Genomic DNA, 60,948 nt, shown 5'->3' on the forward strand with positions numbered 1-60,948 from the left:
CGGGGTTCTGCTCATCTAGCGCGCCGGTCTCAGTGAGGAGGTTAAAGTGGATGCCCGCCAGACAGTGCAGGTGAATGTTGCCCCGTTTCGAGTGGCGCGCACTGCAGAAGGTCATGGGATGATCAGGTCCGAAGTGCACCAGGACTCTCACGTCGAACAGGCAAGCGAAAACCGCAAGCAGCTCCACAGCCAGCGGCTGTCCGGGCAGGCGCATCAACCGCAAGGCCTGGCGCACAGACCGGTCGAGTTTCAGTCCATACCTTCCTGGTGAGCGAAGAGCCTCGTCGATCAGCTTCGCACGGAGCTCGCGGTTGACAGCTGGCTGGAGCGCGTTGGTGCTCATCCACTCGCAGAGGCACTCTACCAGGCTGTCCCCTCCCCCCTCCGGCCGATGCGAGAGGATGAGACCGGGAGGGAGACCCGTGTCGGCGGGAGTCTCGGGCGCAGGCGGCGCGCCGTCTGGGGCTCCCACGCGGGACAGCATGTCAGCGGCAGCGTTCAGACGGCCGGGGACGTGTCGGATCTCCATGTCATAGGCCGCCAGCTCTTCCACGGTCCTCGCGACCCGGTGGTTAATCAACCGCAGTGAGTGCAGGTGAACGAGGGCCTGATGGTCGGTGTACGCGATGAAATGAACCCCAGCCAGGAACGAATGAAAAGTTTTCACGCCCCATCGGAGCGCCGCGAGTTCCCGACCAGTCGCTGAATAGCCACGCTGAGCGTTCGTGAAGGACATCGAGGCGAACGCGATGGCGCGATCCCGCCCGTCCTGACGCTGAGTGAGGCACGCGCCAGCCCCATAGGCCGAGGCGTCGACCCAGAGACAGAGAGGGTTGGCGGTGTCGCTGTAGTCTGGAAAGGCAAGCATGACGTCGCGGGCGGTCTCATTCTTCAGTTGTTCGAACGAGTCAGTCATTTCGGGTGTCCAGGTAAGCGCAGTGGAGCCAGACTGGCCGGTGAGCTCAGACAGAGGGCGAGCGACCTCCGAGCAGCGGGGAACGAACTTCCGCTGGAAGTTCACGAGGCCGAGGAACCGGCGCAGCTCCTGAACAGTCTGCGGCCGCGGGAAGCTCTGAACTTTCTCGATGTACTCAGGGGCCTTGCGCAGTCCAGCTGCCGAGAGCTGATGTCCGAGAAACTTTACTTCAGGCTGAAACCAGTGACACTTCGCTGTGTTCAGCGTGATCCCGTGCGCCTCCAGCGCCGACAGGACAGCATCCACGAGCTGCAGATGGCCGGAGAACGACGATTCCATCAGGAGCAGGTCATCCAGATACACTACAAGCTGCTGACGTGAGAATCCCGCGAAAATGGCCTGCATTTCGCGCTGGAAGACAGCAGGAGCGTTTTTCAGTCCGAAACTGAGACATCGGAACCGGTAGTGGGACCGCTGCGTGCTGAACGCGGTGAAGTCCCGCGACTCTTCTGCGATGGGAAGCTGGTAGTAGGCTCGTTGAATGTCCAGCGCGCTGAACCAGCGCATATCATGCGCGCTGTAGACGGAATCTGCTACATCTGTCATCGGGAAACGCTCTGTGACAGTGCGGCGGTTCAGGCGGCGGTAGTCGATGCATAGCCGAAGCGAACCATCGCGCTTCCGGATCGGAACGATTGGTGCATTCCATGCTGAATTGCAGCGTTCGATTATCCCCAGACGTTCAAGCTCCAGACATTGACGCTCGACATCTTCGGCGATCGGTGGAGACATCCGTCGGGGTCGCACGTAGATCGGGGTGTCATCCATTAGTTCGATTCGGTGCGCGGTCAGAGCAGTCCGCGGGGTGTCAGCGTCATCACCCCCGAACACTCTCGAGTGCCTGTCGAAGATTTCCTGCACGGCGTCGCGCTGTTCACGTGAGAGGCCAGGTATCTCGTCAGCGGACGGCGGGCGACTGACCTGTTCGTCAGCGGCGTCCGACGAAGCGGCAAGGACTTCCACGGGGGGATCGCAGTCAAACATGCTGTCCGCTGCAGTGTACAGCTGGCCGATCAGTGCACCTTTCCGGACAGTGGTTGGTACAAAGCCTCGGTTGCAAACCAGCACACAGGGCTCGGACAGATGCACAATTCCATCAACAGGTTGCAAGCAGGGCGCACTGGCGACGTCCCCAGTGAACACATACGAGCGGGAGGGCGCATCACAAACGTCGCAGGTAGGCTGGGAACTGATCAGGCAGGGGAGGGTCACAGAGTCACCAGGCGCAACTGTGACGTCTCGAGTCGCGCGACAGGGCACTGCGCGGGCAAAATACGCACAGGCGGAGTTGCGATCCCCATCAGGCAGGTACAGCGTCCACTGCGAACCATCCACATGTCGGCCAGTGACCGCTCGGCGAGAGACATCGATACACAGTCTGTGTCGTTCCAGCGCGTCACAGCCGATAATCAGATCAGTTACGGCGCGGTCCGAGTCGAGCACTAGACAGTCTGTGAGCTGAAGCGGCACCCCGTGCAGAACAACGGAGACCTCTGCACGTCCCACCGGATGTAGCGTGCGGCCGCCGATCGCGTGAACAACCTCCGAACACGGTCGAATCACAGCATCATCAACCAAGTGTCGCGCGATCATGGAGCGGTCAGAGCCAGTGTCTATCATGCCCGTCACATTCTCAGAGCACCCAGCCACAGTAAACTTCGCGTGAAGGGCTGGCTGCGGTCGGGCAGACGAGGCGAAGACAGCTTCCGCATGCAGGGGAAGCGCGGGGCTAGAATCGGTCGTAGCGGCTGGCCCCGCCGCGGCAGTACGACCATCTAGTTTTCCGTCTGACTGAGTGCTGGGGCACGCCGGCCGCGGCGGAGGGCTCGAGAAGCCCCACGCTCCACATGCATTACAGCCGGGCTTGGCGGGTCTTCTCGGGACCTGTCCAGCGGGAGTGGCGAGCTGGGGTGGCGCGCGCGACCTGGGGCTGAGGGGACAGGCCCATCGTCGTGAGGGGTGCGGCAGTCACGCGCAAAGTGGCCAGAGGCGCCGCACGTGAAACACAGGTCATTGGCACGCCGGCACTCGTCCGCGGTGTGACCGCGGCGGCGGCAGAAATCGCAGCGCAGAGGGTTCCTTTGACGGTCGCGAGTTGGCGAGTGTGCCGGCTGCACGGCAGTCGGTGCGCGGTGTCCGCGGGCTGACGCACCACGTGACTTAAATGCACCACGCGGGACGCTGACGGAACGATGAGAGCAGTCCGAGTCGCTGTCTGACTCGTCAGCGGATAAACGGAGGTCGTGGTGCGCAGGACGTGACCGTGGTGACGTTGTCCGGGGGCGGGAGCTTTTGCACGACCGGCGCGCGGCCGTTGACTGACTGCCGTGCTCCGCTGAAGCACGTGCATATAACGAGTCGTGTGTGCCATCAGCCTCCGACTCGAATCGTTCACATTCCAGGTATGACACCAACCCATCCCACCTGAGCGTGGTATCATGATTAATCAGCGCATAACGCAGCTGCCGGCGGAGAAAGTCAGCGGCACACGTGGGCAGCGTTGACAGCAGTTTACGTCGGAGATCATTGCTCACCTGTTTGTCCGCCTCAGGGTACGCATCTTCGAACAGCGCAGCCAGCCGGAACGCATACACTGCCAGAGATTCTCCCGGCCGGCGCGCGGCGTCCCGATATGCGTCCGTCGCAGTCGTCTCCTCGTAGCCGCGCTGACGAGCGGCCCACTCCAACATTCGGCGCTTGATCACTGGGTACGGGCTGCGGGGTCCGTTAGCATCGAATATTTCCAGAACGCGGCCCGACAGCTTTGAACGGAGCAGCGGCAGCGCGTCTTCCATTGTACCGCGGTATTCAGACGTACAGTACCTTTCAAACCGGGCGAAGAATTCGTCCATGGGCTCTGCTGGGTCTTCACGAAACGGGAGCAGGTCGTGAGAGCGAGTCGGATGACTCTGGACCGTCTCACGACTCACTGGAGGCCCGACGGGGGCGACGGCATCGTTTGTACCGGCGCCATTGTCGCCCGCCGGAGCCGCCCTGACAGATACGGCCTGCTGTAGCGCTGTTATCTGCCTGTCTTGATTTTGCATATGCTGCCGCATTTCTTCCATGAATGCGAGCATAGCTGTCGGTTTCGCCTCCGTGATGGCGTCAGCTGGCGGCTGTGGTGAAGCACTAGCCGGCGCGGGGTCAGAGGCCGACATGGCGTCGGAAAATTACAAGTTACGTTAAAAAAAAAATACTAACGGCACGGTACTGAGTCTCGCTGGACTAGGGACGCAGCGGACGAGCCCCCAATGTTACCGGTCGCGTGTTCTTTCCGGTTTCCAGCTCGAGAGTCTCGATTAACGGCAAAAACTGTATTGCCACTTAAACCTCGACAACATTCCCCCGCGGGTTCCCAAGCTCGACTGCCTTCCCGCCGCGTCTCTCGCCGCGCCGCGTCGCGCGGCGTCGCCATGGCAACGGACAGAGGAGATGCAAACCAAGATACCTATAAGAAAGATGCAAACTCCGACACACATACCCACGGACGCACGGCGGAGGGCGGCTTGGCGACAAAGAACCAAACATTTTTACTCTGTTACAAAGTGAGTGTATTTTTTTTCTGAGCACGAGAAATTACGTCCCTTCACAGTTCATGGTATCCTTCATTTGGTAGCATTTGGTAGTAATGTAGACTAGAAATGCCGCAATATACAAAAGTGGCGGACCGTCGTAAACGATTTGTTGTGGTTTTGGACCGCGCGTGTGTTTCGCGGGTTGCCGCCCACGCGCCCACTGTTTGTGTGTTGATTGTGAGATCGAGGATTGTGATTGACTTTGTGCAATTTCGTTGATAGCGAGTTTGTGCTGGTGATACTTGCAGTGCCGGGGTTACCGTGTATACATTCAGGTGTCAAACGCCCTGAACTGAAACACTCGCCATTCCAACGAGTCTAGGCAGTTGAGATTTCAGCCTATGAACAGTGAACACCGTGGAGCGGGGACATTTGTGAACCAACAATTATATTGGATCAACTGCAATTTTGATATGACATAAGTCCATGCCAAGTGTTCATGACATTATTATGCCGTTCGTGATTCTACAAGGCTTATGTCTATGGGAAAGAAATACCATGCTGGGGAAAAGCTAGATTGTAGTTATGATGCTGCCACCTGCAATGTTTTTGGTGAGTTCCTTATTCAGACAGATTGTGGTGGTTTCAAGTTCACAAGCTTTGCTTTTCTGCATGACAAGTTTGAGCTGACCTGCTAGTTCAGTCAAGTGTCAATTTTTCATTTTCTCTTTCCAGCTTCACTTTGTACTTCACCTTACTTATGTTCTACTGTATTTCCTCATTGTAAATGTTTCTATTCAAAGCTGCTAACATTCTGCCAAAGTGCCAAGCCTTACAACAGTAAATACGCATTTTTCCATTATACCAATACTGTCAATAATTTGTGACACTACACAAGGTGATGCTACAGCAGAGATGACCACAGATCTTTGAATGAAACCCAGATAGTCTGCCTAATATGGGCCTATCATTTATCTGTTTCATTGGTTTTTCAACATTGGTCTGTCTCATTTCAGATGGAGGGCGTGGCTGCACTGTGGGCGCAGCGGGATGCTCAGGATCTCCTGCATGCCCAGGATTTGGAGTCTGGAGCTGCTGGAACTCTCCAGGTGAGTCTGGGATAGCTATGCACCAGCCGCCCTCCCCCCCCCCCCCCCCGGCCCACAGCATGACCATGCCACCTGGGCAGATATTTTATCAGTCAGTGAGTGAGATAGATCACTGGTCACTGGTGGTGTAGCATCCACAGAGCTGGCAATGTAGTTAAGCTGCACTTCTGTGTAGAGGAGCCAATGATGGTTTTGATTACACTAGTCAAATCAGGCCTTGCAACTTGGCTGGCAAAAGAAATCTGCACTTGATGTGGATGTGAAATGGATTTCATTTAGACTGATGCTCATTTGTCTTAATTGGGATGAACACTGGCTGTATTTTGAGATTATGTAATTCTTAGTTGACTGCTCGAAACTCTTGATATATTCCGTGTCACCCTTAGCTGCAGCAACTCTAACGGGCAGAGCTCGAGGATGGTATTCCCAAGCCCTAAAACGCTCCAAATCCATACACTCCTGCCACCAAGCGTCCAATCGGCGAACCTAAGTTTCGACACCGACCACTAGGTGTCTCTGCTGTCGCTCCTTTCCACCGACCGGGAGGATGTGGTCTGTTCTGCGCCCGCGACCAACCGTGACGTCACTGGCCGAGCATGACGTCACGGTTGACGGCGCAGCCTCACCTGGCTTTGCCGCCACCGGGCCCGGTCGGTCAATGCTTCCAATAGTCGATAATTTGTCCCGTAAATGAAGGCGGCGCGTCCGCCGCACCGCGCCGCGTACGTCTCGCCCCGGCGCACCTGCGGCGCCTCTGGCACACTGGAGGCGGACGTGGCGCAGGGCAGGGCGCGTGCGCTATGGGGTGAGAGGGGGGTGGGGGTGGGAGGGGTCTTGTTGGGCATAAGAACGGGAGGATGATGGGGTTAGTGCCATGGAATCATGGTGGATGATATTAGTTTTCACCGCTTAGACTGGTTCCGCTGTGTGACTTTTTTGTTAATGCATTCTTGCTCTCATTTCTGACGAGGATGGGATGGTTCAAAAAAAGTGGAAGGAGACAGGCAAGCGGCTAGTTATTGGGTATCAGGTTTTCTTAGGGGATAACTGATGCTTACCAGCATCGAAAATGTTGGCAAGTTTTTGCCGGGCCGTTACGCCTATACCACAAAGGTATCCATTGTTCAAACATAACACTTTTCCAACCACTTGGGTGAAGTTAAAGCCTTCCATAATGCCCGCAGTATGCTGGGACCATTGCTTTTGGTCGCTCGATTGACCCGAACAAAGGATCGAAGCGCATTGAGACCGTTCAACTTTTATAACGAAGCGGTCAGCCATTGGTCTGTTTGATAAGTTCATGCTTTCTACATTGAGCTGTGTGTTTTGTTTAGATTCTGGTTCTCAGTATCTACGTGCCACTTGGCAGTTTTATTGGCTGAAACACACTGACCAAACCGCCCGCGTCCTGCTTATCTTTGCCACACTGAGTCATTCTGCTTTCATTTATTGTCTGCCAAATGTTGATTCCCGATACCGAGTCTGTAGTTCCTGGAGTTGTTGACAAGCGGAGGTGTTTGGACGGAGACAGCTTCACGGACTCGAAAACAGTGGATCTGTGAGCTGTGACTAGCGTCTGACTCATCGCGCAACATACTGTTGGATTTTCATCCCAAGCGTATGACTCACAGCGGAATGAGTCGCTCTGCCTAATTCTGTATAAGTTCATGGATTTACCGGCTCGGATATCGGTTTATTCTCCCGACCTAGCTCACGTTTCGGCCCACGCTCTGTGCTGCGGTGGTGTTCCCTAAGTTGGCGTGGTGATTTGGTGACCTTTCAGCAATATGACGCACAGTAACCTGTTTACTGACATGGACGTGACCCAGACTATGACCTGGCTTTAATTTGCTGAGGTATCGTCCATTGAGGGGTCCATAGGGATGAGAAGTTTGGGGCTTATGTCCCCCGCAGCTCCCGAAGCTGTTTCAACTTTGCCCGGTTTGCATAGGCGGCGGAACGGGGGGAGGGGGCACCGGGGCATCGTCCCTCCCTTTGATTTGGACATTTTAACATCAGCCCTATGGGCGTTACATGGAAAGAATGTGACCAAAAGTCCGCACTGCCACCCCCCCCTTCCCTTAATTGAAGGTGTTCCGTCGCCACTGCCGGTTTGTTAGTCGGGTACTGTGCTGAAAAGGATTTTTTTAACAAAATATGTAAGGAAAAGTTTTTTTCGTAATTAAAAACATAACATGAATGAAAAATACGAAGAGTTTTAAATTGGAGGGGATTTTTGAGTGTTTGTGATATGCAATGCATGACCTCAGCGTCGAATACCACATTTCTGGGCCCATCTATCGGCGATGCTTTCGATCAGTCGGTGAACTCGACACGATCCTGCACGATTGGCCCAGAGACAGAACCAAGTTTTGCCCCGCCATCGTCCAGTCGAGCTCACGTATGAGCTCACGGAATCCAAATCTCTCACACATCAGCTGTAAAATCATCTCTTTGTCAGTCTACTGGTTCAATGGCTGTTACCGCCACCTCACATTCGTAATTATGGCATCCTCTCACATTTGACTTGTCATGCTAGATGTTGAAAAATGTCCTGCCCTACCATACTGACCCCTAATGCTCTATCCCTCCGCCTGACCCTGCCTCATCTCTCCTGTCTAGTACTTTTTGCCCTGTGGCGCGACCCAGCACGCGTTGCCCAGTCATTTCGACTCTATCCCTGCCCCGTCGCCCCGATCCAACTCGTCTTGCCCGTCTCCCCAACGCAGCACGCTCTGCCCCTTTCCTGCTGTCGACCTAGCACGATTTGCCCCCGTCGCCCCGACCCAGCTCGCTCTACCCCATCGCCCCAACCCAGCTCGCTCTACCCGGTCGCTCCGACCCAGTACCGTCGGTCCGTCGAGGTCACCAGACGGCCCCATCGCTCAGCTGACGGCTCGGGCTGTCGGCGCCGGCGGCAGCGCCGACAGCGGCGGCCAGTTTCCGGTGCTGGCACCTGCCACGTGCCGCCAATGAGCTGCCGCGCCGCCCCCGCGCGACCAATGGCTCGCCGCAGCCGCGCAGATGATCCGTACCCCTCACGGCGATGGCTAGTTTAGTTTTCTGCCGCTAGGCGGCATTGCCGTGCCTGCCCTGTTTTGTGGGGCCGCGCTGCGCACCCCCTTTAAATGTTTTTGCTCTGCTTCCTGTGGTTGCAGTGGATATTTTTGTGTGGAGGAAGCAGATGTCAGCTAGCGGCCTGCCTCTGAGGCGGGGGGGGGGGGAGCGTGTGACGTCATCACGTCTGTTTCCATGTCTGGTCGTCAGTTTCGTGCACCCTGTGATCAGCGGACGGAGGCGGGGGTGGGGCGAGCTATTTCGGACCCCTGCCGGTGGATTCGTGGTCCAGTCTGGCCTAGTGGCCGGCTGGCTCACGTCAATTGGCCATTAGGAGGGTCCGCAGAGGTTTTACCGGGATGTGAGTGCCCGGTGATGGTTTTAGACGAGCTGGCGGTATTTTGGATTTTCACCTGGTTGGTGGCGCTAGGTAGATTACTTAGGCTAATTGGCTGAGTGTTACCTATAGATAACTACGGGGAGAAGGGGGACTTCTGATTGTGTGCTGTTACATTTTTGGCACTATCAAGATCCTGAATTAGCTCTTATCGATGGAGAGAACAGGTGTTTGAAAAAAAAAATAGACGAGGGGAGATCCAAAGGGAAATCTTGCACACATTTCTTAAGTCCTCTTATGGGCCAATCGGTGGGTCATATAGCCTGTGAGGCTGGCTTTTTCCATTTTAGGCTCACCCCTCTGCGCTTCAGCTCATTTGGCTAAATTGTTTCTAGCAAACACCTGGCATCCCTTTCACTGCGCCGCTTGGCCTGGTGACCTGACAAGCATGAATGACAATCGTCACGGCACTGATGATGATTCTCAGGACATCTTATGAGAGCATTCTATGAGCAGCTGTCCATTCTAAGCTGAGCTCATTGAAGGGTCTTGAGTCCGTGCTTGTTTTCGTGTCAATGAGCATAATCATAAACAGGTCACGTATATGCTGGCTAGGAACAGTTTTTTTTTTTCGCAGCCATTGATGTGAAATGTTGGGACCATCGCTGACTAGTCTCTCTTTGGTCACCCAAAGCCATTTGGTCCTTTATCGGTGCGACTGGGCGCATTAGTTGAATCCTGATGAATGATCAGCGACCGATTCTGCTTTCAAACTACTGTTAACTCCTTTCTGAGCAGCTTACATCGCCGAAGCAAATAGCTCAAACGTGAAACAGGCACGGCATAGCCGGCCTCGAATGTCCCATGTAATCCGAATATCGAACATGTATACTCGTCTATATGGAGCTCAAACGGCCGTCCAGTATCACTCCAACTGTCTACCAAGTCAGTTAACTCTGATTAATGGCAGCTCCAAACAGCTTAATCAAACGCCCGAACAGTGGCAAGGAGGGTGTTGGAACGCTCGCTGGTGAGTTGTTGGGCACGGTTTCGTGTTCTGGATAGAACCAGGCTGGTTGGTTTTATAGCTTTGTCACCGTCGTGATTTTTGTGATGACGTCAACACAGCGACACTCAAACTGTATCGGATCGACAGTGGTGTTGTGCTTAGCTGCAGATCCCGCAAACTGAACACGATTCGACAAGAAAATCGCACATAGCTCGGAACGGACGTACCGAAGCAGCTACCGAGCTATTCGTGGAAGCTATTTGATTTATTTTGTTTTTGTTATTTTTGCGCACGTGCAGCGGTCCGCACGAGGTGTTTTCGGTGGCGCGTTTGTGTTCGGTGGATGGCATTGGAGCGAAGATAATCGCCATCACCTGACAATTGGCCTGGCGCGGCTCGTCAAAGGAACGCTGGTTTCTTCGTATACGATTTAACCCTATTCCTGGCGGGGGGCCTCAGGAGCCCCCCCCTGAGGTTTTTTGGTTATATCTCCCAAACGCGTTGAGCTAGGAAGCTCAAATTTTCTGACTTTTCCTAAAAGGCTTCTACGCAACATGTCTGAAAATTTTGAGTTGATCTGACCTCAGGTCAGGTCACCAGAGGCGGTTTGGTGACGCTACCTCAGAAAAGTTTGCAATCACGCCAGAGCTAGAGTTTTTGACCGATCAATTTCTTCTCTTCAGGCTTTAGTTAGGGTACCAGTATGTGCAATTTGTATATCTCGGAATTTTGATATCGGTGACCTAAGGTCAGGTCAATTTCGCGACCTCCCCATTATAAGTCAATGGGGGAAAAATCAACTCCCTGTTTATACCACTAAAACGGGTCGGAATGGCCCCATATACCATACATGACTTCATATACGATCAACCTTCACTACCTTGAGGTCTGTTTTGCTGTTGGGCAGCTGTGAGGTCATGTGACGTCATCAAAGGTCACCAAAGGTTTTTGGCCAATAACTCTGTACAGGAACAAGATACAGACGCGTGGATGGTCTCATTGTGTTCAGCTCGTCAAGACGCATCGAATGATATACATGATGACCTCGAGGTCACGTGACCTGAGGTCAACCTTTGACCTTGACCTTTCGAGGTCAACATATATATCATTCGATGCGGATTGACGAGAGGATCACGATGATGCCCTTAGTTTGTTCCTATCTTGACTAATTCGAAAGTTATTCGAGAAAAACTCTCTCCATATCTAGTGCCGCCATTTTGACTTTTTCGACCCCTGTGACGTCATCTTTGACCTGACCTGAAAATGACCTTAGTAAAAATTGTAGATCTTGGCCGTGCGTATCCGATGCCGTTTACCGCTTGTCGCTATCTTGCTTCGTTCTCGAGATCTCAGGGGGGGGGGGGGGGCCGAATCGGCCCCCCCCGCCAGTTTCTTGTCCCGGCGGAGCCCGCCAGGAATAGGGTTAACGAGACTGGTTCGCTGAAATTGGTCCACCCACACTAGTGAGGTGATAGGTCGGACGGGATTGATGAAGCCTTGACGGGATTGATGAAGGAAAGCTATTTACTTTACATAGACGGTGGCAGAGGTAGCTAAATGAAGAAAAAGTATGATATTCTCCTATCGGTTGAAACGAACTCCGAAAAACAATTAATTACCAAAATTCAAATTTTATTGCACTTGTAGGTAATTGTATTGTGTGATGTTAGGAAGTGCCTCGTTTGCAAAAGGAGCATAATATAATATATAAATTGTAACACACTTGTTTTGCCCGGCTTGCTATGGTGCAGCTGTAATAGGCTTCCACATATTTTTACAGCGATTATAATTGAATGAGATTAGACTTCATTCATGTCCGAGAAAACGGAAATGCTTCAGCCATCCAAAGCACCATCTTATAAATTTCTGCGCGGCGGGTGCTTGATGTGGGACTAGGATGATCACATTTAGTTATACCCAAGGATTATGCCAGTAATTTTGTCGTGTTTTCGTGATCATAGGCTGCTAAGGATTATAAGCGTCACAAATAATTCAAACCTTGAGCTTGTTTAGTTGTTTATTATTTGCAAGACAAAAAGGTTTTTCCAGCTTAAACTGCTTGATAACGGTGTAAAATTATGTTTGTTCATGTTTTCTTCGCTAGTTAACCATTCCACAGACATATAAATAAGTCTTGTAAAAATGCTTGATCATCATGTGCCATGGTTTCTAAGGCCGCTTATTGCATTTACAAGGCTTAGGGATGTCAGAAACTGAATGAAAAGAAAAGCTGAAAAGTGTTTTGATCTAAGCTAAAAGAAAAACGAAGTAACGTGATGACAAACTTAGCAAAATGATTTTTTTCTGTTCTTATCTTCATGGATAAGGTGTACCATTTATTTTATTTTTGAAGAGCTAATATGACTATTTATTATTAAGTGCATGCAACAGCTGCCCACTTTTATATCATATTAATGTATATTGTATGAGATCATCATATGTCAAGATTTGATCTCAACAAAATGAGACCTGTTTTGGCTCACTCCAGGAAATGTTAGTTAGATTGTGGAAGAGGTACATTTCCGCAGCGCTATTCCAAACACTGTTGTTTTCGCCTGAATCCGGTGATAATTGGACTTCAGAGATAAGATTGTGAGACTGTGGGACTTTGTTAATGTTGTTTCTAAGCCAGGGCAATGTCGCATAGATAAGAGGTTTGTTGCACTGTTATTCACGTAAGTGGTGTCCCTGCACTAAATTCTTGAAATATACGCTTTATTTATTTTCTAACATTTGATGATCAGGAACTGCTCACAGCTCTTGTCTGACATCGGCCGAGAACTTCCATGTAGCCAATGGACAGCGTTACATCATTTGAGCGATATAGCTGTTTTATCTCTGTAAACCTGCATCTAGCACTTACCTACATAGCCCCTCACTTGGATTCGGTATTCCCAATTACGCCGTTTTACCTCATCAACAAAACATAACTTCCCTTCTGCACTATCATAGCGGTAGCCCGGCATTGACCTGAGGACACATTCGATGACAATATTTTCCTTGTTGTCATGGCAATCCAGGGGTGATCGTGACCGTGGAAGCTTTGACAGCGCCGTTCTGACATTTACTCGCGGACTTCCTTACTCATCGGCGGGTCATTGACCCCGTGACGTCACACACTCGTGATAGTTTCGTTCGTCAGTACGAGTCGATGAAAAGCTCTATAGTGCTCGCTCAGTGATTTCCAGTGCGATTCGAAAGGCCGCCGTGCCGACAGGCGCCCTCATAAATCATGCGCCGGCCGTCACGCTGCGCTGGTGACGTCATATTGACGTCATTGGGGCGCTGTCGGAGGCATCGGTAGTAGTAAGTCGCGTGCACAGCCGACCCGACGGTGTTTTATTAGTCTACAACAGCGACAGAGTGTTGGTAACGCGTCTGTTTGCTGAAAAACGACGGACCGACACGTGCTTATTCCAGGCTAAAACCACCCGTCCGTGAAAGGGTGATGCATGAAAAGCGATTTGGGTAATAGACCGATCCATTGGCTTCCATGATTATGTAGAGCTCTGTAAGGTCATTGGACCCGGCTATGCTGACCAGGGCTGCGGAGTCGGAGTCGGAGTCGGAGTCGGAGTCGGTCGGAGTCGACAGTTGTGACCGGAGTCGGAGTCGAAGTCGGAGTCGATTTTAGAAACCCGAGCCGGAGTCGGAGTCGGAGTCACCGAAAATCTGTCGACTCCGCAGCCCTGCTAGGTCTGCGGAGTCGGAGTCGGGAGTTGGAGTCGGTCGGAGTCGACAATTCTGCCCGGAGTCGGAGTCGGAGTCGGAGCTGGTTTTTGAAAGCCGGAGTCGGAGTCGGAGTCGGAGTCGCCGAAAATCCGTCGACTCCGCAGCCCTGATGCTGACTTTGTCGTAATTTATTGTTATGGATTTAGTATTGGGGGAGGTCATGCCCGAACATTAAGTGATTGGCTAAATTCACTCGATATTACGAGTGCAGCCGTCCTCCCAGGCCATACAGGCTTTAATATTTCCTGAATAATAACGTTGCATGAGACTAAGTATTATATTTTATTATCACTGATGGTTTTTATGATGTGTCCTTGCAGCGCCATAATGAGGTAGCATACCTATTACCTATATTATGAAGCTTGCAGAACGAGTACAGAAGCGAATCCTCTTAACTGGAGCCTTAAATTTGGTACTTTGCGTTTTCTTTCCACTGAGCTTGGAGCTGCTTTCAGTTCGTACCAGTTTCGGTTTATTTGTTTCGCGCCACTCGCTGTCGGGTTAATTCAGCGTGGCGCTGTAAATCTCACCCTATGGTCGTATATGACGGAATACCTGTCTTTTATCACCCGTCCAATGCGCCTGATTGAAATATCACTCTGATCAGGTGATGGGCACAAGGTGATTGTCCTTGCACCATTAATCGCTGCCAGATTTTCAGCTATTTTTGGTGAGAGCTTGTTAGGTGTTTCAGTACCCAATAATTCATAATTTTTGTTGACTCTTATCTGTTGTCGGTAGCTTTAATTGTGAAGTTCGTCAACAATCGAATTTGCCGTATCTATTGGCAGTCCCATGAAAAGAACCTCCTTTTATTAGAAGCGAGTTTTCTTCACGGATATATTTGGCAGCGATTGATCAAAGCGCATGTTTTCGTATAAGCTGCTTACTTCCTGGAAACACTACGTCAGGCCAATGATCCGACAGACTCATATCCTATTGCTTCTTACCAGTATTTGTTAAATCGCCGACGCCTTACTGCTTTTATTAGACATAATCACTTAACCAGTGGCAGTTAAAGGCCTGCGATCTAGTTTCCTTTGTGCATTATAGTTTTGTTTTAGAGGTACAACATCATCACCTACCTGCCTAGTATTTTAGAAACTGGAATTCAATTGGGTTGATGCACAGCTAAGCACGAGACAGCCCCTTTATCAGCTGGTTACAACTGGCTAGTGCCTAGTGGCTATATTCCAATGTATGTAGGCATTACGTCGGTTTATGGACACAAGGCTGTCTATTATCGTCCAAATTCCAAGGAATAAATCAATGAAGTTCCAGATTTGCGTTCCAGAGCAAGGCGTCTTTCGCCATTATGCTCATTAGATTTGACTGTTTTTTGCTGATTGAGTGGCTGTTTTTCGGAAAAGACCTCGTGCGCAAACGTCTCGTTTTTCATTTTATTCTCGTGAATTGTGGTGAATCTGTCTCTGTCTGCTTATTTGTTGACGCGGAGGCGTGATAGTTAACATGACGCTGTAGCGTCATAATGCTCCCTATTGCGTGACGTAGCAAGAATTGAGTTAGAGGGTCACTTACATTAGGCGGGCGTCTGCGGCAATGGACTATGTAGAATATCACATTTGACGCACTTGTGGTGAAGACTTCGGATTACCTGTCTGTAAACGTAGCCGTGTGACACATGTGGTTGCAGCGAGCAAACCAAATTGAAATAACCCCTTCCTAGGTCTTCCAGAATAGCACTTTCGACACCAAAATAACGAAATTGCAGATAAATGGTGGTCAGGGTTCTTGCGGTGCCTTGTAACATAAAGCCACCGTTTTGTAGAAAGAACGTTGTTTTATCCTGAATATATCATGTCACCTTTAGGAAACGAAATGCCCACTCAAAACACATATTCCAGTTTTACTTTAAAACCGTCTCGCCAACCATATTTTATATCTTTATCTTTTTATTGTCACTTCACGGAACTCTCTAAAGTTTGTCACCAAACTATTGTCTGTCGCCATCCAGCGCTGTACAGTTCTCTTGAAATGATTTCACGTATGCAAACCTCACTTTATGGCCATAACTGCGACCGAACTACACAAGGATGACTTCATTCACAATGCCCCTGGTAAGCGGCCTTTTGTGACCTCGTGTATTTGAATGTAATCAAACGACCACTCGCATTTTGTTTGCATAATATGAGAGGAGGGGATGGCTGAAGCATGTTATTGGGCGCTGTTTCTAGCGGTCTATCATTTCTCTTCGCCTTATTTGCTACTTGTATCGTCTGTTGTTGCTCTTCAATGAACGATTTTAAACGGGTCGCCAATATGGCGCCGGTGCTTGTTTTTCTCTTATTTGGCGCCTCACGGCACGGCACGTGCCATTGCTGAGATGACATTCCCAGGGCGGGAATGTGAGACGCTGAATAATTCATGCTTATTTCATTGTGTCTCGTGTTTACAAGCGAGCAGGGCCACTAGCAGTCCTTTTGTAGGCGCCGCTCATGTAAGATGCAGCAGTGCTGTATGGCCTGACACGACCCCTCCCCTCTCACTGTCCTCTGGCGACCCTAAACAGTTCACCGAGCTGGGCCAGCCCGGAGCTGCAGCTCACCTCGGGATGGCGCCAGCTCTGGTTTGCTAATGAGACAAAGGTGCAGCGGTAACCTCTGTTGGGAAGGGGTTTTGGATGGTGCTAAAGCTTGGGTGGAAAAAAGGACGATGAGAACTCACACCTCCCGGCTATCCACTTATTGGTATATAGCTGAAAATTTGTTCGATGCATGTGAAGCGGTTATGTTTTCCATCGTAGATTAATCTTCAATTTATCCCCCAAATTTTCAACTATGTCATGTCCACTCGTTTATTCCCTTTCTCTTTGCCATCCTTATCTCACGCCCATTTATCCCCATCACCCCGTACCTCGCCTTCCTCCCCTCTTCTCCCCTCATCTCCCTCTAGGGGCCCGGCCGCACCTTGCGACCGACCAGCTGCCGTTAAAGTCACTCCCTTATCGGACACTCCACTCACTACACTGTCATACCCACCCTGTCCGATTACCGCGTTACACTCGTCCGACGGCTGCGGCGTTTGGTGCTGTCGTCTGGCACGCGCGCGCGCGCGCTGACCACATGGTGCCCCTCCCTCGCCTTAACCCCCCTCGGTTCCCGATCGGGGACGGGTTGGGTCACCTGTCAGGGCCGTAATTTCAGTACGTTACCCCCACTGAGTGCTGCTCCTGGTGGGGTGGTGTTTGTTCATTACAGCTGGACGGTCCAGTTTGGCTTGGAGGGTGGTCACTGGTCATCCAGCTGCTTTCTTGTTCTCTGAATTTTCCCTCCCATGTGTAGAGAGGGAGAGGCCCTTCCCGTGATCCCTCTGAAAACGTGACTACAGATCAGGTGGACCCTTACCGGCATCTTGTGAGATTTCTCGCAAACATTTTCTTCACTTATGGAAACGTGGGCGTTGGTATTGCCGCTTGTGAAATTTGAGCGTTGAACTGACATGACCGTTGTAGGACAATCTGCTTTGATCTACCGACCCGATTGTAGAGCAAGTCCGACGGTGTCTTTGCAAGGTCGCTGAAAATCGCACCGTTTCGCTACGATTTTTGCGTTTTTTTTTTTTCGGGGCGCCTTTGAAGTCAAGATGCCGACATTGGTAACAGGATTGGAGGACACGGAATGGGACTTGTGTTGAACTATGTACTACTCAGTATATCATGTTTGTGCATAAGAGTCCAAGTTGATATAATATTTCGCCTCTGGTTGGCATGAAGATGGAGACGGACAGGAGAAGCGTGCACGACAAACGCGACAAGAAACTGATGTTGGTCTATGCTATTCCATTTGAAGCAACGCCATGTCCGAAAGCCTAAATAGCTGCGATGATACAGATCATACATCGCGCTGGTGTGAAAGGATCTGGATGTCAGTTCTGCGAAATGTTTCCCTGTGCTGGTCCGCTCCAGTTTGCCATTTTGCGGTTGCGTTAGCTATGCGACGCTGAGTCAGCATGTGCTGAAAAAGTGGTTTATGACGAAACCAACAATGCTGGAGGAGTTTTATTGTTCTTTTTGTTGCTGCGTTCTTTGATGCTTGATGGAGGAGTGGAAAATGGAGCATCTTGACCTTGTCATGTGAACCAGGAATCGCACAATTCCTCCAAGGTGATAACTGAGACTGATGAGGTTCAACATATGTTAGTGCATATGTCTATTGTTTAGTGCATTTACAGGGCCAGTGATGGTCATTGAACATTTCCCAGTCCTCAAAACGCTTACCTCATCTGAAAACATTTTCAGTCGCACATATTTCAATCGAAAATCAATAAGAAGTCTTCATTGCGAAGATCCGTATAACTTCCAGAAGCCTTATATCTCTTCGCTAGCACTGAGTAGATAGCACATAATGCGTGCCATCGTACTGTAAAGTTTAGCTTTTTTCTGCCTGCTAGGGAGGTACTTAAGTTGGAAGCGCTTAACGCGTTGTACTTGCAGTCAATAGGCACTCCGCGTGGTATGTAGCATGTGTTTTATGATCTGCGGTTGGCGGATGATATAAAAAGGTGATGTCATCGCTGACAATTGCGTTCGATGAACACAAAAAGCTGAAACTGAAGTCACCGAAAAATTAACCAACAATCACTCAAAGGAAGTAGCATCGACATTGCTGCATTTGTGTACATTAGCTGCGTTAAAAGTGTGAGTTTGTATTGTCACTTGTCAGCGAGAGAAAAGTTGTTCTGTTTTATCGCTCATGCTGTCCTTTATGACCTCATTTGTGACGTCATCAGTCAAACATATGTCCTGTATGATCTCATTCGTAGCCTCATATGTAACACTGCTGGTTATTTTTGTAGCATTTTTCGTCTCCCAAATGTGCTAACCTGTCAGCCCAATATGCCCGTGCCACTGCCACAGGCAGCTGAATATTTTGCATACGTTTTTGCTTGTCACTATACCAATACATAACATAGCTTCTGTTCCTGAATAAAAGTAGTTTTAACGCAATATGGACAATGCTCCAGCAATGTCAAGAATGGCGATTATCTTTTGGGTACGCTCTCGTGATCACTCTTATTAACAGCGTTTACGTCGCAAGTGAAGACGCACCAGAGATTCAGCAATGAACACTGAAACGCAGCTAAACCAAGGGTCATGATTTCGTCACCGGAAATTGTGGAGGGTCATGGGATTAATATCCGTAACGGCGCAAGGTGTACGTTCGGGACCATCAGGGCGCCAATCTGGGATTATAAAATTAAACAGACAGATAACATGAATGGCTTAGCAGCCTTTTAATTACATATCAATAGGCCTCAAATCATTTAATGATGCTTGAATATGGAACCATTGACAGCGGTATCGAAGATCAAAGCTAAATTTCCTCATTCACATGGTTGCTAAACATTGTGATGACTAGGTATGTGAGTTCTATCTGAACCAATTATCATAAGCTGAAATTGCACCTAATGTAGAAACTAGATGCCAGCACTTCATTCTTTATAGCGCCATACCGCCGAAAGTTGCACCGAACGATTCATTCGCTTCATCATGATTCCTGACATTTAGTATCTAACTGTTAGCAAGCGCTTTTTAGGCCCATTGTGAAAAAAATATGTTGAAAACCGTTAGCTAAAGGGCTACAGTTTTTCATCATTATTTTATTCAATATGTTCTCTAACATTACCGATATATCATATATCTCAAAGGTCGTTGGGATTGGACCTGCTATCTGACCGTCACTTGCCTACGTCTGGGTAACCATTACGTGACCGTGAGACCACGATCAGGCCTTTCAATGATCAGACGTGACCGGGGCTTGTCGAAACACACCTGGCTGTTCAGTCTCCCTGGTTAGATCAGCTGCAACTGGCGGTGGCGTGTTAAAGCACATCACGCCATCGTTTTGCGTGGGACAGGCGGAAGACTCCTAATTTGCACAGTCAGGGGTGGGCTAAAGTTTGGCATGCCGTAAGATGAGGATCGGTGTTGAATAGGATGACAGCTACATGTTCGTCGTGGTTGGTGTTAAATGGCGTCTCATGGTGTTATCGTTCGCCTTCCAACAGATGTTACGTTTTTGTTAATTGTAACTCGAAATTATTATTCATTGGGCATATTCCTCTGCATTTCTTGATTGTTTTTCAAATTTAATTGTATTAGTCATACACGCGGTGCAACCCATTTTATATAACACACTTTTTTAGCACTCTTGAGTCATTTCGTGTATTATATCATACCAGCATGTAGCGCTCATTATGAAGAAAACCATAAACATAGCTCCAACCTTCTTCGCGTGTGTACAGAATGCTGTTTCACGGATCAGTCGTGTCAAACTTCTGGTCCCCGGCTGACCGAAAACCAACTTCTCGTGCTGTTATCGCTGCTGGCACCGCGCGGTTGCCATGGCAACCGTGTTTGGTGGCCGAAGCCTATGTGATGACACGAGTATTAGAGATAAGGAGTAGTTTTACAGTGGGCAGCGGGGAATTAAAACCTGGAGGCTTGTGGGCAATTACCAGCCGTGAGAATTGATGGATCTAAGGAACCCAGGAAAACATTATGTAGTCCAAATAATACGGGGGTTCCTCGTTTCGTCAAGAAACATGTAGGTGCCGTACAAATGTGGATTTGGGTGACATATGACTGCGGCTAGAATTTCTCGTTTTTGGCATCATAGTGATAATAATGTTTTAAATGAATATGTTATTTATTACAATGCTCATAAAATAATGTTTCATGTACCATCGTAATTTTGTTTTTAATATCTCCCCCCTAGATGACAGCAATCCTGGTATTTGTGATCCGTAAAATCCATATATATATATGAAACCAAAACGCAGTTTCGATTCACTCTAAACCGCAGCAATTTTCATCTAGACACCGCTCGATGACAACTATGCAGCGTGACCTTGAGAACCGCCAGCTGGCGAAAGGTCGTCGTGCTGACCTTCACCCGGGTCATCAACAGCTGGGCTGCGGCCGCCCAAACCGGTGCTGCAAATGGTAAAACTCTGGTGCACGACATATGCCAACTGCTGGGCACTTGCGCTTCTGTGGGGAAATGTCTGGAATAAAGGCGAATAACGCTGTATGAGAGATGCTCCTTAGTCGGGGTTGTATATGTATTCATGAATGGCATCTGTCAGCGAGCTTGCACCAACTGTTATGACTTTGAAGGAATATGTTTCGTGCCCCCAAAAGACTGTTAAAAAGCTGTTGGGAAAAAAATTTGGTGCATGGTAGCCATCCTTCTTTATTTATTTATTTATTTACTTATTTTTATTTATTTATTTATTAATTTATTAATTCATTTATATATTTGTATATTTTTGATGGTGTTATAGCGAGGACAATATTAAATCAACATTAAAAATAGCACAAAAGAAGTGTTTTTATCGTAATTGTAAGTCTAGTCTATTGTTGAGCAGATCGGCTCACCATATTCGTTTAGCGTATTTATCCGGCTAAAATAGTTAACAGTCTCCCATGAACAAACTCGCGCTTCCGACCCATCATATCGGCTCAATTATTCCTATTCTCTCCCCCCGACATTTCCAATCGGAAAATTCCTATTCTCCCCCCCCCCCCGACATTTCCAATCGGAAATTATCTCAATTTTGTCATCGAAGGCCGAGTCTGTTTTCGGGGACAGACCACCGCAATCTTGTTTGTTGGTCGCCGCATGATCTGTGGTCGGTTGATCTGTGCAGAACTGATGGATTTAGCTGATCCGGCGTTGGATGTGCGACTCGCCCTTTTTCGTCATACCCTCGCTCCTGTGTGTGGTTTGACCGCGTTCACGAGGGCTTGGTCCGGGTGGTGGGTTTGGGATTGTGGTGGGGATTATCCCACGGCCGAATCCTGTATTTGTTTCGCTAATGCATACATGATGTGTGGTGATTGAATATTATTTAGCAGGGGTACGGAGTCGATAGATTTTGGGTGACTCTTAATGCCACTTCAGCTTCCAAAGTTAGCCTCATGACACTCCCTATTCTGACACCATGGTCAATGAAGCTAACGACACCGAGCCGCAGCCGCACGCGACAGATCTCAGTCGCACCCAATGCCCTCTCCCGGGCTATACCACAGCAGAGCGTGCATGATCGGCACGCTTTTATGCCCGCGGACGATCCCTTCAGGCTGGCTCACGGCCCGGGCTGGGATTATGATTAATATGAGGATTATGAATGAGACGGGGATTGGATTAGCCGTTGCAAGGCGATGTTGGCTGTGAAAGGAAGGAATCAGTCTCGCTTATATTCTTTTTCTCATCCTACTTTTATCCATTCGTTCTCTTGTCCGCTTCTCTCTCTCTCTCTCTCTCTCTCTCTCTCTCTCTCTCTCTCTCTCTCTCTCTCTCTCTCTCTCTCTCTCTCTCTCTCTCTCTCTCTCTCTCTCTCTCTCTCTCTCTCTCTCTCTCTCTCTCTCTCTCTCTCTCTCTCTCTCTCTCTCTCTCTCTCTCTCTCTCTCTCTCTCTCTCTCTCTCTCTCTCTCTCTCCTTATCACTGTTCCTCTCCCTCTCTCCCTCTCCTCTCTCCCTCTCTCCCTCTCTCCCTCTCCCTCTCTCCTCTCTCCCTCTCTCCTCTCTCCTCTCTCTCCTCTCTCTCCTCTCCTCTCCTCTCCTCTCCTCTCCTCTCCTCTCCTCTCCTCTCCTCTCCTCTCCTCTCCTCTCCTCTCCTCTCCTCTCCTCTCCTCTCCTCTCCTCTCCTCTCCTCTCCTCTCCTCTCCTCTCCTCTCCTCTCCTCTCCTCTCCTCTCCTCTCCTCTCCTCTCCTCTCCTCTCCTCTCCTCTCCTCTCCTCTCCTCTCCTCTCCTCTCCTCTCCTCTCCTCTCTCTCTCTCTCTCTCTCTCTCTCTCTCTCTCTCTCTCTCTCTCTCTCTCTCTCTCTCCTACCTTCCCTTTGGCTTCACTCGCTCTGTGCCGCCTCCCCTGACCCCCCTGAGCCCCTGACCCCACCCTAGCTCAGCTGCGCTATCCGTACTGTCTCTATGAGGTACCGCTCACGGATACTGCCAGATCAGAAAGCCATCTTCAGCGGATGATCCGTCCTCAAGGCACTGCAAATGTCCGTGGCCTGCCTCAATCGCTTACGCCCCGCTAACCTGAGGCTGAGAAAGCTGAATGCTGAAAGCTGGGCGCCAGACTTTATATCTCTGAGACTCTGGTGTCAGGTGATTTGTTCGTGATATGCGTCCAATCATGGGATTTATTCAGTTTCGTGATCCGCCCCTGGGTGGTCTGATCTTGGGAGGTATTATTGGCGTGAAGTGCTTTGACCTTAAATCGTCTTGTGGTCAAAGCCCAAAGGCTATCATATCTAAACAGGGGCATTGGTGGTGGCGTGACGTGTGGCTTTTGTGTCACCAGGTTGACACCAGGGTTGTAGCAGGTGTTGGTGGGTGGCTCGCCTGCCGTTGAATCGCGTTCAAACTGATCAGACGTCCCACAAAACGACGCTAATGTTCCGTACAGCTCTGAGAACTCTGAACAAATCGGCGACGCGAGATTTGCATGTGATTGCAGACGACGAATCGCACGCTACCAGCTGGGGGTGCTTCTATTGCTATCGTTGCTTCCGTTGCAGACAAGCTGTGTTGCGTTTTTCGAAAGCTTTTACGTGTGAATTTCAATCATTGGCTTATTTGTCTGGTAAAGACAACTAGTTTAACATGTTGTGTTAATCGTATGGCGAGAAGTGCAACCCCAGGTGTCTATTGGCTTGAGTAACCGCGTCGTTTTAGCCAGGTGCCGTGTCGTCAGTCAAGAATCTGGGTGATCGTGGTGATCTGAATCTGAGCCGTGGCCTCACGCTCGGCGGCTGGCCGGACCGCCTCAGATAGCTCCGGACCCGTGTAATTGTTCGGTGCGGCTATTTCCGGCTCTGACTCGCCCTTGTGAGAGAGATTTGTGTCCGATGTGTGGGCGGTAACGTCTTACACCGATGTTTCTGTCGGGGTCAGCTTTGCTTTTCTCTCCCTGACCCGGCGTTTTAGGTCTAATCTGCATGATTCATAGTAGAGTTGCAAAATTTCCCTACCGCACTACCGGCATGCCGGTAATTTTTCACTACCGCAGGTTTTTTCGTGGTATCTGGCATGTCTTGCCGGTAGCATGCCGGTATTTTTGATTTTGCACAAAAAATTATCAGCATATGATTCAAACTTTGGACACTAAGAGGCTATTGAATTGTAATAAGTTGGACAATGGGTGGCTGTTGGGTGGGGCGGTTACTGAAATTGCCAAAATGTGGCATCTCATGTAGGGGTAAGCCAGAATCAAGAATGCAGGTTTTTTAGTATGCCGGTAATTTGGCGGTTTTTTTTTGCTTGGGGCGTGGTAGCATGCCGGTATCCCAGAAAATGTTTGTGGTGCCGGTAGCAACCCATTGGGAAAACTTTGCAACTCTAATTCATAGTATAATTATTTGTATACAGTTAAGCTGGCCATTCAACGTCACGCTGTGCATATTTTACCTTTTAGTCAGCGTCTGAACAATGTCGGGTTTAGTCAAAGTAGGCACCCGCTTGGTCCGGTGTCTAGCTCAGCATCCCAGCTAAATCGGCCGGGTCGTGCGCCCTGTCTAGACAGTTGCACGCAAATGTGGACTTTAGCGCTTATGGTTCTGTGATATGTTTGCGTGTAACGAAAATCGTCGAAATTAAATGAAATGATGTTGGTCATGCGATATGAGGTGTCTCAAAACGCTCACAAATCACGACTTCTTCTTACTCCCTTCTGTGAACTCATCTCTGAACCTGTCTTGTATTCGCCGGTCTTGTTCATCAATCATTACCCTCCTCCGTGTTAGATGGTGGCCCATTCCCCTCCTGCTGATGTCTTTATCTGGCAAGGGGTGGTCGCCCGCCAATTTCAGGCTATTTACAAATTCCTGAGCTAATCGCAGCGGTCAGCCCCTCCCGGCTTTCGGCCACCCGTTCTCCTGTGGTCGGTGAATATAATCAGCTTTCAGCGGCGGCAAAGAGCACAGGCCCCAGTGCGCTACCTTGTGACACTCCTCACTAAAGGGGCACCGCACTGTGTGCGGTCAGCAGCGCGGTGGTCGGCCGGGATGAGGGGTCAGTATTCATCAGTAACGTGACTGTCGGCGAGGGAACGCCCCCTTCCCAGTGGGGTGCGTCCCAGGGTGCGTTCGTGGGTGCGTCCGTGGCTTGTGTCCCGGGTGAAGTGTCAGCTCCGCCCCGGCGGTGTTTTCGACCGAAAAGGAATGCTCGGGTGGGTTTGTGGCTACTAGCTGCTAATGACAGCTACCTGAGATTTGGCCGACGTGCCGAGAAAACAGCGTCGGATTTGCCGCCACCCTGGTATTCTGCGCCGTTTTTGGCACGCCGTTTTCGTGACACGCGCGCCGCTACCGTCGCTGACAGGCGTGAGCTTACGGGGCGCGGGTCATTTGGCAAGTTATTGTCATCAACTTGACGGGCGTGAAACCTGTCCCAGGCTGGTCCCGTCTGTGCCCTGTCTAATCATGCGGCTTTGTTGTACTTAACTCTCCCGGTACCCAGCTGACCCTGATAGTTTCAGTCAGGCTCAGGATTTGTCGTACCCAGTCTGGTATGCGCGGCTGACCCCGGATTAGTGCGTGTGACGCGCTTCTGGTTCGGCCCAACGCGTCGCGGCATGACAAACCAATTACCGCGCCATTTAGCGGCCCTCATACCTCGGTGCGCTGGGTTCTCTTGGGTGTGCGCCGGCCGGTGGCGCTGACAGAGCCGTCCCCTGAACTGACAAATGTGCCCGGGCGGCCGCGGGGTGTCCCCGCACCCCGCCCCCGCGCCGTGCGGCGGCGGTGGTCCTGTTTTGGCCACCGGCTCGTCCATCCGTCCCGCGCCACAATAGTCGCCGCTGTATCAGATCTTCGGCGGCCACCTGCGCCACTATAGCCGCCGCGGCAGAGGCGGCGACAGTCCATTTCAATTACGCCCCCGGTCACCCGCTGAGAGGCGCCGTAAACGCCCGGTGTGCCGGTCCACGCCACACCGCGCCGCCCAGATCGGCCGAGATGAAAGCGGCGCGTCCGTGCGGAATGTGGCGCGGCGCGCGCCGCCTGGGAACCGGCGCGGCGTGACAAACATGGCGCGCGCCGCGCCGGTAGCGCCGCCGATGAGGCAAAACTTGTTTGCCCGTCCCGGTCAGGTCGCGCCCCGCAGAAGTCAGAGGGTGTTTCGCTAACGGGCTGTCACCTAAGCCGTAACGAAATAGACGTAAGCCGCTCAACTATGCGACAAATGGGGCTAATGCGGCCATGCGGGAAGGCGGTACGCTTTGATTGCGCCTAAGTCGTCGGCGTATTATCGCTTTTCGGTTATTTTCGCGGAGAGATAAGATCGTTTTGAACTGCAGAATGTGGGCATTGTGTTCTGGCAACGAGAGGTGTGGACAGCGAGAGGTGGAAGAGCTTACGCGGAAAATGAAGACGGAGTCATTCCAGTCAGGGTCGGTACGTCCGCGTGAACAATTCAGAGTCAATTAGATTTGGTTTACGAGTTCGTTACACTGTTTGATGGTCTGATGATGTTGATAATGTGTGAGTTACGTCGACCTACTAATAGAGCAGAGTCATAACTTCATTTTACGCAATGCCCCAACGACAGTTCTGCTTTCCAGCCGGTTAGCCATTTTAGAGCTATTCCGGTGAACCATGTGGCCTGGGAAGTCAAACGGGAACCGATGACTCACCCTCTCGGAAGTTGTCTTCCACTGTTATCACTTATCTAACCGATAGCTTGCAGAGTTCTTGGCTCTGATGTTGTGCACGGGACGATAATTGGTATGATCCGCCACTGTGTGGATTGCAGACATCTGCTGCGGTCCATTGTTCCTCACAAGATAAAACTGGGCGTCTGTGGTTCTTCTCGAAAGTTACCGAAGGGCTGTCTCTAACGTTGCTGGGGAGGCGGCGTTTCCAAGTGCCACTGGTGCACCTAGTTTGAACGCTACCGTCGTCATTTTGGACGTCGTGGTTCTCTGTCTAAGTTTTGGGACGATTTGCGTCGAGTTTTGCCGGTATTTCCTCCCTTGTATCCAGAAGCGGAAGGAGGACAATGTTCTAGGGCTGCCACAAATCAGTATTTTCCTGTATCTCTGTGTCCTTGTGTGTGCTAGTATCAGTTGCAGGAACGTGAACACCCACATTTCATTGTGTATTTTCCTTGCACGATCCTTGTTGAGCTTCTGTTTTGGCCATGTTTTGTAAACACGGATTTTTCGATGTGAAAAAGGAAAACCTTGTTCACCACAAACCTTGAAGAATATTGACGGTGTTCATGAAAATCAAAGGCGTGCTAGCAATAGCGAAGCAGGGCGGTAACACAGCATGACCCTTGATTTTGGTGCATCATCGAGAAAAAATAACACAGCCATTGTATATGTACTTGAATAACCTTGTGGCTGCGGACATATTTGTGGCATTTTGTTCGATTGTGTGCTGGAATATCTTTTCTTGTCGATGCGGATTCGCTTGTGAAAACGGTTGATAAATGACTGTAACGGTGATCATTGTTGTATTGGCGCCCTGAAGACTCTGGTATCGCCATGAAAGCCCTCCCCGCAAAACACGATGATTTTACCATTTGATGTTTTTTTTTGTCCCTTTTTTGAATTATGTCACCGTTCAACTTTTAACTAAGACAAGCTTTTGACAAATTAGTTGAATGAAAACTAGAGCTTTGCGCAGTGTTTTGTATCTCAATGTTGCGAAATTCGTGTCATGTTGTTACCTACCCCCTGAAATGTTGCACGTGACTGATGGCTCTTTAGGATTACAGCTTTCGCACCAGTTCAGAGAACAGCTTTCTAAGAATCCCTCGTGTTGCGCGAAGGTGTTTGAATCGTGCTTCATCTGTGGATTTTATCATGTCGAAACATTTTGCGTGGGTGGTCGTTACTTTTGAGCGTCATGAAAGCCCTCCGATATCCATTACTATATGAGTAACATCTACCATATTGTTCCTGTGAGCTTTCACTTGAAAAGTTGCTGATGTAAGGGTCAGCCTCAGGATTGACTTGACGAGTATCATCTCTCGATGTCGAACGAATGACTCGAAAGTCGAAACCATGTCACATTGAATTAAACGAACTCTCGAAAGCACCACTAATATCGCAAAGTCCTACACTTTCAGTCATGTCTCATTGGCGTGTTGGTCCTTCTGGCGTACTCTGTGTATTCTAATACCGTCCAAAGTTCGACTGAGGTCGGAGCCGCACCCATTGCCTCTCAGTCTTAGGTGTGGTGTCATTTTTCCGGTCGATCCCATACAGCCGGTACCCTAATCTGCTCGTGATCCCAGATCCTGATGCCACGATAGGCAGACTTCTGGTGAAATTTGTCGAACATGGTATTCTATTTGTTCGGCCGGTGTCGTCTCTCGGGGCCGCACCCACGGACACCGCTCCTGATGATTAGGCTGGCTCCTTCAGAAGGCACTGGTGCTCCCTGGGCTCCGTGTTTGTGTCTCTCTGACTGCAAACAGTGCACACATGGATTACTGGTGGTGTTTGACACGGCACAGTTCTGGCAATTCGGGGACGGTCTGAATTCGGGATGTTTCTCTCTGAATAAGAGATGTTAAAAAAGTGGGAGCGATGCAGAACCGGTCACGAGGATGACTTGAGAAATTTGCTGATTTCACCTGCCGCTCCCTCTAATATTTTGTTTGTCGTTTCTCTTGTTTTTTTTTCTTTTGCGGGACATCACTGCCCCGCATGCTCATATTTGTCAGACCGATGAATGACTGCATAATTTTATCTGACATATATGCCATCAGCATCTCTCTCTCTCTCTCTCTCTCTCTCTCTCTCTCTCTCTCTCTCTCTCTCTCTCTCTCTCTCTCTCTCTCTCTCTCTCTCTCTCTCTCTCTCTCTCTCTCTCTCTCTCTCTCTCTCTCTCTCTCTCTCTCTAAAATATATTTATTGTTCTCCCTCTAATGTTAAGCCCTCCCTTCCATCCCTTCCCTTATACGCTTGTTCTCCAAATCAATTGCTTTGATTACATCCATTCTTCCCATTCACTGCCTGTCTGTTTTTTTTCCTCAATTTGATTGCATTCTCTCCGGAAATGTAATGCATTTAGCAGGTCTTTGAAAGGACGCATTGCACGCACAAAGAACCCATCGGTCGTAAGCTGCGTTTCCGGCGAATTTAATCTCAATGCCCACATTTTTATGGCATGAGTCTCTCTCTTTGGTCTACTGGCGACAATGTGAAATGTGTTGCAGGTGACACCTGTTTTCAGATAAAATTAGCACGCTATGTCTCACCGTTTAGTGTGACTCATGGGATCTTGTGAGATAATTCTGAAATTCTTCTGCTGAAAATCGGTCACACCCAGCCGGTGGCGGCAGATGATCTCTGAGTCTCTGTGACTCATTCATTTCACTGGGTTATTTCGCCGAGCACGTTCCTACACTGATTATCGCAGACTTGAACTAAGATTTTACGCCCGCGTCACTATTTTCCAGACACGTCAAGAGGGAATCTTTTCGTGATGATTCTCGAGGATTCTTGAGCGGAATAGGGCGCCGATGACTTGTGGTCACGGGTTATGAATGTGCTGGTGTTTTCACAATTGCTGTAAGCTAGTTTGCCATTTTACATTGCAGTAAAATGGGTGTCATTTACTTCGTTAATGTTTGCAGTTCAGATGTGATGCGTGTTCGCTGAACAGATTTGCGTGTTGTGATGCGAATTTTCATTATGGTTGTGCCTAATCTTGCGGCATTTTCAGCATGTTTGATTGCAACACTTTTCAGCGGCTTTACTATTTGTTGCTATTTTACATATGCACTGTATTATATTTTTTTACCATTTTTAAATTTATTATTTCGCTTTTATGCCTAACTTATTTTACCACAATTCGATTTGTGGTTCTATAGTGTAAGGCTATTGTCCTTAAGTTGATGTTATCGACAACAACTGACTGCAGTGCTTATCTGTGATTTATTTACAGATATAAATCTTTGACGCAAAACGTCACCCTCTATAACTCAATCATTTTGTATTATTACCGGTAGTTTTACATGGTGGTTTGACAAATCTTTGATAACCTCGCCTTGAAGGAGATTCTGTCACTTTTCATCTACTTTCATGTATTGCGGTCAGACCAACGGTTCTTTTTATAACATGGCACGTGCATTATAAGCCTCCACTGTGCAGTGTGCACGTGCCGAAAAGCGTATTTTCTCGAGATTATCATTCTGCTGCCGAGTTTTGCACTGATAAAAAACGATTCGTGCTATGTTGTATCAGTTCGATAAGTACGAGGATATACATAATGTATGTGTAGGATATAGGCAGCATCCGAGCTGAGGCCGAAAAGGAAACTTCGCGTTCGGTTTCCCTTGTCGTCTTTGATTTACGGTACATGCGATGTTGGATTTCTGTTTTGAGCATTGTTTGCGCTCGTTGTTGTATACATGTCCGTGTTGTGTTGTAATCAATTTGTTCGTCCCAAAGATATACCTTTGAAGGTTGCATTACGTCATTTTTAAGTGTATAATGAATGTCTTCCTTTTTTGTTATTATGATTTGATGAGTGGAAAATCGCGTGCGATGCTCGGAATGGGAAATGGTGAACAATGCAGCAAGTCTTTCACCAAAACCGAACCCTGCTTTTTTATTTCATTTGTTTCGTTAGACACGCTTTGAAGTAAGGTTCATGATTGATTGTAAAGAATGTATTTACCGTCTTGTTTTTACATTATCATTGACATTTCTGCATGTTAAGCATCAAAGCGGAATCTTTCCAGAACCTACCTGGTCACGCGTCCGTCAGTAAGCTCTAAGCTCCGTCAGACATAACTGGTGCGCGCGCCTGTCTGGGCGTTTTGTCGGCGGTGGATTTGCGGTCTTGTTGTCTTGGCTGCTCCGTACCGCAGAGTCTGCGCTGCCGTGCGCTGGGTGTGACGGCTGGACCACTCCTCTGCAGGATAGGTGTCCTTTCAGAGGGCACCGCCCCGTCCTGCTTCCAGTGACGTGACATTAGGCGTCTCGCTCGTGAAGTCGGGATCGGTGATGGGTCGTAGAAGTGGCTGTTGTTTTCGGGTGCATTTGATAAACAATTGCGCAATGTTATTGCGCAAATAGGATGCAACACAATGCTATTTTTCCAGCAATCGTGCTGTGTTGCCGGAAATCGGTCATACTTTTATCATTTTTCATAATTAGCTATATTTGAATAATATAGGTTGCCGCCTATGTTTTATGTTTGTTGTTGTTGTGGCTTGCAATATTTTTATTGACATGTTGTATAGGTAAAACACATGCAACGTCAACGCACATAACTGATCTTGATGGGAAATAATACTCAGCCCATGTTATTGCATGCGTTGTATGCTTTCTTGGGTACGTGATATCCAATGCTCAGTCGAATGGACCACCTACTGGCTGATCTGCTGAGTGACACTGAGCCTTCCACTAGTCCATCGACATGCCCCGGCCGTGATGCGCCTGAGAACGACACACATTCTCTGTGCCATCAGTAACCTTGGCGTGTTGGGCGACAGTGTTCACCGAGCCATTCATTCAATTCGAACGCTGATATTTCGACGGTTTTTCAGTGTTGTTCGTTTTCTGAGTGGATCTTCGTAGCACTTGGTCACGATTCTCGGAGGAATTTCGTGTCAACTATTGGCTCATTCCTCGCTTGACAGTTGCTATGCGCTCAACAGCATTTTCTCTATCGAGTGTAGCAATGCATGTTTCGGTAGCTTAGTGGATTTAGCGAAAAAGTGTGTCATTGTTACATGATTGAAGTTATTTTCGTTTTCATTCCGTTTCTTGCTTGGTTACAAAGTTTACACGGCATTGTATCGCGAACTTGGTCAATATCTGAGCCCATTGTTTCCTGATGAGACATCCTCGAGTGCACGAAAGTTGTCATATGTGAACCGGGGCTTTGGCGTGTTCCTCTCTGAACACTTGAATTCTTGCCAAAGCCAGCGATCGTATTGCTCCTTCAGTGGCCATTTTTGTTATAATGTGTCGTTTTTGTATTGCTCTGTAATGTGACAGTCACTGTTTGGTAGTCCTGTGGTTATTGGTTCTTGGTAGTCAACGGAAATCGAGCTCCACATGGGCGCAAGTGTTAACTAACTCTGAATGACGATGCTTACCTTATTTTGCTCATCCACCTTTAGGTACTCTGAAACCTCCGTCCTGACTAAGCCTTATCATAATTAACTTTAACATGTAGTAGAGTTGAATTAATAAATCGATGTATTTTACGAATTACAGACATACAAAATCGAAAGTTGCGACTTGTACGAGCACCGATTGGGTCCTAGTCAATCTCCATTCTTCGCCCATCGTTCTCTTTTATTTTGTTCATAACTGATGTGTATCTTCTTGTTTCAGAATCATTCGAGTCATCTTCATCCTCGGGACGAAGCAGTCTTCTTGGTAAGTAACAATATGCCTGGTGTTTGCTAATTGTGCCCAATGACTGCCCATGAAAATTTGTACGAGTTCTGCTTCGTTAGCTGTGCTTAGATGTAATGATGTAGATGTAGTTGTCTTAGATGACGTTGTGTTAGATGTAACGCGCTGGTTGATGTATCTGTATTTGCATGTGAAACCAAGTCATAATTACGTACAATGTGATTATCACTGTCGGCTCTTCTCGATATATATTTTTCTCCCGACGCAATACTGACCTGTAATTGCAAATGCTTACACAATGTTGCGTTCGTGTGATGTTGTTTCCCCAGCTATGAAGGTTATTAGATTGCTCAGCATTCCATCGCCGAATTGGATCTGTTTCGACGACAATCATATCAACGCCATCAGCACTGCCAAGGTCATGCAAGGTTTAGAAACGTTCTTCCTTTTTTCATTTCAACGTCATATGCTAAATCCCAAAGTGGCCTTGTTCGACCTTGTTACGTCAGAATGGTCACGCAAAAAAGCCACTAAAACGGGTCAGTTGTCGTCATTGGGGTGTTGCGGTTTTGACGCGCGTGAGAACTGTGACAGAACATCGGTTTCTCACCTAATAACTCGAAGACGTTTCCCGTATATGCACGTACTTCCTTGATTACAGCGATCGTATGCAAAAATAATTCACATTTCTTTCAAGCTCGTGTGATATAGCTGCAACATTTGCGGCGGATTTCAGAGGAAACCACCATGTCATGGGCATTTTTGCTTTGCATCATGTTTGAAGGAGTTTGGTACGGATTATGGCCGTGTACTTCCTTGTATTTTTCGTGTTGAGGCCAGGGTTGTAAGGGTACGTTGCTTCACAGGTCAGCATTAGCATAACACTTGTCTGAAAACCTTCGCTGGCGAAGGTGTGGTGCGCTCACATTCCTACCAAACGGGACTTTTGGCTGTTCTTTGGTAGCCCTATGGCGTGGATCCTGGGTTTTACTTGTATTCGTTCCCGAACTCGGCGAATTCAGCATGCCACTTGTGTTCAGCTTTGGTAGAGTTAACGGACCGTGTTCTCTATATCTTTCTTATTTCCTTATTCCATCCTTCATTTCCTTATTCTGGTTCTTGATCGTCCTTGGCACGTAAATGTCGCGTCCCAGATCCGCCAGCCATCATGCTATAGCGTGTCGACACAGTTATTTTCATTTTCTGCAGTGGATGAGGGGGTGTGTTGCTCCAAATTATCGACGGTCCCTGCACGCAACATTTGAGTGCATTAAAGGCCAACGTTGTGTTTTATTTGCAACTTTTTCAGTGGAGGTTAACACTCGTTACGGAGCTTGAGCCCCCATGAACCTGAATATTTTGCTATAATTGTATGCTTTTTCAAACTTAGAAGGAAATATCGGGTGACTGGAGAAAAATGAACCTTGAGCTGAATAGCTCTGTAAGTTCCTAGGTCATCTATCTACACATATCGTCCACCACAATTTCCAAGCTCACGGTAGAAAGGTAGCATCCAAATGACCGTCTAGGGTTTCATGTGACCACCCAGCCTGGTCCTAAACAAATTGGGCTGCAGACAATCTAGCAGCGTCTATCTACTCTATCCCATGCCAGATTACAGGGGTGGGTCATTGTCCCTGGTGCTTACCCGTCTGCTCATTGTCATCGCTTTAGCTGTAGCATTTGTTGTTGCCGAAAGTGGCGCTTCCTCTTGCTATGAACATGAGTTTTTGTGGAAAAGACCTTAGCGTATGTTAGGTGATGTCGGTGTATTGTATTCGTTATGGTGCTTGCACCGTTGTATGCGTCTTGTTCCAGGTCTCAAGTTGTATTTTTTTCTTTATTCTAAGCAGGACATAAGTTCGTGATCAGTAGGTTGATAGTCATGCAAGGCTGATAATTTTATGCTATGGACGACCCCGATTAACCTCAAGATGACTGCGACCTCATTTTTAAAATAGTTCACTTGCACGTTTTGTCAGCTGTTGACTTGTTTGGCGTTTGGTTTGATGTAGACATCAGTGTTCAGGGCTGAGCCACTCAGCTATATGATTTCCTGACGGCACTGTCCTGCGGTCAGTGGTGGTGCCCAAAATGCAGCCAGTGCTGGTGTCAACAAATTCATATCAACTGCCGATTGGGCTTCAGCACAGGACCAAACATTTGTCAGAACTGCCACATTGTTTTTATGTGGCTGAACGACAAAACGGAATGAAAGCCTACTAGGAAAACCAGGAATATTAGGCTCTTCAGAAGTAAAGGTGACGTTTTCTTTAATTATTGAGAGGACTTGTCTAGAGTCTGGTCTAAGCGAGTCTAGAGCCATTAAGAATGTCATTAAACAAGGGGACATCTTCATTAGAGAGAAGCGCTATTTCGAAATGGCACTGCTCGAGAAACACGATTCACCTTTACGCTAATGCCATTTTTACATAGATAAATACATTTTCCTTTCTTTTTCAAGTTAACTAGCCTTCCTTAAAGGTAGGCGTTGCAGGCTTTTCCACTTAAAGAACGTATTTCGGTTGAACAAGCAGTCGTATTAACAGAATTGACACGTGTTCGACCTTTCAGATAGCACATTTATTGCTGCTGCTGCAGACTTACCGACTAAAAGACACGAGAATTATCTGACTCCTGACTCATAACCTCCTACGACTTTTGTCCAAAACGTCTCCCCTCCGCTCCCCCCCCCCCACCTCCCCCACACCTGGCCACCTACGCTGCTTCCCTCCATCCCCACCTCTAGTCATAAGATCACAACCGACCGACCGCTGTCTGACTAAACGGGCTGCTAATCATCCCCCCCCCCCCCCACTAACCACCGCCGGCCACCCGCCGACCGCCGGTCGCCGCCGCACTCATTGCTCGACCCACACGGTGCAATAGCCGCCTGCGGCAAGGCTGTGCGGCGGCTGGATTCGACCCTGTCTCCTCGCCGTGGCCTGTCTCGACGAGAGCCGCAGACTTGCGGTTCTGCCCAACAGAGGTGCCTGTCGTGAACAAGCGCGTGCATGCTTTAATCAGGCTCCTCCGCGCAGGAGAGTCGGTTGATTGCAGGCTCGGTTTTCTGACTAGCCGGTTACTGTTTTATATATGGGGTAATGTGGGGTTTATATATGGGACTAATGACGCGGTATGACTTTGTCTAGCACAGGTGGGCACACGGTGGCGGCTAGTTGAAAGGCCGCCGGTGAGACTATAAATCTCGAGCCCTCGCTCGAGCGCTAACAAGGACCGTTTTGTCGGTCGCCGGCCGCGTCTGCAATGATAGTCGGCGGCGCGGAGCTCGAAGGATGAGCCGCTTAGTGATTATGAGCACTTTGTCGGAACTGAGTTCAGCGTCGCTGGTGGGATTGTCCGGGCGCTCTTCGTGGGCGGCGGCGGCGGCGGCGGTGGCGGTGGACGGCGACGGCGGTGCGGCGGCGGCGGCCGGCGGCGGCCACGAGCCGGGGTTCCCGTGCGCTCGTCGCCAACCGACTGCAAGGCCGCTGCCGTGGCCTGATTTATGAATTCGTGACCTGTTCCGGTGATTCGATGACGACTTGAATAGAGGCCGGACGGACGTTACGCGTTGTTCGCTGAAATAGAGCGGTCCGCGAGGGTTCGCTGGGAAGACCTGAAACGCTCTGAAGTTTGCCTCTGATCGTAAATGGCCAGGCTTCTGTGGGGGACTCGGGCTGGACTGATTCAGTTTCGGACATTGGAAGAGTGAGTATGTGGGGAGGGGGAGGGGCGATTTGACAGGATCAAGGACAAATAAGTGATGCGAATTACAAGCTGGTCGCCTTTTTGCAGAGGACACGATTTGTAAGGTCACGAGGACACGAAATGAGTGTTTTCAGTGCTGTGCGGATGTCAGAATCTTTGAATTGGATGAGATGCACGTGCAGCTATGTGAGAAGCGCGCACGCGAACGTGGTTTTGCAGGCGTGGCGTTTTGTCATTGGGGAAGCCTGAATGCGGTTGTGTCGATGGCAGCTATTTGTGGATGGTCTTTCATTCAATCTTTCAAGATTCTGGTTGTTAACATGTAAGAACTGGGAAAATGTTTTCTTAAAATTACGCTGTCATGGTTCGGGAAATTGGTAAAATAGCACTTATTTAAAGCATCCGTCCGTGGAAGTTTTGCTATCCGGTATATTTTCAAGGGAGAGCCAGCCTGGCTTTCTTTGCATTTGAGTGACATGCTGTCTGAGCATTTTGAGGAAATGTGAGGTGGTCATGCGGTTTATCCTCAAAATTTTTGGAAGGTGCGGGATTTCCTAGTATATCCGTTTCATAAATCGATAAAGGCGATTCTCGCTGTTACATTACAGCTCCGTTGCCTGTTGCCCACTGTTCCCGCCCCGCCATCCCTTGTGAATCAGCCCCTGGCGTTGCTCTGGATATCTTTCTAGTTGAGGTTTATTTGCCATTGGGTCTAGAGTGCAGGGATATTTCTATCTCGCACTCCTCTGAGATGCAGAGATAAGAATTTGTTATCTCTGCATCCCTCTGAGATGCAAAGATAAGGTCTCGAGGGTTCATAACGAAAAATAAAGAGTTCAAGTGATGATGGGTCAATAACCGAACGACATTTTTAATGGTTGTTTATGGATGAAACTTATGAAATAAGAACAAACTACTCTGAATCTATTTTTACATGGATGAATGCATTTTAATATATTATTTTCTTAATTAAGAATAAACCTCAACATAGAAAGATATAGGATTCCTCATGGCTCACTCGTGGAAGATCGGATATCTTTTCCTCGCGTGTTACAGAAAAACCTCGCTCCTTCGTCGCTCGGTTTTTCAGTAACCCGCTTGGAAAAGATATCCTTATCTTCCACTCGGAGCCATGAAGAATCCTCTATGTCTCACCTTTTGACCGGTCCGGGTCGCCCGGTGGGGGGGGGGGGGGGGTGGGGGGTGGGGGGTCACGCACGAACGACCGCGCCGGCTGTCTGACCGGGCGGCAGTCTGGCGCGCACACAGACACACAAACACGGGCCGCAGACCGTGCCCGTGTCACGTCCCCGCCTGGTGACTCATGAGAGTAGACCCGCCGGAGCCAGGTGGGGGAGAGATGATGTAGCCGCCGAAAAACTCAACCAGGAAACTTTGGGGTCGATTTTTATGAAGTTGCTGGTTTCGTGTTCGTAGTGGAATGTTTGTCTTTTTTCTCTGATGCTTTGGTTTCCGTATTCGTTTTAGCTGTTAGCTTAAAAGTGGTTGTTATTTTGGCCATATCCTTGCTTCATTCATTTATGAACGCCTGCTAGAACGACAAAAGAAACTCATCACAAGGTCAACATATATCAGTGTATTATGCAGTCACCCATCCATTCATACCATCCCATTTTCAGCCGGGGTAGGTATTGGATAAACGCCCTGCATAGATGCTTTATGCATAGTGCACAGTGTCGTGCTAAGCAGGTTTTGTCTATGTGATACGACACAACTGCTAGCTACAGTTTTTTTCGCCTTTTCGTGCTCTTTTTTAAGCTGCCCAGTCGCTCTAAATCTAATTTCAGATGATTATATAGATGAATTTTGTTCGCTGGCTTTTGATTTGATTGAATCACAACTACGGGTATCTCGCTTTTGTGTCTGCTGTTTCCCTTTTTTGTCGCTTTGGTATGGGGCGTCATTACATCGAAACAAGAATTTAGAGCTTCTACGCCACCAATTGATAATCTCCAGTGCTGTTTTATGTTTCAATAAAGTAAACAATCAATGCATGATGACTGTAATTTCCTATCAGTGATGAGTGAAATTCCATCCAGGATATCGATCGCATGGCCGTACTTCTTTGCAACACATCGCTACGGGATTCCGGGGTCTGATATATCTATCCAAGAACATCCGGTGTTCAAGCGCATGAATGCAGTTTGGACAATCGGAAATCTCAATGGGTAGTTGGCCAATTTATCCAGTATCACGATTTCCTCTGTTGTTTTAATTGATGTGCCTTCCGGGCGTGACGTACGAATTTGAATCAACCGCGAATGATAAAGATCGTCTTTGTTTTTGCAGTAATTTGATTTCGTGAGCATGTGTTTTCTGTGCATAGCCAGGCGTGCTGACTTCGTCTTTGGATTTGTTTGACAGTGGAGGTCGTCTGCGGTGTTCTTTGAACAAATAACTGTGTTGTTTGCATCTGAGCACGTGTTGTTTTTTACTGTCTTCATCCGATTAGGCCTTTCCACCATACCTGTCTGCTCAATGCGATATTGTCTGTCGGTTGACGTGGATTTTTCATATTTGGGTCATCGTCTGTCACTGGCGGTCGCAGGGGGGGGGGGGGGGCCACGGGGGCCATGGCCCCCCCTTCGGTGCTGAAAGGTGGGGCCATACTATCTTTTGGCCCCACCTTTCAGATCGAACAAAAGTCCTAGAAAAGCTTTTCGTATGTTTCATTTTCTTTCTTGCGCCATCAAAGGACGTAAATTTCACTCATGAGTGGGCTCAGTTTCGCATTCTGTCAATTTGGCGGTCAGCGTCGCTGGCACCGGTTCACGAGTATGGCCGGATCTTATATGGAATATCAGCGTGGGTTTACTTAAGGCTCTCGTAGGCCCAGCATTCAGCAATGGCTGGCATGAGACCCTCTTCGGCAGTGGCGGGTGGGCCCTGCTAAAGGAGATTGGCTCCAAGACACTAAAGTAAGACCTCAAGGGTTGGTGCTGTGCACCTCAGAAGCCCGGTGGTGATGCCGTATGCCGGCTTGGTTTCTTAAGGATTAGCGTGGGACCTTCGGGGCCTGCACAGAGTTTGCATGAGCTAGTATGTAATCTCAGAGGCATGTGTGTAATGTGTACACAGTGGCGGTCGCGGGGGGCCGGGGTAGGGGCATCAGGGCCATGCCCCCAAAGGTCAATAAAGGGGGCTATCATATCATTTGACCCCCCCCCCCCTCAAACAACCAATGGGCCCCCATATAGGTGTATGGGGCCCTGGCAATTATTCGATCGTCACGAGGCTAAAAAAACCACGCCAAGCTATTAATATAGCTCCCACACCGGTCTTTGAGCGTCCTACACTGACCTTTGAGGGAACTTCAGTGGCGGTCAAGCGCCCACGTTGACCGCTAAGAGCCTACGTTAACCTCTGAGGCCCCACATCTGGCCTATGAGGGCCCCTAACTGGCCTCAGGGGTCCCAACCGGCGTCTGAGGGTCTCACACCGGTCTCTGGTGGCCTTATTTCTGTCTCTGGTGTCCCAAGATGAACCTTTAGGTGCCAATAAGGGCCCCGCACTGGCTGCTGAAGACCCGATGCCGGCCTCTAAGGGTCTGCATTGGCCTCTGAGGAGTGCCCATCTTGGCCTTTGAGGCCCCTCTGCTGGCCTCTGGGGTCCAACGACGGCTCATGCCGGTCTTTTAGGGCCCCACGCTGACCTCTGAGGGCCCATGGTGGCCTGTAATGAGTAAGGACCCACATTAGCCTCTGAGAGCCCAACTCGATCTCTGATGGTCTCAAACTACTGGCCTTTGTAGTTTGCAGGCCCTGTACTGGTCTCTGAGGGCCCTAAACTGGCCTCTACATGAAAACATACATGGGTGGGTTTCTGAAGATCAGAGGGCTCACGCAGTCTCCGGCACAGCCTTACGTTGGTCCTGATCGAGATTGCTTAAATTGCTTTACGTCCTGATGGTCCCGCGCTGATTCCCTCATCTTTCGACGTCAGGTCCCCATGAGCCGGTGTGGGTCCTGGGGCTGGCAGAGACTGATGAAGTCCTTATGGCTCAGGGCCAGTCTTTTTAGCAGTAGGACTACGCAGGTTGAGTGAGCCCCAACAGAGCCGTTGCGAAGCCCCGCAGGAGTCGCGCGCGGCCCTCAGCTGCCAATTCTGAAAGCTCGGAACCTGTGGGGGTCTCCAGAGGTCGGTGTACCTACTCTCTCCCGCCGCCACACAACTAGGTACCTATATGGGTAAATGTCATGGTCTAAAAATGCTCTCTGGGTTTCACATGCTTGTTCAAAGCAAGAGGTATCTGAACTTTTTAGCAAGAGGTACCTACCTATCTGTACTTTTCCGAATTGTTGTATAGTGGTAAGGTCATGAATCCGCGTGCCTGACCTTCCAGTATACCTATGCTACACCGATCCGTCGTCATGGTGCAGCGGCCCGACCGGTGGGCACACCGTGAGACGGTAAATGGAACTGGTGATTTTGCCTTAAATTGAGCTCAAAGATTTCACGCAAGAATGAGATGGATGAAGCATAAGTAATTCCAACTGTGCGGCGCCTCGTGAACGTAAAAAATTAGCCGATCACCCCCCCCCCCCCCTCCCGGTGACGGATAAATGTTATGTCCCGCGAGTGTGACTTTGGCCCCCCCTTTTGCTAGCGGCTGCGACCGCCAGTGGTCTGTCATAGCAGCTGTCCTTAGTCTCTGCCTGGTCTCTGTCCCTTTAGTATCTGTCTCAGTCTCTATTTCTGCCGTGTGTGTGTGACCTCCAAGTTCCTGTCCCTCTCTAACCTTTCACCCCTGCGGGTGCAGCGCCGTCGCAGGTAGCTAGAATGTCAGTCTGTCTCTAATTCTATCTCAATTCTCAGTAGCAGTTTGTCTGTCTCTGCCACATTCTCTGTCTATGTCTCAGTAGCCGCCACGGTACTGTTCCTCGAGCAGCACCGTGACGGTGTAGGTAGCTGGTATGGCTCTCTCCATGTGACGCCGATATTGTCGCTTGAGTGACCTTCCCACTGGTTCATGAGGCTGCCGACAATCAGTGTTCTAATGTGTCAGGACCGATGCTCGACTAATTCTTGACAAGTCACATTTCGCGGAACGGTGTAGAAGAGCAGTATCTCGTGCGTGTGGTGCATGTCAATGTTTTGTAATTGGCTTGGGCTCTTAGTGTGGAGAGCTTGCTCTTCTGTAAATGAAATATTGAATTGAATTGTGTTATTTTAATTGTGTGTTTAATTATTATTATTGTGTTGTTATTGAATTGTGTTGTTTTTGCTAAGTGATCTACTTTATAAAGAAGACAGGCACCGGAAGGAAGTAAGTAACATTTCAGGAGAGCTGCATTTTAATTGGCCTCCATTTTATTTGATTATGCTATAATGCAAAACGATTCAGGCAACATGCCATTGGAAGTCATTTTCAGAAGGCATTCTGATGCGCGTGACTAGCCCTAGAATTTTCCTGAAACCAGCACGCGCCAAAGCCTCTTTACCGTTGCCCTGATTTCTACCCATGGCCAAGAAACAGACTCAATCCCTTCATCCAAAAGGCGTCGAAGCCTTTACCATTTCCGGCTTTGCTGCTAGAATGAGCTCACATGAAAACCTAGCCGTGCCAGGATGCTATCCATTTTTCTCATTAGTCCTCTCGACATCCTGGCCGCCTCAAAGTTCTTCGCTGATGCTGCCTCAGAAAGCACCGCTAAAGTCTACGTTCCTGGATGCTGAATCCTCCTTGAATCCGTCACTTTACCGGGTCTTTCTGTGTTCGGAAAAGGGCAGATGCCTCACCGGTTCGGGTTCATAAGACCTCATTAGCGCAGATTCCCAGTTATGTCTTTGGCGGTCTTCGGCGGACGCTCTTGTCTTGTCGGCGCCGGAGCCAGGGTTTACCGCAAGGCTGCATCGCGGCGCCCGTGCTATTTCTAAGCCGGAAGGAGCGGCTTGCGCGCCGGAAGCTGCGATTCGCATCAACAGCGCTGCCTTTGAATTATGAACGAATTCCTGTCTGTTTTCGAAGCTGCAACACAGTGCGGCGAGAATGCAGTGTCGCGGGACTAGGCAGCGGCGCCAGGGCTGGATTTAGGGGCGCGTCCAGGCCCGAATCACGGTCTGTGTGTCTGTCTGACATGAGGTGATGTACAAACTGGATTAGTCCAGTTTTGGCGATGGTGTGTCAGAGGGATTATTCCACTTTTTGGACAGCGATCCTTCACTCTATCGGGCGTTGCCATGGGGTTTCACCATTCATGCGGCTCAAACCTGCTCAGCGGTTTTTGCAGACTGCTAAGTCATGTAAATATGTAACTCTGCCACGACGTCATGCTAGTCTACTGCGTCTTTCGCTGTTCTGCAAGCATGGGTGAAACTTTGACATCACCATTGGGGTCCCAAACGTCCAAGGGGGCCTCCATTTAGTGGGGGCCTCCAAGCAATTAGGGGCCTCCAATTGCGGAAGCGGTAATTTACGAGCCACGCCAGGGCCTCCTCTAAGAAATTTTCATTGGGGGACCAGAGGCTCAGAAGCCAAACATGGGGTACCCCCAAATCCAGTTTTCTCGTCGGATTTAGGCCACTTATTTTTCGTCACAGCTCTGATGCCATGATTTTTTTTTTTTTAATATCGATAAAGAAATGGTAGGTCACCTGACCCTACTGGTGGATCCAGGCCAGCAGGGTGACATTGTATGTAAATATCCCCCGCGGCATCCGAAATCGACGAAAATTTCTGGCTTTTTCACTTTTGACAATAAAACACAATGCCTTTATAATAGAAAAAAAATTAACGGCACAGCATTGCGCAAGGAATCTAGCCGTAAGCCGACCCCAGAAAGTGTGAGGGTTAACCTTCGCCGGCACCTGGGGGGAGGGTCGCCACCCCCAAGTTAGTTTTTCTGCTCTACACTTAACATTTTTAAAGCTAGAAACCTGATTTTCTTTGTATAGCTGCTTTTCTATCTTTTCTCAGCGTCCATTGAAAATTTCAAGCTTCTGCGGCATTTGGGTTTGGAGATATGACCTTGTTCTTCAGGTCATGTCCTGTCCTAAATGACGAATACCCAATATCTTGCGATGGCTATGGGCCTTGTGAGCTTTTGACACGCTGATTTCGGCTTTTTTTTGCCAGTCTTACCTCCCACCTATCATTGAACATGTTGTTCTGCGATGTACAGATGTCAGAGCATGGGTGTAACTTTGTATACTTTCGAGGTCCCATGTGGGACCCCAATGCGAACATTTGGGACCCCAATTGTCATTTTGGGACCCCAATAGTGGAGGCCCCCGAGACGCATCAGCTACTTTGCAAACGGAGGTCCGATATTCATATAAAAGGTTCTCTGTTTAAATAGGAGGCCCCTTGGACAAATCGGAGGCCCTGTTGGACAAATAGGAGGCCCCCTGAACAAGTAGGAGGCCCCCTGAACAAGTAGGAGGCCCCCTGAACAAGTAGGAGGCCCCCTGAACAAGTAGGAGGCCCCCGGAAAACAGGAAGTCCCCTGGAGAAATAGGAGGCTCTCTGGACAAGAAGGAGGCCTCCTGGACAAATAGGAGGCCCTAGACAAATAAGAGGCCCCTAGACAAATAGTAAGCCCCATGGACAAGTAGGAGGCCCTCTGTACAAATAGGAGGCCCCCCTGCAAAAATAGGAGGCCCCCTGGACAAATAGGAGGTCCTAGACCTAGACAAACAGGAGGCCCCTTTCACAAAAGGAGGCCCCTGGACAAATAGGAGGCCCCATGGACAAGTAGGAGGCCCTCTGTACAAATAGGAGGCCCCTGCAAAAATAGGAGGCCCCCTGGACAAATAGAAGGTCCTAGACCTAGACAAAAAGGAGGCCCCTTTCACAAAAGGAGGCCCCCTGGACAAATGGGAGGCCCCTTTCACAAAAGGAGGCCCCTGGACAATTAAGAGGCCCCCTGAAAAAGGAGGCCCCCTGGATAAAGAGGAGGCCCCCTAAAAATAGGAGCCCTCTGGATAAATAGGAGGCCGCTTGGAAAATAAGAGGCTACTTTAACCAATAGGAGGCCCCCTGAATATGTAGGAGGCACGCTGGACAAATAGGAGGCCTCTTGGGCAAAGAGGCCCCCTAGAAAAATAACAGGTCCCTTGGACAAATAGGAGGCCCCCTGGACAAATAGGGGACCTCTTGAACAAATAGGAGGCTCCATGGACAAGTAGGAGCTAGAGGCTCTCTGTACGAATAGGAGGCCCCCTGGACAAATAGAAGGCTCCCTTAACAAAAAGGAGTCCCTTCAAAAAAAAGGAGGCCCCGGGACAAGTAGGAGACCCTTGGACAAATAGGAGGCCCCTGCACAAATATGAGACTCCTAGTCGAATAAAAGACCCCTGGATAAATAGGAGGCCCCTGGACAAATAGGAGGCCCCTGAACACGTAGGAGGCCCCCTAGATAAAGAGGAGGCCCCCTGGAAAATAGAAGCCCCCTGGATAAATAGGGGACCTTCTGGAGAAACAGGAGGCCTCCTGGACAAATAGGAGGTCCCATAGACGAATAGGAGGCCGCTTGGACAAATAGGAGGCGCCGTTAACCAATAGGAGGTCCCCTAGACAAACAGGAGGCCCTCTGTAACAGTAGGAGGCTCTCTGTACGTACAAGAGACCGGCGCTCGACCTGTAGAAGCTTAGCCGTATGTACGCTAGGAGGCTCTCTGTGCAAGTAGTCGAAGTAGGAGGCTCTCTGTACTGTACCTACAATTACAAATAAGAGGCCCCCTGGGTAACTTAGATGCAACACAAATCGGAGGTCACCTATAAAAAAGCGGGACTCTGTTGGAATACCTGATTTAATAAATTATTTTCCTGATATTCAAATTACTTAGGTAATCCTCGTCCGCACATGGGGGGGGGGGGGGGCAGTAGTTGCCACACCCCCACCCCGACCTAGGTAGTTTTTTCTGCTCTGCACTAAACATTTTGATTGCTAGAAGTCGGATATTTCGTATAGCTGCTGCTCTATCCTTTTTTAGCGTCCACTGAAAATTTCAAGTTTCTGTGGTTTTTGGTTTCGGAGATATGACCTTATTCTTCAGGTAATGTCATAACCCAAATGACAAATACCCAATATCTTGCGTTGGCGTTGGGTCTTGTGAGCTTTTGACACCTTGATTTCGGCCTTTTTTGTCAGTCTTACCTCCCACCTATCATGGAACATGTTGTTCAATGATGTAGAGATGCCAGGGTCAGGGTCAAGGTCAACCTAGGTCGTCTAAAAATATTGCGTTTTAGGCAAGCTGAATTTACTTTCGTGAAGTTTCTTTGACTGTATTTTTGGCAAAAGCTTCTCAGTTCATGATCTCATGTAATATGGACACATTCACAGTCGGTGCACACATCAGTATACTCGTACACACAGACACACACAGACATACAAACACATGTCATTGACCTTGAGCTAACTTGACCTGAAATGACCACAGCCAGCAAAAACCTAGTCGGATAGTGTGACAAAGAGGTTCTAGCTGGCTTGGCACCACAATACGGCAGCGTCATCGGTACATGATGAGCAGCGCACGTGATATTCCAACGGGCAACGGTGACCCCAAACAGCAACATTCTTTAGTTTGACCTGACCTGGAAGGTCAATGACTGACCTGATGAGGTAAAATTGGTATCATTGGATTCGTCACTTCCCAAAGAATCTGTTGCTCTTGACCGCAAGGCTTAAAATCTTGTAAGAAAAAATTGTGGTGATGTCGAATAAGATGCCTACACAAGCAGCGGGCCAACCCATCATATACCGATGACGCTGCCGTATTAGTGCCAAGCGAGCTAGAACAGCTCTTTGTCACACTATCCGACTAATTTGCTGGCTGTGGTCATTTCACGTCAAGTTAGGTCAAGGTCAATGATATGTGTTTGTATGTCTGTGTAATGTGTATGTCTGTGTATGTACTGATGTGTGCACAGATCGGTTTGTGTGTCCCTATTACACTTGATCATGAACTGAGAAGCTTTTACTAAACATACAGTCAAAGAAACTTCACGAAAAGTAAATTCAGCTTGCCTGTTATTTTCCTATTGGTTAAAGTAGCCTCTTATTTTCCAAGCGGCCTCCTATTTATCCAGAGGGCTCCTATTTTTAGGGGGCCTCCTCTTTATCCAGGGGGCCTCCTTGTTCAGGGGGCCTCTTAATTGTCCAGGGGCCTCCTTTTGTGAAAGGGGCCTCCTATTTGTCCAGGGGGCCTCCTTTTGTGAAAGGGGCCTCCTTTTTGTCTAGGTCTAGGACCTTCTATTTGTCCAGGGGGTCTCCTATTTGTCCAGGGGCCTCCTTTTGTGAAAGGGGCCTCCTGTTTGTCTAGGTCTAGGACCTCCTATTTGTCCAGGGGGCCTCCTCTTTGCCCAAGAGGCCTCCTATTTGTCCAGCGTGCCTCCTACATGTTCAGGGGGCCTCCTATTTGTCCAAGGGGCCTCCTATTGGTTAAAGTAGCCTCTTATTTTCCAAGCGGCCTCCTATTTATCCAGAGGGCTCCTATTTTTAGGGGGCCTCCTCTTTATCCAGGGGGCCTCCTTGTTCAGGGGGCCTCTTAATTGTCCAGGGGCCTCCTTTTGTGAAAGGGGCCTCCTATTTGTCCAGGGGGCCTCCTTTTGTGAAAGGGGCCTCCTTTTTGTCTAGGTCTAGGACCTTCTATTTGTCCAGGGGGTCTCCTATTTGTCCAGGGGCCTCCTTTTGTGAAAGGGGCCTCCTGTTTGTCTAGGTCTAGGACCTCCTATTTGTCCAGGGGGCCTCCTATTTTTGCAGGGGGGCCTCTTATTTGTACAGAGGGCCTCCTACTTGTCCATGGGGCTTACTATTTGTCTAGGGGCCTCTTATTTGTCTAGGGCCTCCTATTTGTCCAGGAGGCCTCCTACTTGTCCAGAGAGCCTCCTATTTCTCCAGGGGACTTCCTGTTTTCCGGGGGCCTCCTACTTGTTCAGGGGGCCTCTTACTTGTTCAGGGGGCCTCCTACTTGTTCAGGGGGCCTCCTATTTGTCCAACAGGGTCTCCGATTTGTCCAAGGGGCCTCCTATTTAAACAGAGAACCTTTTATATGAATATCGGACCTCCGTTTGCAAAGTAGCTGATGCGTCTCGGGGGCCTCCACTATTGGGGTCCCAAAATGACAATTGGGGTCCCAAATGTTCGCATTGGGGTCCCACATGGGACCTCGAAAGTATACAAAGTTACACCTGCAAGCAACAGGGTCATTTTCAATTCATTTGTGGAATGCAGGCATCCCAATGGTACCAATTATTGTGCACAATTAGATTACAACTATGAATGATGTGACCCACTCGCTGGTCGTGAGCGAGTGTTTATTGTTTGCTGTACTTTGTTTCGGGAAATTTTTCTGTCACGATTAGCTCGGTAATTGGTCGGGTGCATTCCAGAGTTGGATTGATTTACAATGCTATGTGAGACATCATTGTGCTGGCATGGGCTTGGCCGGACCCGAAATAGTTGCACTGTCTCGAAACAACTGTGTGACTTGCATTAGTTTGTCTGCTTCGCTACCGAAGGAAGGAAGCTCAGTTGATACTGAGCTGGCTTGACCCGATCTAGACAAGTGACAACATTGCATCTTCAGTCGAAATGAGTTCGCCTTGGCATTTCGTTGCGTAACACTTCATCGACGCCAGAGTCCCTAATCCTTTGACGTTGCGACGTAGTTTTTAATGTTGCGAAATATTAAGATGCTCGAGACTGGAGACTTACCTAGCTCAATCATATAACATCTATAGCAGAGTTCAGGGTGGCACTTGCAAGCTACGTGTAAAACCATGAGTTAGCCATGCGTGTTAAATCAGTCGCTTTGAAACTCTGCCCCACCGGAAATGTCTGTACTCTGTATACCGGTCCGCTGCTGCACGCATCTCTCGCCTGGGAGAGTTGTGCTATCAATCGCGCGTGACCTGCCACCAAAGATCTGATGGCGGGGAGAATCGGGGGACATCCCTGAGTACCCTGGGGCCTGGTACGCCGAGTTGTCCGTCCCGAGAGATCTTAGCACTAACGGGCTGGTGTGAACTTGGAGCTTGCCGTCTGACAACTGCGAACAGAAAGTGTGGCAATGTTAGCTTTGTTATTTAGCATCGAAATTTTCCTTCCTACCTCTTGTTATACACTTTATTTGTGCGTTTGAATTGTGATTTTAATGGCCGCAGCTTTAGTTGTCACCAGTAAACTCAGCTATCCAATTCCATTCAGTCTTTTCTTGTCGCTCCAACTCTGAAGTTTTCGTTAGTCATCATTTTTAAAACTGAGGTGGCATCCCCCTTCCGGTCTGCCGACACCCTTCTGTGACACTACCTGTTGACGAGATGGCGCCGCGGCCGCTTGCGGGCCTTCCAGAGCGGGTCATCAAGGAGTGCTAAGCCGCCCGGGCACTCCCGCGTGGCATTCTCACGGAGCACTCCCGTGGAGCACTCCCGTTGCGGATTCCTGTGATATGTCGCTGATTCCAGAACGCGCCCCTGAATTCCAGCTGTGCAGACATTTAGGTGATATGTTTTATGTGAGGTTTGGTATTTTTGTTGTTGAGGATTATCCGCCATGCAGTGTGGTAGCGATTCTGCGGCGAAACGCCTCATCGTTAACGTGTGGAGTAATTATAGCTATTGTGGAACAGAGAGTGTCCGCTTCCTGATTTTCATTGTGCAGTTCTAGCACGTCTATAGCTGCTTTAGTTCCAGAGAATGTTATCAGAGTTCAAACCTGGCTGTCAAAAATCTGTCCGGATCGTCCAGGTGTGCTCGTAATGAGCTTAGCTCTTGCAGAATAAAATCCACGATAAATCAATAACAGTTAGATTGGATCGCTAAACTTTGTGGATGAAGCCCTTGTCCATCAAATCCCGGTAGGCGCGTTGGTGAAACATTGGAATTGATCAATTTCTAACTTCAATTTAGGGAATATAACTTAGTCATTGTCCCACTGCCACGCTCTTTCAGTGCCTGATGGCTTTCCATACATGTTTGCAGCCTGCGAACTGGCGCCAATGCGAATCTAACGGGCGCCGGTTAGAAGGCGTGCCAGCCGACTAACCGGCGTTGATTTCATCAGCAGACATCACCGATCATACCCAGTCCCAGGTGCGCCGGTCTGCCGGGTCATGACACGTGTGGGCTACCTCGTCTGGACCGAAATACCAGTCCGGGGACCACCGCGCCTTGGTCCGGGGACCACCGCGCCCTGGTCCGGACCACCGCGCCTTCGGAGACCGCTGAGCGGATCAGCGTCGGGCTCTGATCGCTGCCGGATGCTGCTGATATGATCAGTGCTGATGCTGATGCTGATACCACCATCAGACGGGAGTTGAAAGCGCCGCGAGTGGAGCTTCTGGTGGAGCGAACTGGTTGGGCAGAGACGGGGTGGGATTAGTTGGTGTGAAGTAAATAAATAAATGGGACGTCATTTTTATGTGAGAGTGGTAACGTATCCTGCATGATCCTGAACTGTTTTTGTTATTCACGACCATTTATATTGTACCGTAAAATAACGCCTTTGTCATATATTTCCGTGTCGTATCTTTTAAGCTGACAGTTGATATTTGAAACACTAAAGGAATTGGTCTTTGACTCATAAAGCCATGCGATTACATTTCAACACCGCGAATATTATCTTCGTTTCTCAGGTTGATAGTAACTGCACTGCCACTTAGACCGCAATACCTTGGAAATCATCCTCAGACTTATCCTTTCCTCCTTTTGTTATCACGAATCAAGGGCACATTTTGAATCGCCACCACAGTCCCAGTTCAACCGTCCTTTTCTACCGTCTGCCGTTGAGACTGTGTCGGTCGTCGCGTCTGGATGGAGCGGCTCGCATGTGTCCGCTCCAGCGCTAAGTACCGCTCAGGGGGCTCAGTGTCTGTTGCGAAGCAGGTAATAGGACTGAAGGTGCGGATTTGGCCCGTGCCTGCCAGCAAACCCTCTCACTCAGCTGGGTCCAGTCAGGCTTGTGTTGAGTCCCACCAAGCCGCCGCAAGCCGGCTGAAGCCTGACGGAAGTCATAGGAGCCGGGTGCCGCGCTGGTCTCAACCGGCCGGTCGGACGGTCGATTTTCGACCATGGTCGGCCTGTCCTCAGTGCTCACTTTAGCATCTACTATCGTCTTACTTCAGAGTCTATATTATTCCGCCATCCTTCTCACTTGTCAGTTTTCACCTCAGAGTTCTAAAATCATTGCGTTCTACCCCGGGTACGTTTTCTCCATGATCTGTCTTAGATTTTGTGTCGACGTGTTTGGCCACACGGTGATATCAATAGCTCCGCAGAGAGATGTAAGTATCGCTGTCTGGCAAATGCAAGAAGATGGCCATCCAGTAAGATGGTTTATGATTATAAGTCACCTTATATCTCACTGTTCTTCCGAGTTACTTCGCCGATTTGCTGTGATGATTTATTTTCCCGAGCTTCTGTGATCTATTGTGTCGGGTTGATATCATCCCAACCCCTATACCTACGCCGACATGTTGCACGGTCCCGTTCGGTTGCGGTGCTTGGCGTGTCCCGCCGCAGTTCGCTCGGCTGGCACCGGAAATCTTATCCCATGTCACCGTCGGAATCGAGCGGAAGATCAGCCGCGATGAGAACTTAGCCCTATACCGCAGATTAGGGCCCGACCGGCCGGTTAGCCTCTCATGGCAGAGCGAGATAACAAACAAATCCAACCGGTGAGTGTTGACGATCTGAGATTGGACCCAGTCCGGACCGGTTACGGCAGAAATCCGCACACACCGTGAGGCAACGGCGTTTCGAAATGTGGGAGTTCATTCATTCAGTGGGCCACTTGACGTTTATGGTGGAGTCGTGGATTCATTCATTGGTTTTTGGGAAGGCTGCTGGCGTTGCTAAAAGGAAGCACGACTGAGGAAGAGTGTTGCCGATAAAAATGAAATTTTATCGTTGAGTTCAGGGGGTGAGTGAGTGCTTAACTCGAACAAGGTAACCAAACCAGGTCATTGCGAAAAAACTGCCGTTCATGTAACGTCATGACACAACCAAGTGTTTCTAAAACCTTGACAACCTTTTCTAAAACCTTGAAACCCTGACAACCAAGTGTTTCTAACCCATTTTGTAAAGTTTTAATGCTGCAGGTGTTATTTTAGAACGATTTCGCTTCCCTGCATACGGCACATTGGCCGTTATAAAAGAAAAATGCTTCTAAGCTGTGGCCCGTGGGGCTGTTTCACAAAAAAATCACGCATATTGCTAGAGAAATCAAAAATAAGCAAATAAAACATGCTCAAAGCTCCCACCATCCCTCAGTGGTCCCCATATGGTCCGATCACATCACTCTGCCCTGTGCACGGATGACGTCACTGGCTGTTTATGACGTCACTGTGGGAGGAATGGGTCGTTCGATGACATCGATGTAGGAGAGGCGTGTCTGTCTGATGATTTCACGATCCAGTCTTCACGCCTGTTTCTGGCATACCCCTGGCGCTCTGAGCAATACATTCCCACGGCTATTTTTTATTTTAGTTTTTTATTTTATTTTTTTAGTCAGATAGCCTTAAGCGATGCGTCTTAGGTACGGTGTGTTTGAAAACCGCGGTGCAAGAGTTCTATTGGACATAGGCGGCGGAACGGGGAGGGCACCGGGGCACCTGCCCCCCTTTGATTTTGGCATTTTAACATTAGCCCTATGGGCGTTGCATGGAAAGAATGGGACCAAAAGTCGGCAGTGCCCCCCCCCCCCTCTTAATTGAAGGTGTTCCGCCGCTACTGCTATTGGAGGCTGGAGCTGAATACACAATCACATCCATTGTATCACTGTTTGTTTTCATCGATGCATGCGAGCGTCATCGGAAATTCTATAGCGAAGATATGTCTCTCTTCTCGCATCCGTTTGCATCCTTACACCTACACGTAGTGCCGAGACGGTGTTTCAAAAGTCCCAATGACACACTCGGATCGGACGAATGCGGATGTATTCCGCCGCCATTCCGCGCATGGAACTCTGGACTGCACATCGCACATTTTATCTATCATACAGCGTTCGGACTTTGTCCTCTGACCGTTTTCTGGAGCTGCAGCGCTGCTAGCTCGGCTATCGTATGGTGTCATATCCGGTGTAAGCGTGATATGGGATGTTACTCATGGTTATACACTAATGCATCCGTTTTGGTAACCGAGCATACTGGAAGACTGATTGTGATTAGCTTGGTTGAAGCCTGCTCGAAGGTGCTTTAGTCTTTGGGAGTTAATGATTTACTGTTTTGTGAAGTATACACCGGTATTTTTTGTTTGTTGGCTTACATGTTTTCTTTTGTTTGTCTCTCTTAGCAACAGGATTTATACTGATGCTGAATAAAGTAAAGCAAACACGGAACTCGGAAGACCATGCTAATGCTAGAGGAGTGGCTTCGAAACATAGGTAGTTTAACGGGTCGCCGCTCAGCTTGGCGGTGCTGTTGTCAGACGGAAGCCTCTTAGGGCTCGAGTGGGCGGACCTGTACGGTTGATAATACACTGATCCACTGCAGACTCGTCCCTATTTCGACAACCTCTGCCACTTCGTGTTATGCTTCCTGTTTTGTCATCGCTTGCCGGCTGCCGCCCCTTGACGTTCCCTTTACGCCCGCTGTCTGAGAAATGACTATGTTGACGAATGACGATTAACATCGAAGGCGAAGCCAAGTGTCCGGGTTGAATCGGAATGCGACATACGTTGCGGGTGATTGGGAAAGACAGGAGGTGATCTGATCTGTTACTGTTGTGGCTTCTGACCGCCGCGCCGGGGAGGACGGGGGATGTGACGTAGCGCTCTATCACTTCTGTTTTCGCTTGCGATTCTTCACCGAATCAGGTCCGTAAGTTGCGTGGAAGAATTGATGCTGTCATTCTTACGTGTAACTGTCTCTAGTTCTTCCTTTAGAAAGTCGAACGCCAATAAGTAATAGAACAGGATAAAACGAGTTAAGCATTCATTGTAGGGTGGCAAAGAAGAAAACATTCATTGCTTTACATAAGCCTCGCAGATTTATGATCGGCAAGGTCGGGGTCTGCAATGGTAGCGTGTCCCATATGTATCCAATTTGCCAGCGTCTGCGCTCAGTTTGCCGGTTCCAGAGTCGCGAAAACCTCCCAGGTCGTGACTCCAAAAACGCCGTTTGACCTCCGATGACTGAGCGACATGGGGGCGACTCCCCTGTCACCACTGATCGATCACATACCATAGCGGGTGATGGTGGGGGTACAGGTAGTGCGCGTGGGTGAGGCGAGGCGGGTCGAGGGGTCACCGGGACCCAGCTAACCGTGGGAGTTAGGACAAGGCTTCAATGGAACGTCACTACTTGTAATATCGCCGCCCTGCGGTGGAGATTCCCAAAGATAGCGATCACCTCTGTCCGAACGCACCCCCAGGACGCTCCTGGGGTGACATGTCATCGCTGCTGATTTGCATGTTCGCGTGGGAACTCTGTAGGTTATGACGGAAGTGGAAAGGGCGCGGCGTTAGAGAATGAATGATGGGATGAGAAGAAGGGGGAGGGATGGGGGTCGAGGAGGAGGATGAGAAAGGACTGGGAATGCTAGCTACCGCGGGTGGATCAAAGATGGCACGTGACGAATGGGATAGGATGGGACAGTTGTGCGTCCGTGAGCTACGGCGTGGGAAGAAATAATATGAGTCACGAGGAATTTGGTGAAATGACAAGATGTGTTACTGACTTTTTATTCATGCTAAAATGAAATGTCATAGGTATATGCAATTGAAGCGAAACTGAGTGTCGCTTAGAAAGCAAAAGATGATGCATTGTTGCAGAATGACTGACCGTGTCTATGTTTACCTTGGCTTTCACTTTGCTGGTGTGATTCGTTGCATGTAACTATCTCTTGTATTTTGTGCAGCCTTGCTCCTCACTGGTAATTGGCCATATTTTTGTCATTGTTACATCTAATTCTGGCCTTACTGGTGATTCCCTGACTGTCTGCTACATCAGAATTGTGACTTGGAGATTCACTGATTTATCTTTCCGTTCGCAGATTCAGAGGATACACCGAGATCTCATCCACGTGAGTACCATTCTTGTTTACTGCGCTCAGTTACTGCTATTTGTGTGCAACCCGTTTCTCTTTTGGCTTCTTTTGACTTTGAAACCCTGGCTTTGAACCCGGCCCAAATCAACGTGGCATGTTTCATCTGGGCTAGTTTGCGGCTCTGCTTTTCAGCACTGCGCTGGATTTGGGAGATTGTAACCGGCTAAACACCTTGTCACGTGCTGCGTGCGAACTGAATGTATGTAGGGGGCTTATGAGGCGCGTTTTAGCGTTGGCGCTGAGCTTCTCGACACGTATATGTAAATTGTAAAGCTTTTCGGCGGAGCTGCGCCTATGCTGAACAGACGGCCCGGCCACCCAGGTGTGTTGATGGATCAAAATACATACGGAGTCTCGAGGTCGAATTAGAAGTGTGCGCCCTTGCGGGCACACAAAATGTGTTTTTGATAAGTTGAGGTGGGAAAATGTGTTTTTCAAGTTTACTTGACATTTCATTTTTCAGGCCAGGCCAGGCCAGTGAGCTGGTTAAATGTGTTATAATTTTTAGTCCAGATATTTGCGAAAGCCGAAATGAACCAAGGCAGTTGTTTCCTACCTAGCGGTCTTACCTTGCATCCTTCGACCGAAGTCTTATTTTGAATTCATTCACGGATGGATTGATTTGTAAAGCCGCTTTGGAAGCTGATACAGGTTAAACCGATTTCTGCGCTATTTTTTTCGTCTCTCCAGCTGGAACCAACGTCAATGGCGGTCCAACCAGCGTTCAGTTATAACATCTGGGCATTGTTTGGCTGGATCATGCAAATTCAAACCAACGGGCTGCGCGCTGACATGGTTTGCGTGATGCCGAATCCACAACTGTAAAATGTCTGAGAGGATCACAACACGACAATGAAGCATGTCTCAGATATCCGATTATTTTCCAGTTTTCTTTTGACACTGCCACACATGCAAGCTGGCTGGAGGTGACTGGCAATGGTCCTTTTTGTATTTGAACTGATCAATTAAATAGGCAGCTGCATCGGTTATCGTTTCGGTATTTTTATAATACATTTCCTTAAAAGCTCACTGAAAAACTGTCTTGTCCGGCATACATGCCAGCAATGGCGGTCTGTCATTGCTTGACATCTTTTCTGATAGTTGACATGCTGCCGTCACATAGTGAGCGAGAGGGGACCGTGGTCTGGGAGGGAGCGAGGGGTTGACGAATCGCTGACATGAGTGGCGCTCGAGGGGCTAATGAGGTGCCAAAGCAAGGTTTCGCCCCCCCCCCCCTCGCCGCCGCCGCCGCCTTTTGCTTTGGTATGCGACGTGGCGACGGAAGCATGTCAGTCAGACGGGTTTTCTTCAGGCTTCTGACTTCCATTCTTGAGGTGGGTGGGAATGCTTTTGAAGGTGGTGTTTCCACAATCGCCCTTCGCCCATATCTTCAGACGCGTCCTGAGTCCCTACTGCCTTGACGTCAAATAAACCAAAATAAAATAAAAAAGGAAAGTCATGAAACAAATGGTATTCAAGGAGCAGCAAGCAGGCAGTGATGTACCAACAGACAGTCGGTCGGAGAGACAAACAGACGGACGGTTTTCTGCAAACAATCACAGATGGGAATTACACTCAGTATGGGCACATCACGTACTGCATCCATAGTTATGTCAAGAATTACTGTTAACTCCGTATAAACACAGCAATAAACCTTCAATCAACATTAAGTCAAGGTTGACGTCTGACAATCATTACTTTAACAGTTCAAGTTCATTGATGTTAGCACGCAATCAACAGTTTGCTAACTTGCATCTTTAAATTAACAGTTGTACTGACCAGATATGTTTGGGCACGACGGTGGAACAAAAACAGTGGCAGCGGCTGGCTCAATCTCAGTCCGCACTCGTAGGTCCGCGGCTCAGCTGGCTCACACTCAGCTGGACGGCCCTAGAACCACCCCAAACATATGTATAAACGTTGTCTACTTTGACAATGATAAACTAATGACGGTAAACAGCAAAACTAAAGAACCTGCACCCAGTAGTACAGTAAATCAAAGTACAAAATTGAAAGCGCGACGAAAGTGGCGCTACGTTGGTTTGTTGCCATTTCCGCTGAATTCAACATCGCTCACAGCTAACAGAAAATATATCAGACAATACTAATTGTGCTAGCTATCACTTGGATGCATTCATTAAACATTTCAGACAATCATCAATAAGAAAATGAAAGCATACGTACGACGGCCCTCGACACCAGTGGTTCATTCAAGAATGAGCCTGCGTGGTCGACAATTTGGATGCGTCTCGTGCGCCAAACTCGTCAAAGACACGCGAGCAAACGCGGCCACTAAATGACGGGCCGGCTCCCGAACGTAAAGAGCCGCCAGATTTCTCACAAACGGCGACCGGTCGCAACATCCTCCCCCCTAGTTTTCGGACGAACCGAAAACTCACACATTGAGCGACCGAATATGCAGTACCAAATGCTCTCACAGCAAGGTAACGAAAGACAAATTCTTCTCACAGCACTGCAAACAGCAATTGTCCGCTCTTGCACACGCGACTGCATGGCCGCCAGGTAAGCACAAAACGCACTGTGCGCGCAGTCCGAAGTCACGCACTAACGCCGTTCACCGATGCCGGTCACGGTAACGCATCACCACCGCACGAGGCAGTCTGAGGCCGAGGGCGCCGCCCCCGGGCGGCATGGTCATTTCTCCGCGCACCACGCACAGTCACATCGCACGGTAGTAGCCGAGCCGAAGATGCTGCGCGCCGCCAGCCGACACGACCGCTCGGGCAGCAGCGCGCACGAAGTACACCATCCTCGTAGGTCCGTGTGTGCCGTCGTGCACACCAGGACGGCACGCCGCAGTCCAGCGATGAGTCGCCGGCTCCAGCTCGGCGAAGAAGACGATCCATGTCCGAGACGCCGCCTCGCCAGTCGGAGACAGCAGCCCAGTAGTCCGACGTCCAGTCCAGGCCCGCGATCGCTGCTGCTTTCCAGGATCACAGGCACGAGGAGGGTCGGAAATGGTTATAAATACGGCTAGGATTCAATGACAATGGGAAGGGGTAACAAAACAAAACAAATAAAATAAATACGTGTGGGTATCATGACACAAAATGCAGTGCTCATCAGTGCAAAACGATGACTCATCGGCAGCTTTACTGGGAACTAGACCTCTCTAGCACACAAAGCTTGTGGCTGGGTCTCTTGTACACCCCAGTCGGTGTACGGACGAGGACCGAACGCACGGTCCCATCAGCGCTTGGGTAGGTCTCCTGTACCACACCAAGAGGCCAGAAGCCTCTAGGCGTGTCCTCCGTCATCACCAGGACGACATCATCCACGGCGAGATTTGGTCTCTCCTTGCTCCATTTCTTGCGCGAGATGAGAGTCGGCAGATACTCCCGCAACCACCTTCTCCACACTTGATTCGTGAGCATCTGCACATGCCGCCAACGTTTGCGGGTCGTGTCGCCGTCCTCGAAGACGCCCGGAGGAAGTCCTGACGCGCTCGCCGTCTCTCCAGCAAGAAGGAAGTGGTTTGGAGTGATCGACTCCGGATCGCTGTTGGCTCCTGAGACGTAGGTGAGCGGGCGTGAATTTATGACATACTCCACCTCGACGACAGTCGTGTGCAGGACATCGTCGGACACCGTCTGATTTCCCAACACGGCACGGAGGGCCCTCTTCACCGAGGCGACGAGCCTTTCCCAGGCACCACCCATATGACTCGCCGTCGGTGGATTAAACTTCCACACGATGTCCATCTGGCTGAGAGACTCGTCGATCTTCCGCTGATTCCATTCAGCCAACGCCTCTCGCAGCTCTCGCTCTCCGCCCACCAGGTTGGTGCCATTGTCAGAGCAGATACACCTCGGCCTCCCTCGCCGTCCGATGAACCTGCGCAGAGCAAGTAGAAAGGAATCGGTGTCCAATCCATGGGCGACTTCAAGATGTATCGCCCGCGTAGCGAGGCATGTGACGAGCAGGACATAACGTTTTTCCGTTTTCCGGAACTTTCGGACTGTCAAAGGTCCAAGGAAGTCCAGACCGCAGTTTGCGAAGGGTCTATCCATTTCAACTCTGACCCTTGGGAGAGCCGCCATCTCAGGACACACTGGCTGAGCTCGCCTGTTGCGGCACACAGCACAGCTCCGTAGAATCCTCTTCACTGTTGATCTCGCCTTCGGAGTCCAGAACCTGTACCGAAACTGGTTCAGAGTGTGGCTCATTCCCGCGTGCATGGATCTCACGTGAAGATCTGAGACGATCAGTCGCGTAACATCACTGGAGGGATGCAACACGATCGGCTCTCGGGAGATCTCAGCCAGTGGTGCACTACCAAGGCGACCCTTCGCCCTGATGAGGCCCTGGTCGTCACGAAAGAGAGACAGGTCAGTTGGCGAGTCGAGCGCCATCTTTGCCTGGTCTTCCCGAAAGATCAGGAGTTCTGCTCTCTTCAGCTCGTCGACGTTCAGCACTCCGCTCTGCTTGGGCTTCTTTGTTATCGCTGATCTGAGATTGCTGACGAACCGCAGAGACAAGGCCACTACTCGCCGGTACTTGCTCCACGACGAGTAGGCCGAAGGATCCACGAGCCTGGACTGCGAATCACCGACGAAGGCGACTATCGTCTTCACAGAGGTCCTCCTGAGTTCAGGTTGCTCTGGATGGAGACCCGGGATCCGCGTCTTCGGCCACTCTTGTTCGTCTTGGGTCAGGAATTCGGGTCCCGACCACCAGAGGTCACACTCCTTCAGCATCGAGGCTGACATCCCTCGAGAGGCTATGTCCGCTGGGTTCTGCTTTCCTGGTACATGTTTCCAATCAGATGGTTCACACGATTCTCTAATCTCCGCTACCCTGTTGGCGACAAAGGTACGGAACGTGCGACTTTCGTTAGAGATGAACTGGAGCACCACCTGACTGTCCGTCCAGAACACAGTTCGGCTGAAGGCATACGACATCTCCTTCCTGATGATGCCCGCCAAACGCACCGCCAAGACCGCCGCCTGCAGCTCAAGACGCACAATGGACAACTGCTTGAGCGGAGCCAATCGCGAGCGCGACATGATGAGGGCACTGTGGTGGTGACCCGCGGCGTCTGTGAACCTGACGTACCCTGCGGCGGCAAAGGCACGCTCTGAAGCGTCAGCGAACAGATGTAGTTCGACCGTGTGAACCTCTTCAGTGACAGCAGACTTCAAGCATCGAGGTACAGCCAGATCTTCCAGATAGGACAGCTCTCCCAGCCAGTTCTTCCATATCACCAGCTCTTCTTCGGGCATGTCTTCGTCCCATGCCAGCTTCTTCTGCCACAGCGTCTGTATGAGGCACTTGGCGATCAGCACAAACGGAGTGATGATCCCAAGCGGATCAAAGAGCATGGCTGTTCTCTGTAACACCCCTCGCTTCGTAGAGGCCACATCAACCTCTTTCACACGGACACTGAGAGTGTCCGCGCTGGGGGACCACACACAACCCAGTGCCTTTTGCGGTGTACCTTTTCCCAACGTGAGAGTCTTCTGACTGACGTCACGGTCGTCTTCTTCAATGTCTTCCAGCAGCCCTGGCAGATTGCTGCGCCACTTGGTTAGGCGGAACCCTCCTTGGCGCAAGAGGGTCGTGACTTCCCGGCGCGCAGCCCTTGCTGCTTCCACACTTGGTTCCGACCGAAGGTAGTCATCCATGTAGAAGCTTGCTACCAGTGACTCACGATCAACTTCGGTCCCCCCGGTCCCAGGGTTCTCCGTCAGAGCGCGGCGCAGGATGTGATTGGCCACGGTAGGGCTACACTTGGCCCCGAATATCACAACACACATTTGGTACATGTCGGGAGGTTTCTTGAGGTCGATACTCCTCCACAGAAAGGAGAGTGCTGGCTGGTCCTGTGGACGCACTCTAATCTGGTGAAACATCTGATAGATGTCAGCGACAAGGGCGCACTGCTCCTCCCTGAAACGTAGCAGAACTGCACACAGGTTCTGGAGCAAGTCAGGTCCTTTGAGGAGTTCCGTGTTGAGAGAAATCCCGTCCTGTTCGGCAGCCGCATCAAACACCACACGAGGCTTCGGCTTGTCCGGCCGTGTGACAGCGTGATGAGGAAGCAGCCATCTTTTCTTCTCCTTGAGCTGCTTCTCTTCTGAGGAGACCTTTCGGGCGTATCCCTGATCCACGTATCCTTCAATGACCTCAGAATACAGCTTGGCTTTCTCTGACTTCCGCATCAGGCTGTGTTCCAACGACGTGAGACGCTTTAGAGCCATCTTGTGGTTGTCTGGCATCTCCGCTTGCTCGTCACGCCAGGGCAGACCGACTTCGTAGCTGTCACCCACTCGCCTTGTCGTTTCCTCCAGGATCTTCATTGTCTTCACATCTTCTGGGGAGAGCCCATCTCCGGCGAGCTTGGTCCCGAAGGCCTCTGTACTCCACCAGTCCTGGAGAGTGTCGGTGAGTTCTTGGTCTGCTTTCTGGAGAAACATCACTTCTTTGGGTCCGTCTTGCTTACAACCGAAGACACTCCCGGTCAGCGACCATCCGAAGGCGGTCCTGATGGCTGTTGGCTGCCCACGTTGACCTACCCTGGCCTCCGTCTGAAGTACTGCTTCCAAGCAGTTGGCGCCTAACAGGAGCTCCACTTCTCCAGCTGTGCATTCTGGAATGCTGAGATCCTGCAGGTGCTTCCACTCGTGTCTGTTCCTGGCGCTGACTGTAGGCGTCCTCACATTAACTCTCGTAACAGAGTAGGCTTCTGGGACGCAGATCATCCGGGAGCGGTCTTCCGTCTCTGCCAGGGGACTCACTGTCAGCTGGACACGCTGTGACGCCTTCTCTTCGCCATCAGACTCCACGTTGCGCAGACGGAGTGACTGCGGTTGTCCGGTGATGTTCAGCTCTTGCAGTGCGGATGCGCAGCAGAGTGATGTTTGTGCACCTGGGTCCAGCAGAGCCAGAGTGTCCCTTTTCTTGCCGTTTGCTCCATGGATACGGACGGGTACCACTTGCAGTAGGACCGTTGGCGATGCCCTGTCTTCGTTGGTGAATGAGGCGACAGTGTGCTGACTTGCTTCTAACTGAGCAGGCCGTTCCGTAGATGCTGTAGTATCTGGTCCTTGCCCGAGCCGCCTCAGCCTCTTACTCCCGTGCAGGAGTCTGTGGTGCCTCAGCCGGCAGCCTT

At 49.6% G+C, this 60,948-nt stretch overlaps 1 protein-coding gene and 1 long non-coding RNA gene across 4 annotated transcripts; one reads left to right on the top strand and one right to left on the bottom strand.

Moving 5' to 3' along the window:
* Positions 1-4,709: 4,709 nt before the first annotated feature.
* LOC122394238 lies at positions 4,710-55,265 on the top strand. The gene is made up of 4 exons (XR_006258829.1): positions 4,710-5,106; positions 5,511-5,603; positions 32,072-32,116; positions 53,763-55,265. It is a non-coding gene; the product is annotated as an uncharacterized LOC122394238 (long non-coding RNA).
* A 6-nt stretch (positions 55,266-55,271) lies between these two features.
* Positions 55,272-60,263, bottom strand: LOC122394236. 3 transcript variants are annotated; one of them, XM_043390975.1, is made up of 3 exons: positions 56,001-60,263; positions 55,596-55,706; positions 55,272-55,362 (listed from the first exon to the last, which is right to left on the bottom strand). In XM_043390975.1, the coding sequence occupies exon 1, from the start codon at positions 60,251-60,253 to the stop codon at positions 56,930-56,932; it is 3,324 nt and encodes a 1,107-aa protein (XP_043246910.1). In that variant the 5' UTR covers positions 60,254-60,263; the 3' UTR covers positions 55,272-55,362; positions 55,596-55,706; positions 56,001-56,929. The 3 variants fall into 3 exon arrangements, with proteins under 3 accessions (XP_043246910.1, XP_043246909.1, XP_043246908.1); XM_043390974.1 differs by having other exon boundaries at positions 55,272-55,706; XM_043390973.1 differs by having other exon boundaries at positions 55,596-60,263.
* Between the last annotated feature and the right edge of the window lie 685 nt (positions 60,264-60,948).

Source organism: Amphibalanus amphitrite, unplaced genomic scaffold, assembly GCF_019059575.1.
Source record: "Amphibalanus amphitrite isolate SeventyFive unplaced genomic scaffold, NRLGWU_Aamphi_draft 000581F_arrow, whole genome shotgun sequence".
Lineage (NCBI taxonomy): Eukaryota > Metazoa > Arthropoda > Thecostraca > Balanomorpha > Balanidae > Amphibalanus > Amphibalanus amphitrite.

Bases quoted from the DNA above. Each gene is read 5' to 3' on its own strand.
- LOC122394236 (XM_043390975.1), bottom strand. From the start codon at position 60,253: ATGTTTCTCCAGAAAGCAGACCAAGAACTCACCGACACTCTCCAGGAC.